Genomic DNA, 72089 nt, shown 5'->3' with positions numbered 1-72089 from the left:
TCCATGAGCCTCTTTTCTCCTGCCACCTCTCTCACTGTGTACAACTTATCCACCTCAATAGCCTGTACCCTCCATCTCTTGGCGTCCGCATCCCATTGGGCATCTCGCACTGCCCTTACTGATCGCTTCAACCTTTCTTGGCGCCTGTTCAGATTTCTGTCGTGTGCCGCCCTAATCCACGCATTAAGGGCCTCAAACTGTGTTGGTCTAGGCGAAGGATTTAATGAGGACATAATTGCTTTCAGCCGATGTAACGCCTCTAACCTAAACGTTCCATACTTAGGAAACGTCAGTTCCTCATTCCCTTCCGAAATCTTGCTCCATTCACTAATCCATAGTATAGTATGCAAGCCAACATTCGTTGCCATATAGTAAGCTGGTGTACCCTCTGGCGGTGCCTCTTCCCCGTAATAAGAGTCCCTTCTTTTTCTCTTAAAAATCCCTCTCAAACATTTAAAACACTTCATGTTCAAAACCTACAGAATTTCTATTTTTCTCCGCGTTTGTTTACTTCCTGATGACAATCCACCAATCTCAGCACGGTTCTCGCTAACTGGCCTATCAGAACGCGACTTCTAGCCAACGTCACACCAACCGCCCTATCACAGCACGGCTCTAGCCAACGTCACACCAACCGCCCTATCACAGCGCGGCTCTAGTCGACGTCACTCTTCCTCCTTTGCAGCAGTTCCCCTCCTTTCTCAGCTCGTCTCCGCGGTCATGCATGCGTCCCATTCATACTCTGAAAAATGATTACTTCCGTCCAAGCGATCACTTTTCTTGACTGTACGTCCACAGTCTAACTGTAATTGTCACCTTAACCGACGAAATGTCTTTTCTTATACGTCCAGACAATCGCCTTCTTTGATAGGTTACTTGCACATGGTTACGTCCGACCTGCGTCCGTTACCCACACACACACTCTTGCATTCCCCCTATCTCGGTCCTGCGGTGGTCAATGGTACCTCATGACCCCCTTACTCTGGCCGACAATTACTCTGGATGTTCGATACACCTGAACCACTTAAGCCCTACCCCGAACTTAAGATTTTACCAGGTTGCGCGCGCTCACAACCTTCTCACAATCACACTACAGGCATTCAACTCCACATGACATTACAATACAAATACAACACAAAACACCGCAATCTGTCCACGCATGACCCTTGTTATACTCACTCTCGTCCGATACTGCTGCTTTTCTCTCTCTCCGTCAGCGCCTTCTTCGGCAGGTCACCTCTCGAGCTCTAGGGACCTTGGGGTGAACTAACCTAGTCTAGATCACCTTCCTCAAGAAGGTAACCATCCTCACTCTGCTACCAACTGTTAACGCGGGATTTCTGGTCTATTGTTGCTAATCCAGATCCCAATTCAGGTCGACTAAATCGTTGGTACCTGTCATTGAGTAAAAGGCAATCCACTACTAGGTTAATCAAGAAAGAACTTACACCACTCTAAAGAACCACTTACCACTGGAAAAGGTTTAAAAGTTTATTATAAAACCAAAGCTATCTGGAGATACAAACATCTCAGAATCAAGTTCAAAAGATATACGGGTACCAATATAAACATAAAATCCCTAAATGCTCGTAATCGACAGAATAGAATTACCAAGACCAACTCAAAGGTCATTAAAGTTGCGAGAATAGCTACAAGTTGCAACTTGAGAGTCATTTACAGAAAGGAAAATACAGGTTAGACTGTCCCTACACTAGACTAAGTGACATCCCTACTTAACAAGATCTTTACCTAAAAAGGTGTCAGCTGTGGTGACTTCCAAAGAAGATCACACACTCCTCTTAGTCTTCGTTGCAAATCGATCTCTTGCAGTTAACCTATCTGCCTACCCATCCGCTCTCTTAGGCTCCTCAGATCATCTGCTCTGTCTCCACCCCGGGGTGCTGTCCCTAATACAAAATCACATTTCCAATAGGAACGCCCCTGGAGACGCCTCTCACGTGGTGTTGGTTCTGGCGGCAACCTCAATGCTGGTACTCCTCGGGACCCTTCGTTAAAGTTGACCTTGCTTCCCAGGCTTCTCTCCGGCAAGACGGTACCCCCTAGAAATTCCTGAAGACTCCTACAGGCCTGTGCCTGGCTCTCTTGAACAAAAGCCTATTCATCACTTCCCTGATTAAACCCCCTCGCACCTGCAAACAGACACTTTCTCTGTAGGCCTCAAATTCCGGCCTCCACCATATCTTTAAGTCGTAAACCATGTAACAGGATTCATAGTTAGTGTCTAGCACGACTTTTCTCTAACGAGCGCATACAGATCAAAAGAAATGACTTTGTCTATTCAGGCCTATTAAAATTACATGAAACGGGCCTCTGCACTCTGCACATTTAATTTCTTTGTTTAAACAGTATTCTAACTAACACACATTACTATAATGTAACACATCTATATAAAACATATATTTCAATTCTATGATTAGTAATACTTTGCATTACAATAACATTGAAATCCACTATCTCACAAGAAAGTGTAACAGCATCCTGTATTCTATATGAACTGCCATGTGGCCTACACATTTCTACGTTTAGCAGAATTACATTTTCCCCTTCCGCAGCCACATAACGTAGGATTCCAACCTCATCTTAGTATTTCTACACAATTCTACATTAGTTCTCACACGGATATATGCATTCTACATTTAGTTAAACATTCTTAGGTATTTCCACTCTATTAAATCGACACTCTTATAACATGTTTACTAGACTAATATGACGTGCTTGTAAATATGGTGCACTTCAACATTTTTCAGATTTGTGCTCTCTCACCCTCACGACCTTGTCCATCTGAAATGTTCACTCCACCCTCTTGGGTGACTTCAACCTCCCAGACAGCACGAGGTAAAAATACAAGAGACACCCTTTTCAACCTCATTCATGCACTTAATGTGGGATATCATGTCACACAACCAACACACTCCAAATGACACATCATCAACCCTGTCTTCACAGTATCACCAATAATTCAATGCAACCCAACCATATCCCTGGGCTAGACTGACCACTTTGCCATTTGTATGTCACTGCTCAGCTTACCACCAACAAACAAAGGTCAATACAAAAAAGAAGAACACACCTTCAGATCCTTTAAAGACTTCTCCATTGACAACCTAATACTTGAACTCACCTTTCACCTTATCAACTCCATGTTTGTTGCTAACATACTTCTGAACAGCTTCAAAACATTTTTGGAAATCTTTGTGAACATGCAACATGCTAGTGCAAACCAAAGCCTATGGTGCCCTGGTATTCTCAAGACCTTGCTGACAATAAATGATCCATCAGCAGACATGAAATAAAAAGGAAATAAAACAGAACTACAGAGGATCTCATCATACTGCAGTCCTTATGTGCAACATGCGGACAGCCACAGCAAAGTACTATGCCATCACCAACAATTAAGCCATCAACAGAAGCAGAACGCTATTCAAGACAATCAAGCACCCCATCAACGCACTCCCGCACCCAACTATCCCTTAATCCACAGAAAAATGCAATGTCACAATCGTCTTCAGTGAAATAAATACAGAAGATCCAACAGCACAATGACTATACTAAGCCTACTTCATCTCTTACACTCACTCTTTCCTGTAGAGTCACACAATGGTCAGCCTTTATAGCCCTTTATTCCCACATCAGGCTGTTATACTCAACTCTCTCAAAGACACTTCTTATGATGATGATGTCTTACCATTGGCCTTCACCAAAGCTCTCTCTGCAGAGGCACTCTTACCCCCACTTACCATTCTCCATGCCTCCATCACTAAAGGTATATTTCCAGAAGCGTTCAGGACAGTACCTCTCACTCCTACAGAAACCCGCACCGAACCCTGATGACCTTGACAACTATTAGCCATCACTCACCAACCACTGACAGCAAGAATATTGAGACAGAAATCTATGTTCAACTCCAATATCACATCAATGCTAACGATCTCCCTGACAACTAGTAATCTTGCTTCAGATCACGATGCAGCACAAGGGCTACTATTTTACACATCATAGATTATGCCCTCTTGACCACAAATGAAGATGTGCCCTGCCTCCTTACATTGTTTAACATCCCAGCTCCCTTCAACACAGTTGATCATCCCACCCTCATACGCACTCTGGAATCTTGAATGAGATTCACCAGCAAATGACTTTCACTGGTTCTCCTCATATCTTTCCAACTGAGATTAATTTGTTTGGAAGGGCACCTGCTGGTCTCAAAAGATCCCCATCATGTGTGTAGTCTTCCAGAGTTTGATACTGTCTCCTGCCATCTTCCTCCTTTACATGGAGTTGCTTGTTGCCCTTGTCACAGATAACAGCATCAAGTTTCACCTGTATGTGAATAATACACAACTCTACTTGAAAGTAGCCTCTGCCTCAGACATACAACACCTCAAACACTGCTTGTACATCATCCAGACGGGGATGTCCAGAGCCTATCTGAAGCTCAACACAACTAAGACTGAATTTCCAGTATTTGCCAAAAACAATAAACAAAATACAGTGCAAATTCAGCTCAATTACATGAACTTTGACAACTTCGAACAACAGCTCTCACTGAATACCAAGACACTTGGATTCACTCTGGACGCCAGTCTTAGCCTCAAGGAACACATTGTCAAAAAACAGAAAGATGCCTGGTACCTGCTCTCTCTTTTTAAGAAAGTCAAGAAGTTTCTTCCAGAAAGTGACTTAAAAACTGCTTTTCAAGCCCTTGTGCTATCGCACCTTAATGATGTTAATGCCTACTTTATGGCCTCCCATACTCCACACTGACACCCCTTAAGGGCATCCTACATACCGCATCCAGGGCCTAAACAGATACAATCACATAAACCCCATCTTGATGGAACTCAATTGGCTCCCCTTGCCGGCTCGCACAATCTTCAAAACTAGCTTTATCATTTACAAAGCCATCACAAACAGCACCTCCTCTCCTATTACTCCTTGACTTTAAACTTTTCTTTAACCATGTACAGCACTCCGAAACCTCTTGGCTATGTTCGCACTATAGAAAGGCCCATATGTACGTGCATACATACAGAACACACACAGCAATATTTATACTTACCTACATCTCACATTGGTTGTTTATTCTCTGAAGAAAATGGCGTTGAGGGCCCCACTTAGATTGCTTCATTGCTCTGGACCAAGAGCCATATGTATCAAGCCCAAATGCGTTTGCCAACGCCGAAAGTCGCAGAATTTCGGCGTTTGCGAATGCATTTTCGATAAATAGTATGTATTACACAAATCTGCATGCAAAATAAGGAATCGCAAAATTTGTGATTCCTTATTTTGCAATTGCATTTAAGGAATCGCAAATTTTGCGATTCCTTAAATGTAATGTATGAAGCAAAAAGAATTTGCAAAATGTCCTTAAGGAATCGAAAATTACCACCAACTTCTAGTTGGTGGTAAGTTGCGAATTCCTTGAAAAATGCATATTTCTGCATTTTTCAAAGTGCCATGTGACGCAAACATATGTGTGTCACATGTCCACCCATGCATATTTCAGGGGTGCAACAGGGTGTCCTTTGGACACCCCTGCACCCTTGAAATTATTCTCAATTTGCGATTAGCAAATTGCGAATCGCAAATTGAGAATAACTTCCCATTCATTCCTATGGGCCTCCTGGCCCATAGAAATGAATGGGAAAGTATTCCTTAATTGCGATTTGCAATTTGCTAATCGCAATTAAGGAATTTTAAGAAATTGCAAAAAAAAGAGATTTTGTACATACATACCTATTTGCGATTCTCAAATAGCGATTTCTTAAAAATCGCTATTTGAGAATTGCCAATCAGGTTGATGATACATATGGCCCCAAGTCCTTTTCTCACCATGTGATCTTACACTTGCAATGTGATTGACACTGTAGAGTCTGACTGGAGGCCATTAAGGGCCTGATTACGATGTCGGGCGGACCGCCACATCCACGGAATTGGTCCGACCGCTGGATTACAATACCGGTGGTCAGAGCGATTTGGGCGGGGGAAAGACTGCCATCTCAGACTGGTGCAAACAGCCCGTCGGGGCAGCTGTAGGAGGCTAATCCCTACAATGGAGATGGTGCCTGAGGAGGCACCTCCTTAGGGATTAGGATGTCAGTTTCCGACAGCCTTTTCATGGTGGCCCCAAACATCCATGCACAGTGGGCCAGGCACCACATGCTGCCTGGCACGTGGTGCATGGATGTTTCAAAATGCTTTTTACTAGTGCAGCATGTGCAGTGGTCCTTTTCATGGACCACTGCGTGAGGCACAATAGTGTAAAGCATTTTACGACTGCCGGCACTGTGGATGTGTCGTAATTGGGCTGTCAGGACTGCCATTCTTTGTAGGATTATACAACAAAACATTGACCAGATATGTTATTACTGATTCCTCGTATATGAGCTTAGACCGCCATCGTAATGAGGCCCTATGTGTCAATCATACTGTACATATTATGCAGGGCAAGGCATTCGTTTTTGAGTGCTAATGAGCTGGGGAACTAGGGATTTCCACTTCAGACAACACCTCTTTAACTGTGCATCACCTCTCTAAAAAATGCAAACTGCATGTGTGATGGTTCGAGCATTGAGCACTAGTCCCAGGCATACACCATTTGCATATTTCTCCAGTTTCTTTGAGGGTCTGGAGCTGCACTGCAAAGGCGGTGCTGCACCTTAACCTCCTTGAAGTGACTGCAAGAGAGAAGTGGAACTGTTCCTGAATACGCTAATGGTAAAGCCGTCCTGCATTGTCTTCTGGGCTTTATACTTCTGTTCTGTGGGTTCACAAAGACGCCACCTGTATTTGACCTTTTTGTCTACATTTGAAACTAAAAATACTTTGTGCATTTATTCTCAAACAGAACTAAGGGGCTACCCATTTTTACTCCGGCCCAGTCATTGCCAACTTTTCTGCAATGTATTCTGAATGGTGCCTTACAAAATTAACTATGGATACTTGTCCTTGCTCAAATTATGATACGTGAAGTTGAAACATTGATGAATCGTGCTTAACACACCTTTTATTTTCATACTTTTTGACATTGTCTGTTTACTGTCAGTTGCCATTTGAAACAACTTGGTTACTTTCATTGTGTTAACTTAACCACACATGATCCCTGACCACTCAAAATCATCCTCTTTTTTACATACGTATTTTGATCCATCCACAATTTGTATTTTTATAAATAAAAACGCGTAGTAAAAATTACACCCAGCTGTAAATTATAGAAATCTCGCAAGCTAAAGCACTAGGTCGTGGGGCCTATATGAAATCAAAGGATTCCAAGGTGTTTTCCATATCCTCCTAATGCACAGATGAGGGTTTTCTATTCTGAATAATAATTGGGTTTGGATCAGCGTAATTTAGGCTGCATCCTTACATATGTCAAATTGTTACTATTGTATACTCGTATTTGACATTATATTCATTGTGTGCGTTAACTTAACGTGTGTGTAGCCTTTACATGTATTATTGAAATGTAATCATTGTAAGGATTAGAAGATTTATATATACGTACACTAATGTTCAGTGGGGAACATCCATTACAACGCGGGTTTTACACCGCAGTGCCATTACAACGAGGGTTTTACAACGCAAGTCGTTACCACGACTTGCACTGGAGGGCGCTCTAGACTAAGGAATAGTAGATTTACTATTCCAACTCCTTCCCCACTGTACGTAGGCTGGTGTTGGAATAGTAAATCTTACTATTCCTAAGTCCAGCACCCTACAGCGCAAGTCGTGGTGACGACTTGCGTTGTAAAACCCTTGTTGTAATGGTACTGCGGTGTAAAACCCTCGTTGTACCGTCATACATCCTGACCCAGTGGGAGGATTCCTGTCAGCTAGGGATCATCGGGTGCTGCTTGACCAGTGTTGCTTCTCACCATATTACAATGTGGAGAGTTGGAGGTGGTGGGCCACTAGCTCACACTTTTTGGGGGACTGCAATCAGGACCACATGCCTGTGTTCTGGTTACCAGATAACTTCAGCCACATGAACTAGATTCTAGTTACTAGAACATTAATTGTGCCTCCTGCTGAAAAAACTGCTTGAATGACCAGAAAGAACCTTCGCAATGAGACATATATTTGAATTGTAAATGTATTTATATCGTGCTTACTCCCCCCCTCACAAGGCGTTGAAGCACTTTTCAAAGAGAAGCATGGAATTCCCGAACCCAAAAATGGATTAGTGGTAGATTAGTAAAGGGACACATACATTGTTATTGGGAGTGGTGTGAATTGTGGGTCATAGGACCAGCGAAGCTGCTTGCTTGATTTCACAGTCAACTTGCACCTGTGCCACATTCGCGCCTTATTATTTCTGTGAGTTTAGAACCCCAGAGCACCAGTCTTAGAATTGTTTCGCTAATTAACATTTCTTATGTGGAGTGTTACATTTTAATGTGTGATGAATGTATTTCTCTTTTTACAAAGAAAACCACTGGGCTGTGCTATACTTATTGTGTCTGTTGTTTGACTGTTGGTGTCTGAGGTCTCTGCCTCAACACTACCTCCCTCAGAGGTGTTGCCTGCTCATCCTTGCTTCGTTGAAAGTCAAGTGTGGATTCGATGAACTTGGAGCCCAGTTTGCAGTTCTATAGTAGGCCAGACCTCAGGACATTAGTGTTAAAAGGCGGGGGGAGGACAAAAAATAAAAAATGCACTTACCTCAATACCGCTGGCGGCGGCCTCTCCTCTGTCCCCTCTGCAGCAGGAAGTACACAGACTCCCAGAAACCCCTGGTCAATCACAATGCTGCCTTGTAGCAGCGTTGTGATTGGTCTGAGCACAGTGGTTCGGCACTCAGACGGGAGGCTGGGCATGTTCTCCACCCAGGCTGTACAATACAGCCTGTGGAGAACATTCAAAGTGCGTATGATGGTTGGCCGGTCTGAGACAGTCGGCCAAACCGTCATGCGCACTTAAGGTGCAGCCACCTCTTCTCCTCCTTGTGACGCAGGGAGCCCAGCCCTGCCCGCCTAATAATCTGGCATCAACTACAAGCTTGATACAAAAAATAAAATAATAACGGAAAGTTGATGCAAAAAATAAAATGATAATAACAGACAGTTGATCCAAAAAATAAAATGATAATAACGGAAAGTTATTATGATTTTATTTTTTACATTGAGCTTGCAGTTGAAGCAGGGCGGCGACGCTCCTCCGCCTTATCGGAGGAGCCGCCACTGAATTTGCGTGCCCTGCAGCCTCCTAATGGGGTCTGACGAATGGTGTGACTCAATGCATTCCGTGAGGCTTTTACAATTCAGAGTTATTGAGTGTTAAGAGAGATGCAGTTAGTTCAGGACAGTAATCATGGTTTCAACGTGACTCATGGGCCAAATTCTGATGGAAGAAAAAAAAATGGTATCCCCGCCTTTGCTCAAGGTAAATATTTCAGCAGTTTAAAAGAGTCCAGTGTGTTTCCATTACATTACTTGCGGGTAATATTAAACAGCATCGACTTGAATCCCAGTGAGTGGCTTTTAAAAGCTATTTTAACGCACACAGAGTTGTTCAGCCTTTGACCTATTTCCATTAGGCTCTTTGGTACAATTTTGTTTTTTGCTTTACCTGGATGCTTTCTCCTTTACACACTGCGTGTTTGTAGAAAATGCTTTTTTGTTGGATTCCATACAAAAATAGATATTTTAAAATGCTTTCAGTAGATAAGCAGAACATAAAAATGTATAAACTAGCACAAGCGTTACAATCAAAGAGCAAACCCGACTTTCGCTTGGAAACTAGTTACTTTGGCACCTCTATTGGCAAGCACAGTGTTTATTTAGGATTTCTTTGAAATAGGAGCATATTGTAAAAAGTGTTTTCCTGGTTATTTCATTTTTAAACATAATTTTATTAATGTTAGTAACATTAGTAAAATAGCATTCCTTGCATTAGGCATAACAATTTGCTGTCTTCACCACACGCCATTAACCTATCTACATTTGAAAGAGACAAATGGGCAGAACATTAGGTAGGCATTCCTTTGTTTGGACATCATAAAACCATATATCACCTTGGTGTGAATACTATGCATTTTTGTAGTTTTCATTTTGAATACAAATAAAGTAAAGCCTTCAGTAGGACGTGAACAAATGGAGCCCAGAACATCCCATGACAAGTGATTGATTCTTACCAAATTTTCTGCCGCTAGCATAACCCACTGCCTTGGCCATCATACCCTATTCTTTTTTGAGGCAGCAGTTGTAAAAGTTTGGAGCATTGTTGCTCTCCCATAACCTAGCAGTGTCTCACGTGGCAACCATTAATCCAGCACTAAAAATTGTCTAGAGTATTATGGCGGAGTGTGCTCACTCCGATGACCAACAGTGTCATTTTTACAACGAGTCTCATTGGGTTTTCAGGGAAATTGACCAGGTGACATATGATCTGGTCCTAGTACGTGCTAATGGGGTGATGGGATGTGAACAAAAGTACCCTTGCATCCGCAATAATTAATACAAAAGTTGGAATTGTCCCTCACAACTTTTACAAGCTGAGTTTAGGTGTAAAGGTTCACTTTCAACTAGATATTCCTTGGTGATTTCAACATGCTCTGGGGATCCAAAATGACTCATGCATGCCTCAGCTAACTACCATCCGTCCTCGTAAAGAGCTTACGCAACACCTCATCTTCACTGCTCATGTAAGAGGTTCAATTCTGGACCTCCTTGTGATTGCTAAATCTGAATTAGTCAAAGCAATCTCCCCCCCCCCAATCCGGTAGATAGGTCAGATCCTTTCCTAGTCCCATTCTAATTTATCTACTCCAGGACTCTACTCCAAGGTCAAGACAGAAAAACGAATGGGTTAGTGACAAATAAATCATTTGCCTACGGAATCTCACCTACAAGATATCACAGTCCCTCCATGAAATTCCTATGCCTCCAGGGTTGGGACAATACATAAGCAACATGACGATCATGAACGAAGCTGCCCCTAAAAAACTGAAATTACTAAAAACATTCAATCTGCAAGGTAGTTCTCAAAAAAACTAAACCTTGACATGAACACCGTCATAGCAGCTGTACGCTAGTGGTATCTAAGCCCCTTGGTAAAGAACCATAAGAATTTAGGTAATTAAAGAAAAATAAAATTGTGTTTTTTGCTTATAAAGCATCCAACATTCGATCAGTGATCACCCATGCCAAAAATTGTTCGAAAAAACTTTGAGGTCATCACACCCAACAACCTACTGTGAGAACATCACACTGCTCTTTAAACGGAAACATGTACAAAATTGAAGCTTTCTATACTTTGACACCAACCTGATTGGCCCACCACCACCTCAAACTGGATTATTAAAAAACTGAATTACTTTGGATTTCTCCTTCTAACAGCAGAACACCATTGAATTCTTGCCTGCACACCCTCAACATGCTTGGCTGTCGGCAATCCATTATAGACTTTGTGTAATTTCTGATCTTCCAATCAGACACAAATCTCAGTCCTCAAACTCACAAGATCTATATTGCAAAAAGGGTCCAACTTGAAATCATATGGAATTAAACCCTTCCTTCCTGTTTTCAAATATCTTGTCCCGCGCCTAGTCCAATCCAGATTAAACTATGGTAATTCCTTGCAATTGGATATAAGTAAATCCACCTTGCATCCCTGAAAGCCACTCTCCATGCAGCTGTGAGGGTAGTCTTAGCCACCAGAAAATCTCATCATAATATTCCTGTCCTGATACCCTTGAAGTGGCTCCCAATTAAAGCAAGAAGTACCTTGGAGTTGACCTGTATTATTCATGATGCTCTCCATTCTATGAATCCAAACTATCTCTCAAAGAAACACGTCATCTTAGGGGGCCAATAAGACCTGTGCAGTGCAGCTACCCTCATGTTTGAAATCCACATCTGCAGAAAGAAAAGGACCCACAAACAATTCTTCTCAGCCTCAGGATATGTTCCTAATCTCTGGAATTCAATTCTTTCCCTCACCAGGAGAAACACAGTCTCTACATTTTTCAAGTGTAAGATTTAAAAATGACTATGACAGTGATTCCAGCGAAACATATTAACACTCATCCCATAGGGAACTCTTGATGTATATCGTTTTTGGTTGTGCCTATAAACAGTCCTTCTATGTTATGTAAATACATGCAATTGCTAATATTTATATGTGTTTTCTCTAATTCAAGTCACACTCACCCTGTCAATACCTTATTGCCACCCATCATGTTGTTTATACTTAGAACCATTGAGCTGTAATGTCCCCCTACTCATTTTCAAACAGAAAGTATACACTCCCAATGTAGTTATCTAACCAGGTATCTATGTGAAACACCCCAGCTCCCCTGGGTTTAGTTTGTACTATAAAAGACACAAATATGAAGAAAATGTATAGATGTGATGTCAGATTTTGAGTTGTACCAACCGAAATCTTGTGTGTATGGAAACCTCACTGCAGTATGTGGGTGTGTTCTTCCTATACTTGTGAACTTAGGTCAGTCTCTGTCTGCTCTCACCTACACAGCTTGACTAGGGAATTGTCAACTGGAGCCTGTATTCTAATGGGGCGCAGCCAAGTATGAAGCGTCTGTGTGTTTTTCTAGGTAATGCTTGAGTTTCATGTATCAAAATGGATCTGTTGAAGAGAGAAGATGTCACTGACCCCGTCCCCTAGCAAAATATGAATGGAGTACTGCATCTGTAAAAAAGTCTTCAGGGACCCAGAATGTTCTATTTTGTCAAAAAATTGAGAAACCTTGAAAGGTGAGCAACTTGCATAGCACTGCCTGTCCCATAGAAGAAAGGAAGAGTGTCCATGAGTGCTTTGTATCTTGCCTAATTCAAGCCAAAGGCAACAACATGCTTTTTTCCAAGACGGCCTGTTCGAATATTTGGAAGGGGCAATTCAAATCAAGGGCAAGTTTCTAGTTAGTGAAGGGGGGAATAATTGATTTTGTTTAATAGATCCAGAGCTAAGAGAAAGTCCTGTAGATCAAAAAGATACATAGAAACCTATGCATCAATGGCTTTGGGTTGGCTATGAATAAAGTATGTAATCTTCTTATAAGGATAGTCAAATATCTCAATTGGAGTCCCTTCTAAGGTTCTCACCAAGAGGTCTCTCCTGATCCAGCAAACACACTAATGGTTCTATGGTTAGAGGTGTGGCGCCGCGGCCAGGGCGACTGACGCTGGAATCTGGGGACCACGGTTCGATCCCCGGCTCCGGCGGCAGGTTATCCCAGCACCATGTGACTCTGGGCAATAGCTTGCTTAATCTTCCCGACGGCCCCCAGCGCCTAGAGACCCTTACGGGTGATTGTGCGCTTTACAAATGTGGACTTTACTTTACTTTATAAATCGGAGAGTGGAAAGCGCTGTCTCGTACTTCTTCCAGGAACTGAGATGGCATCACACCATTCACCCTCACCCTGGTGCTCGGAGATGGGTCTAACACATATATCCAGGGCACGAACAATAGACTCTTTAATGTAAGTAGCATTAATGCTCGCTCAACTATGTCAAAAGCTTGTTTGGAATCTTGTGTCACAGGCCCAATGACCATTGGCTAGTAGGGCTTTACTTTTGTGGGCTTAGCTGGCTGGCCAAGGGCCTCCAGCCTGGAGGTTTATTTATTTTTATTTTATTTTATTTATGCGTTTTTATATAGAGCGGACTTTACCCGAAGACGTCAGAGCGCTTCACAATAGAAACAGTAATGATACATGAGGAGAAAATTACGAGTGAGCAAATTACAGAAACAAACATTAAATTACATGAGGTAAAAGTGACAATTGTGAGCAAACAAAATACATGAGGTAGCAAACGGTGCAATACAAGAGGAGAACGTGACATGTGTGCAGGTTACAAGAGAAAACAAAGTACAAGTAGAGGTATAATACTGCAATATATGGCAGACACTCACGCACAAGAACAAACGTTACGTAGGCAATGGTGGCACTTGTGCAAGTATCTAAAGCAAACAAAATGTGAGCGGTAGCAAACAGAGTGTTACAAGAGAAAAGTGGCATGTGCATGTTACAAAAGAGTACCAAACCCAAGTACAAGGATAATACTGCAATAAATGGCAAACACTCCAACCACAAGAACACACTGGGAAGGCACTACCATAGTCATAGAGAAAATAATTTTCAATAATGGGAGGTCTTCCTTCAGATAATAGAAAGGGCGTGAATTAAATTTGGAAGTGTCTTTGGAGGAGGAGAAATTTGAGGTTTGTTTTGAAGCCCTGGGAGGAGTAGGTGGTCCGGAGCTGAGGCGGAAGTGAGTTCCAGATTCTCACTGCGTTGCCTGAAAAGGATTGGGCCATCGATCTTTCCTTCTTGAAAGTGGGAGGTTCAAGCAGTAGATTTTCCGCATTACATGATGGTCTAGAGCCTCCAGAGAGTTTCAGTTTATTCGCCAGGTAGCATGGAGAGGAGGAGTGCAAGGCTTTGTGGGTGATACAGGCAGTCTTGTAGATAGCTCTAGCCTCGATGGGAAGCCAGCGGAGGGAGGATAACATTGGTTGCTTCTTTTGGCCCCATAAATGAAACGAGCTGCTGAATGGAGAACAGATTTAAGGGGGGGAGAAGGTGTGATCTATGGAGGCCAGTAAGAAGAGAATTGCAGTAGTCCAGTCTGGAGAGGACCAGCGATTGCACTAGGGTTTTAAGGTCTTGCTCCGGGAAAAAGCAACGAATTCCCCAAAGAAGGCGCAGTTGGTATCGAGCGGACTTTGCAATGGAGTTGATGTGGGAGATTAGATTGAGTTTTTGGACGAGTATGACACCAAGGGATTTTGCTCTGTCGACAATGATGGGTTTATTGTTAAGTAGATTCATCTGATCCATCCATGATTGAACCGGGGGAGGAGAGAGTGAGGAGGAAAGGAGGAGGAATTCAGTTTTGGAGGGATTCAGAATCAGTTGATGAGTTGACATCCAGTTTTGAATGGAGTCGAGAGTAGAGCTTAGGATGGCGAGATCGTGAGTGGAGGCAACCTTGAGGTAGATTTGATTGTCATCTGCATGGAGATGATAGTGGATCCCGGATTTACTTAGGAGATTTCCCAGTGGTTCTAAATAGAGATTGAACAATGTGGGTGCAAGTATAGAGCCCTGAGGAACACCTTGACCTACCACCAAAGGCGATGAAAGACTGTTCGCTATTTTGATCATTTGGGATCTATCAGAGAGGAAGGAAGCAAACCATTTAAGCACGGTGCCTTCCATGCCCATTCTCTGTTGCCGAGTGTTGAGGAGAGTGTTGTGATTGACAGTGTCAAAGGCTGCAGAAAGGTCAAGGAGAATTAGAAGACAGGACCCCCCCCGAATCGAGTATCCTCAGTGCGTCATCAACCACTATCAGTAGGGCTGTTTCAGTGCTGCAGTTTTGGATGAAGTAGGACTGACAATTGTCAAGAAGATAATTCTACGTGATATGACGAGAGAGTTGTTTCGCTACACATCTTTCTGTGATCTTCGCAAGAAAGGGTAGGTTAGTGATGGGGCGGACGTTGTTGAGGTCCTTTGCATCAGCAGTGGGTTTTTTAAGCAGAGGGGTCTTGTCTTTACAATTCCTCTGTTCTCAGCTTGATTAGGCTGCATTTAAGTTTCACTGCTGTCGCTGTCCCCTGAAATATAACAGAATTTCATGCTGTGCCAATGAAGCCTGATACTCCCCAAGAGTTTTTTTTTTCAAAGTTTTCCTTGGGTATCTTCCATAGCTTAAAAATGACGTCCAGTGCTCCAGGGCCAGCGTTATGTCATGGGTGGCACCGTATGCCAAGAATTACCTACAATATACCAGTGCTGGAATTTTGTAAAAATGCTATCCGTATGCCAAAAAAGACTTCCATTATTTCAGGGGCAGCATTTTGTCATAGTATTTTCCATTATGCCAAGAATTAACTCCAGTGTGCCAGGGCTGGTAATTTGCCATGAAGGTTCCTATATTTCAATAGTTATCTCCAGCATGCCAGGGCCTGCATTTTGCTACAAGAATCATCCTATATGCCAAGAATAACTTTCAATATGCAATTACCAGCCCATTGCCACTGATGCGTCAATAAGAAAATAAATATCTACAGCATACATGGGCCAGTGGAAGATTCCCCATCATAACACACATACACACACACACACACACACACACACTTTCACTCATGCTAATTCCCCCTCACTCACTCTTTTTCATACTCACTCTACCTCACTTTCATTCTCCCTCATACACATACTCCTGCACCCACTAACTCCTACTAAATCACACCCACCCACTCACTAACTCCCACTAAATCACACCCACTCACTCGCTTACTTTCATTCTACTCATTCATTCTCAGACACTTGCTATCACTACTCTCACTCATGCTCGCTCATTGTAACCCAGTCTCACTCACCCACACACATTTTGAGTCGCTCACACTCATTCAGTCACTAACCCTTGCATGCTGCCACTCGCTCCTATTCAGTTGGACTTCCACTGTCACTCGCTTTCACTCTCACACTCGTACTGACATACTCTCACTCTTTCGCTAATCCGTCACTTATTCTCAACCACTTATGCTCAGTCAAGCTCACTCACTTGCAATCACACTCACTCTCAGAGATTTACTCTCACTCAAACTTACACATTCTCACTCACGCACACTCATTCTCACAAACTCTCACTCACACACCCACAAAGCAACAGTAGAATATATTTTTACTAACCTTTCTTCCTGTTCTGATGGCTATTGCCTGGCAGCAGCAAGGCAGGAATCCCAAGCTGCGAATGAAGAGTCAGCCAGCATAGCATGGTCAGGATGAATGAGAAGAATGCCTGGCTCAAGCACTCTCCCAGCTTATGGAAGAACTGAAAGCACTGCACTATAAGAAGATGAAACAGGGTTTGGTATCACACTTGAGCTATGTGGAGATGCACGACTGGGCACAGACACACATTGTTTAGTGCCCTGATAGGTCCATTTTAGTCGTTCTTCACTCCCTGAAGCATCCAAAGCATATCTGCTAAATATCAAGGATTGTTCTTGTGTTAGGGGACATAGCTGAAAATAGGCTCTTATGCATGCGCAATTCAGACATTAACCTACAGTTTGGGGGCTAATTCTAGAGGGACCAGAGTTGAAAGGAACACCGAGGTAGTGTTGGCGAAGTTCAGTGTGCCCTTCACTTTTATGCCCTTCCATCTTTCATTTTAGAAAACATTGCAAAGGTGGTTGCCACTGCCAGACATGACCTATTGGCACCTGGAGTCCAGTGAGTGACATGTTCTCCTCTGAAATATATCTTCCTTCTGCTTGAATGGTTTACAGTATGTATGAGGTGAGGTTAACACCCAAATGTGCAATGCACAATGGCTTCAATTACCTAAGCTGAAAAACATCATGTGAAGATACATTCATACATCATGCCTATTAAACCGTAAAGCCCATATCAACATAAACATGTTACACGAATACTTATAACACATCATATCACAATGCATGCCTTGTAAATTAATATACCTGGAAGGAAAAGGAAATGTACTCTGCCATCCTGCTGATGAAGAAGGTCAAGCAAGGCCTTCCCCAGGACACACCATTTCAATGGACATAGCCAGCTCTGGTGTTTTGGGTGGCACTGAACTTACCATCCCTGGATGTCCAGAGCCTTGACCTTTCATCAGTGGTAGAGGTCTTCATGATGCTTGTGTACTCCCTGGACATGTCTTTGCAAGCCCCACTGCAAGCCCCACTTTGATGGAAACATTAAGTGCACTGTTCCATGTGTGGCAGGTCTGTTTAGCCTCTAGACTCATCACACTCGTCTTTTTCTGGAATTCTGGCCTACCATCCTAGATCTACTTTCACCTTCGAAATAGGACAAATATTTGAATCCTTTTTAGAGAAGCCAAATGTTACAATATTAGGGGACTTTATTTTTTATCTAGAGGACTTCACTTGTAAAGATTTAAGTTCTCTTTTTGACACGTTGCCCAGTTTTGATCTCACCCAATTAGTTAATGTTCAGCTGCATTGTGCAGGGCACACGTTGGATGGAGTTTGTTCTAATAATCCACTGGTTAAGTTTGAGGAGGCAATCCCATTAAGTTGGTTGGATCATTTTGCAGTTGGTTTCTCACTAATTTGGAAGTCCACTCACGGGACTTTCAGAAAACTGGTTAAGAAATTTGTAAGTCCTGAATGGAAGGGTATGACAGATGCATCGCTTTCAAGTGCACTTAACGATATACATTTAAATGACCATGATGATGTTAACATAGCTGCCAATAGGTTTCCAGGGTCGCTCAGTTCATCTTTGGACTTGATTGCCTCTTTGAAGGTATGACATTGTCAACGGGAAACACCATTTGCCACTGGCTCTCAGACCGACTTAAATGTCTGAGGCAAAATTGCCGTAGGCAAGAATGAGTTTGGTGGAGAGAGTATGAACCTCTGGAAAAAATCCAATATAGATCCTTAATTAGGAACTTTAAATTGCCTAGGAAAAATTTAAATTTTGCACAGACAAAGTTGCTAATGCACCTAATTTAACTAAAGAGTTGTTTAAGATCATAAACACAATATCCTTTCGAGAGAACTCAGACAATTGAGAAGTTACTCAGGATTTTTGTGATAATCTGGCACTTTATTTCCAGTCTAAAGTCCTGACAATGCATTCAGAATTTATGAACGCTGATGCTCAGGAGGAAACATACAAGTCTCTCGGAAAAGGTCAGTAGGAGGTGGTAGATATCACAGCCAAGGAGGAGGAGCTTGTAAATCAACCTATATGTTCCTCTTTCTGGCCCATCCAGGAGGGCCAAACTAAAAATGTTTCTTTTAAGTACAAGGTCAGGCTCCCCTTTTTGAACCCTGTTCTCACACCACTGACAAGTGCCCTGGTGTCACTAGTGCTCTGCATCGCGAGCCAACGGCACGTGGCTGTGAGGCACTGCTGACCGCCTACACTGCGGTCCAGTAGGATGACATGATTTAGCAATGGAGGAGTTCATATCAGTGTACCGGCATGATTGTAGACTGCATCCCCACTCAGCCCTGGTGCCACTAAGTCTGTTACCCGACATTCATGGACACTGTCTGGTCGCACTTTGGTGGCGTCTGAGTCTATGGACTAGGGGGCAGTTTTCATCCTCATGTAGCCGATACCGAATTGATGGGGGCAACGAGGCTGTCGCATTCCACTCCTCCATTTGCTGCTTCCCGATAAAATAAAACTTTTGCGTCATGGCCTGGAGGACACCTTCCACTTTCCCCCGTAACCCTCTGCAATATGCACCTCGGACATTGATTGTGACCCGCTCAGGTCGCATGGCCCATCTGACTGCACTGCAAGTCACTGTCCCGTGGCTGGGTGCCTGTGTCGGCCGCAGTGCATCCGGGGCCACTAACTCTGTGCTAGTCAGGCCCGGGACCCCTTCTCTGGAGACATTGGATGTGCCCCTGAAGCATAGGCCTTGGGGTGTTCAACACCATTTCTCTGTGACCTTGCGCTGTATGCAGCCTCCGGGCCCAAATACGCCCCACCAGGGCTCACACACCAAAGCGAGTCCAGACTGGCCCGGATGTCGCATCACCGCAGGAGGCACATGCCACCATCGCAAGGACCACTTCCAACCGCCATCTGTCAGAGTTGAAACGATGGTCCTGACAGACTTACGGAGTTGCTCATATGTGTTGTGGATGCCATCATCGGCCTGATACCTTGGTCTGCACTCCAGTTGCCAGTGACTCAGTGCACCGCAGGCCATTGTCCTTTGCTGATTGTGTTTCGTGCTGTGGAGAGGTTGCACAGCTATATCACCTCAAACAGTGTGGGGGCCCTGAGACGTAGATGGGGAAGATGATGTTATGTTATGTTATGTTAGCCGGTATTTGTAAAGCGCACAGCTACTCCATGGAGTGTCCCAGCGCTAATTCTCAAAAACCCAACAACACAGCCACACACGCCACCCGTGGAAACCATAATTTGAAAAGTGTGATGTGGTGGTCAGACACTTGGCGGAAGACCTTAGCGTTCGACATGGAATATAGGGCTGGAATCTTTCCCCAAGGTACGGGGCACCTATCTTATGGAAAGCTTTAAAAACAAGCACCAACGCTTTAAAATCAATCCTCTTTCGTACCGGGAGCTAGTGTAGGGAGGCCAGAAGAGGGGACGTATGTGTTCTAGGCCCGGCCAGTAAAACGGCTCTAGCTGCCACGTTCTGAATCACCTGTAGGCGGCCAAGTAAGTAATCAGGAAGGGCAAGATACAATGCATTAATGTAGTCCAGTCTTGACGCCACCAGGGCCTGGACTACCGTCTTCCTATGGGAGACCGGAATCATGGGGAGAAAATTCCTTAACATTTGCAGAATTCCAAAACAGGTCCCGGCCACTGATTAAATCTGCGCCTTCATAGAATGAGAGTCATCAAATTTGGCCCCCAGATTTTTCACGACGTTGACAGACATAGTGGGCGGGGCCATGTCTTGTGGCCACCAGTTGTGCCATGCGGCACCGAGATGGGAGCCAAAGAACATGATCTCTGATTTTTACAAGTAGTATCTTTACAGCTGCTTATCTTTTTATGTGTGGAGTCTCCACTAGGAGTGCAGAGACTCTGCCTAAAGATACTACTCGTAAAATTCCTTTGTGAATTGCAAAAAATCGAAAACTTACACTAAATTGTACGTTTACCTTTATATATCAGTCCCAATATGTTTTGGTAATTGCTGCAGCACTTTTAAACCCTAATTGGGCATAGACTCACATTTACTCACTTTTCATTATTCACATAGGAGTAGGAATGAGACCGCTCTGTGAATGCTTTTCATCTACTAATTCTCTGATCCAGTATCATCCACAAGCACCACATACCTAAATCATGGCACCAACCTTAATATGTTCCAGCAGCGCTGGCGCATGTTAATAAACACTCAAAATCATACTCTACTAAGAGTGTCAGCATGCGATGAGTATGCCTGTGACCCTTTGCTATTCATGTTAATGGGACGCAGTACAAAAGAAGCATTGGCAGAACCAAAAGTATTCTCCTGCATTTAGAGTCTTCAATAAAACATTTAAAAAACCTTCTACATAGAAAAAATAGAACTAAAAAGATTGCTTTCTGCGCACAGTGCATACATGAGAAAAAAAAGTGAACGTGTGACGATTTAGTGTACTTTTTAAAATAGTTCCTTGTGCATTGCAATGCACGCCCTTTATAGGACACATTTGTCATGATGGAGAGAGACAAAGCCTATTTTTTACATGTTTTAAAAGCAAGTCTTGTAGACTGCAGCCCTGTCACACAAAACATACCTAGGAGAAGCTCAGTGATCAGGGCAAACCATTTGACAGTGACTGCTGTTGTTACCCTGTGCTGTAATCATTCCTCTCCAGTGATCTCTGTGTCCAGAAACTCACTATGGTGAAGAACTCACTCACTAAATGTGATTATTAGTGCCGAAGAATGTAATATCGTACTTTTGCTTAGCATTTAAGAAGGATCCCTTAGGCTTGTTTCTCGGTGGTATGCTCCAGTGAATGTGTGTTCCACTCCATTAACGTGCACTTGTGGTGCCGCTAATCATGGCCCAGATCTGTGGGCAGCCGGGCTGCGCCAGTAATGGATACCTGGCCAGTCTAGGAGCTATGCAGGCAAGTCCAGCCTAGGCCAAACATCATTTGCTGGATGTTCATGCGACTGTGGCAAGCAAAGTCCTGTCTTACATATAACAACTTCATAGATAAGGTTTCAAAAGGCAACACACGTGATGCTCCATCAGCAGGTACGACACCTGTCAGGATTCTCTCACGCTCCCTATTGAAAAAGAAACTAAAGTAGCCCTCTGATTGGCTGACAGGCTATGTTCCCTCATTTAAAAGCGATGTGGAAAACAAATAGTTAATGGTTCAAAAAAATGGCCGCTTTGTTAGTAATCTCGTGACGTTGACGGTGCTGAACGTTCGCTTTAGCGCATTTCTCATTCATACACCTATTTATTTATTTTACTGTTTTTAAAAACTGAACCAGCGGCGAATTTCACAAATTGCACATAGGGTATCATCACGTTCCGAAGTGTGTCCTGTGAATGAATGTCAGTCCTTACTTCGCAGTTCATGATATTGTGGTCAATGCTTCAAGAGTGCCTTTACAGTTGATATCAACGGGAATTCATTTACTTCCCAGTTAATTTGGTAAGTATAATTTTTAACATAAATATATATGTGTGTGCTTTTGTTCACATATAAATAAATATACATAAATGCTTATTTCATTTCAATAATTATTATTATAATGGTAAATTTAACCCTACACTAATACTACTATTGTAAATAGAAATTAATATTACTTTTATTATAATTATATTTATTTTAATTGACTTAATGTAAAGTAATTCAAACTACTCACCTCTGAACTCTAAAAACTGCTTACTACCCCGGTCAGAGGTGGCGCTGAGGACAGTGTGACTGGTGCTGCCGCACCTGGTGCTAACCTTATGGGCGGCGAGTGCCCTCTTTAGAAATAGCACAGGTTTAAAAAGCATCTGCTGCAGAGTTCTATGTGTGCCCAGCAGTTTTCAGGCAACAATAAAAATGTCAGGCTAATTCTGGTGATTAATGTTCCTGCTGGAGAGAGACTGGAGTTTTTTCTATGGACAATTTCTGTTCATGAGGAAGTAGCAAAGAGGGTAATGTGCCTGCTGCAAAGAATGTGTACCACGCAAATCACCGGCCTGTATTTTATGTGGATTGCTCAGTAGGTTACTGCTTTTGTTATAGAGATCCTGTTGTTACTTGCTGTTAATAAGATACAGCCCTACAGCACAGTGTGTTATAAAATGTCATCAAAGAGCTGCTTGCAAATTGTGTGGTTAGGTCTTTCATTATCCTAATGTTGCTTTAAAAAAGGGTCATTTGGGTAGAAATACATTCATATTAGTAAAAGCAACCCCTGTGGTACATTTTAAATGCTGATCTTGTGATTATCCAGACAAAATACTCTTAAAATATACTGCCTTTTAGTGTCAGTGACATATGACTCCTACACCTTGTACTCCTTATTGTCTTATGTAACATTTCCAATAGATCAATTTACACATGTATGATTCATTGCCTCTGTGTAATGTGTGTGTGATGTAAAGTGCTCTGACACTCCACATTGCTATAAGTAGCCTTATAAAAAGAAATGAAATGCATGTTAGAGAGGGGCTATGGAGAGATGAGGGGCACTGGTGGAGCATGGTAGTGAGGGAATTTGTGGAGAAGAAGGTTTTGAGGTCGGTGTGGCGCCAACAAAGATTGTCGTACTGGGGGCCACCAGCTAAAGCCGGCCCAGACCCCTATACACTACCCATCCCTGAACCCTTAAAACTCCTCACTCCCTCTAGAATCCACCATCCCTGAAATCCTAAAACTCCCTACCACCCATATACAATACCCATCCCTGAACCATACAAAACTGGGTTAAAGGGAAAGGGCAAGAAACCGTATTTATCATTATATGGTACATTCCTGTCCTTTCTAAGAGCTGGTGCACTTTTGGCTGCCTAGCACCAAGGCAAGCTCCCTTGCGTCATGATGATTGCACCTGTGCTGCATTCAGCAGCACACATAGAAAAGGAAAATGTCTCTGAGGATTGTTTTTGTGCAGAAAGGTGTACCTGCACAGGTAGGGAGAGGAGAAATAAAGATATTTCTCCTTGTGACGCCTCACCTGAAGAGGCGTAGCATTTTGACAAATTCCCAGGTCTACCACTAATGGTAAATCTGCTGTGTTCATGGGTGGATGCGTGCGAACACCCACGCTCGACCCATTTTAACCCCTTGGCTGCGGGGCCGATTCCCCCGCTGTGCTGGGGGGAGGGTAGCATGCACAGCACCCCAGCTCGTCATGAGCCACATTTCTTGTGTGCTCATGACGAGTTGAGCTCGTCATGACCACGCCCGTTCCTTAGAACACCCAGCACAGCAGGGGAATTAGCTCCGCACCTGAGTGTTCTAACGGTCATGGTCATGAGCACCCGAGAACGGTGGCTCATGACGAGCTCAGCTCGTCATGAGCGTCGGAGGGGTTAACCCCTCCCTGGGGCAGAGTAACGCAAGGCAGCAACTTGAACTTCCTTGCGTTACTCCAGCTTTATCAAACCATACAGGGCCGCACAAGGTTGGATTGTTAAATCTCACTTAGGTTTTGCATCATCCTTGCGCCCCCTTGTGTGGAGCACAGGCAATGCAAAAGCTTGATAAATCACTAGGACTATTGTATGACAATTGAATAGGATTGAACCCTCAGAGTTTCCCATAATTTCCAGCAAGTAGTGGAAGAGCCTCCCATGAACCATCGCTGCCTCGCAGGCATGATCAGAGCCCTAAAGCCGCCTCAAGGTTGCACTTAGCGCTGCAGAAAACTAAATGAATTAATTAAGAAAGTCCGTGGTCCAAGCAAACAACACTCAAACAATGCTTGTTCGATTTATTTAAGCTTACTCTGCAGAGGCCATTTTACACATTTCTTATGTAGCCTCATTTGCAGGCCTTTTCCTTTGAACAGCTTAGACATCAATAGTAACAAGAAGGGGTTTCCTCTCTGCTTGTCTTCAAGGTTGTGTGAAAGCTGGGTCTGGCTGGCGAGCTTAACCTCCCAGCGGCAGCTCTTTGTAGCTGGGCCGCCGCCATGCTGGGCTGATGCCCCCCGCTGCGAGAATAAAGGGACCTGCTGCTGGGTGCCTCCTCTGAACCCTCATTTATCCAGTCAGCCATGCGTCCAGACCTCTGTGGAGACATCTACAAGTGCTAACTGCCTATTTCCTTTCCTGCTCCCTAATTTCCTCTTTTTCTGTTTTTTCACCTGGTGTTATTTTTTTCAGCGTGCCTCTTTTAAAATATCATTTCACAGGGCAGATCCCATTGCCTTCTCTGATCCTACTACATTATAAATATAGGAAACCGTCTGCTACTGCTCTGCCGTTTAGGATGAGGCAGAATGACAACATTATACAAGCAGAAATATTGATGCAAAGTTTATCTTTGGCAACAGTTTGCAGAACTGTGTGCCAAACACGCCAAACAAAATAGGTAATTTAAAGCAGAAATATATATATATTACATTGGATTTGAAGAATTCCTTCTGCTTTTATGTGAATTTTGAAGGTATATGGTATAATTGTTCTTTCAATGAAATACTCTTGATCTTGGAAATTGTTCAATTACACTTTCTCGGGATATGCAATATTTCAGTTAAGTGACAGAAAATATAGAAGCCCCAATTCACAAAGGTGAGAGGAAAAATTATTTTTGTGAAAATTCTGTGGTACATTTAAACAAATGTTTAAGTTATACATGTTTGCTAATTGCGCACATTTCAATGCGCCTCGTGCACAATTTATGCAATGCGTGCTTTACAGAAAGTAAAATACGTATTAGGCACACAATTACTTAATTCAATAATTATTTTCATTTATTTTAAAATGTCTTCCTCTTTTAAATATAATTTTCCAATGCGTTCAGGCCATTCCCCCTACGCATATGCAGTAAAATGATCGTGGGTTAGCACTGTTAATTGCCCTTTCTGAACAACGTATTCCAATTGGCTGAAAGTAAGCTGCTCAGATAAGCAAAGCACCTGCTTCGCCAAACTACTAGTGTTAATTGCGGGAAGGTTGCTGCATTGCGGTGGGTGTTAGTTAATACACTTACATCTTAAAGAAGGGCTTGTAGAGAGGTCTGGCATGTAAGTCTGAGAAATAAAAGTCCATTAGCGGGGTAGTAGGCACCGCCTTTAAATAGTCTTCCATTTTCAGTGCAAAATGTTTTGTGCAGATTTGAAGTTAAAAATAATTTTCAATGAAGACTCCAGTTTTCTAGTGTCTGTGATTTTTATGCTGCATTATGAGGGTATGTTCAGCCCTCCTGGTTTCAGTCAGTGTATCATTAGTGGGTTTGGCAAATAACATATGCAGGTTTCTGGATAAATGTTTCCGCCACTATTGAAACAAGCGATCCTGTCAATATGCCAGTTTGTCTATATGGATGTTTGTTATCTGAGCAGACAATAGCTGGCGTGTATGGCGTTGGCTCACTGTACATAGATAAGTTCCTATGGAGGGTCAGTCCTCTGTATATCCAGGCTTTGTGCCTCATTTGCACCGCCAGGGTCAAAGATTTGAAGATCGTATATAGGAAGATATTTGACATTCAGTCTGGGTTGCATCACAGAATGGTGCTTGGCAGTAAGTTTATTTGTTTAGCATTTTGGTGCAGCATTGAATTAGTGTTAAAAGAAGTTGTAAGAGTGTTGCAAGGGGATGAGTCAATCTTGAGGATTGAATAACTCATTTGAAGGAATGTCCAGTAATACTGGAGCACAGGGCCAGACAGTCTTGCAACCAATGCTCAAGCCCAGTGCTCACAACCAGCCATGTGGGCAGAAAGATATTCTTTTAATGGTGGGAATGGATGATGACCTTGGCGATTGTGGTGCAACCATTGTTCATTGGCTGAGGTGATGCAAGTCCTGCCTTTTCACCCTGGAAATTTCCCAGGACCTGTCTCCTCCCATTTGTTGAGCCTTAGCAAGGACCGACCAATGAGAGGAGGATGGGCACCTAGGTGGGAGACTAAGCAATGCTGCAGCCATTGCTGCTTGCACTTGTCCTTCCCCTTCAAGCTATTTGTCTGCTCTTCTTGTGTGCGCTGTAGACCTCAACAATTTCCTCTACGTCCCTTATCCTCATCTCAGTCGTTACTAATGAAGTGCGTGCTACCTCAAGACAGGAACAACGCAATAGGATCTCAAAATGCAAGCACCGCCTACCCATTATGAATAAATTAAAAGGGCTGCACTCTTCCTGTTTTGTTTTCCTGCTTGATTGAGATGTGGACACGGAAGGTGTGCGCCTTGGTCTGCCCCTTCAAGGGTTAGGGATGATTACCTTCTCTGCTTGGTAGTGAGCCATGCTAAAGAAGACTATAGGAGTGCCTTCCAGCCTGTGCACTCATTTTCACTGGAGACGCTTTGCATACTACTGAGTTATCTGTTCCTCACTTCCCAGTCTGCGGCGGTCAAGCAATGCCGGCAGAGGGAAGTGTCCTATTGCTGTGTATGCGCACTGGAAGCCAGTTTGCTCATACAAAGGAGAGCGGATTCAAATGCACACCCCTTCATTATTGGACATAAAGGACTGGCACTCTTTTTTCTACTGCTTAAACAGGTAAGATTTGTTTTACACCAATATTGATTGATTACATGTTAGTTGGCAGTTTGGTTTAACAGTGATGTGGAAGCATTCAGAAAAGATGAGGCACACATCTTCTTCTCCCTCCTCTCTGTCATCTTGTTCTCCTAAGCCTGCATCCCCTCCTCACAAGTGGCAAAGGGATGGAATGAGGCAGGAGGATTGAATTAGAAGGATTGCGCGTGAAAGCTTGGCGGCGTTCAATTCAATCTGCTGTTAATATCAGAAAGATGTGAAGCAATGCACCTTCTAATTCTGATGTCTCAGAGGAGAGTGACAATGCTTTTTTGTTTTTAAACATTTTATCAATTTTTTGGTGCAAACAAAAACATATTAGTTGGATTACATTTTACACAGACAGCATTCACAACAACAGGTTCTCCAATAAAGAGCAAGAAAGAAAACAAAACCAAAAAAGAAGAAAAAAAAAACAGCAAAGAATTTCTAAGAGGAAACAATGAATTTTTGACATAAATAAGTTCAGGTACATATTTAAGTTGTTTCATCATGGATCCATTGTTGTATTGGAGCCCAGATTTTCATCCCTAATTGTTCTTTTTTTCTTCCTTTTGTTGCATATAAAGCAAGTTCAAAATTAATTTGGCTAATAAGCGAGCCCTCCACATAGAAAAAGATGGTGGTTCCGAATTGATCCATTCCTGAGTAATACATGCACGAAATTCAGACATCATAATAAAAATCAAATGTTGTTGTTCTCTTTCTATAGAATCTGTTGATAGTCCAAATAGAACCAGTTCAGGAGAGAGAATTATTGTTCTCCCTGTAATTTTTTCGATGAATAATTGAATTTCTGAAATTATACCAAGTAGTTTAGAACAAGAAAAGAACATGTGTAATGCATCTGCTCCAATCAGATTACAGCGATTGCAGGTTATACCAACTGTTGCCCCCCATTTCATAACTTTAGCTGGTGTGTGATATTGATCACACATAGCCATATAATGTTGAGTTCGTGATTGCCCAGAGATTAAAATAGAATTAGCTGTCTTGATTGATTCTTTTATCATAAGGTCATTTATTCCCAATTTCTCCTCCCATTTGTTTTGAATCATAAGGAGATCATCTGAAAGAAAGGTTATAAATAAATTATAGAAATACCCTATTTTTCTTTTGATGTAAAGACTGTCTATCACCAGAATCATTTTAAGACCTTGTCGATCATTGAGAGAGAGCGAATTTAGAAAGCTAAAGATCTGTAAGTATTTGAAGTAATCATGAGAAGGGAGTTTAAATTTATGTTGAAGTTCAGAAAAAGTAGATATAGTGGTAGAGTTAACCGAGTATAAATCACTCAGGTAACAGATACCATTATGATTCCACCTTTTCATCACCGGATCTCTAAATATAGGGGGGAAACAGTGTGGTGAGTTTAAGGGAGTATATCTTACAATCTTTGGAATCCCAACTAGTTTTTTAATAATTCTCCATGTTTTATATGCAGCGGAAATGATCTTAAATTTGTTTTTTTTGTAGTAACTTGGTTCTATTACTCTTAAAAATTGATTATTAGCTTCAGTACCTAGTACTAGTTCGTATATCGATGGGGAGTGTGCTTGTGATATGGGAACTTTGTTGCCCACTATCAAAGGAGATCTGAATTGTAACACGGTGGCCAAATAATAGAATAAGAAATATGGAACGGTCCATCTTCCTCTATCTTTTGGTAAGATCATTTTTTTATAAGCTCTCCTAATACCTTTGTAGCCCCATAAAAATCTTCCTGACATTTTTTCAAGTTGCTTGAAGAAATCAAGCGGGAATTCCAATGGAACTGTTCTAAATAAATATATAAATTTTGGGATGATCAGCATTTTTAGCACATTATTCCTGCCATGTAGCGATAAATGTAAATTATCTATTCTTTCCAAGGTTGAATTGGCTTTCTTCAGGATCGGACGTAATTTAGAATAGGAATCTTCGAGATTGGTGTTGTTAGTTTAATCAACAAACCAAACTGGGTAGGGGAGGGCCTAAGGGGAGAAATGTTTAAAGACTTAATGGTACCTTGTCCCCCAACTAAGTCATACACAACACGAGAGGTACCAGACGTCTATACATGGGAGCCTATGAAGTACTCACTCTGTGAAAAGACAAAACCAACAGGTCAGTGTGCAGATTATCCATGATTGAAATATATAATAATACCAGGAGAAGAACGAAGAGAGAAACCTAAAGGGAAAGAAGAGCCCCAGAGGTTCTTGGAAAAATTCCCATCAGCCTGCTCAGTAGCAGAATGTCGTCATATGGGTAGAATGGTTGACAAAGGCAATGTCCATGATGCCCTTCCTTAGGAAGCACCCAAGGCTAGCAACAACTTTGGACCATTGCGTTGACCCTCAACCAACATAGACACAGACTGAAAAGGATTGAATTGCAGTGCTCAAAAGAATATGTGATAAGGAAAAGAAACAAAGTTCATAATCCAAGTGTTGTTAAAAATACCTACCTTGATGTCATAAAAAAACTTTATTGGGTCTGACCATCAAGGTGGTATAGTTAAAAGCAGAGTGCCAATAGCATGCAAGAAATTGCTATTAATCATGAATTTTAATTGGTCGACATGTTTCAGCCTTGAAAAGGCTTTCTTCAGGACCTATGATGTACTACTGCAATATAGAAAAAAACGTGAATACACTTACTGGGTGAAAGCCTCAATAAGTGAGTCTGTCCTCCAAAAGTAAGGAGTCAGAAATCTTCTCCTGTATATAAAACAATCAAAATACAAAGCGACAAACATGATTTCTTATTGTCTGCAAAGGAAACATCTAAGTGTGAAGTACACTACAGGCTCCTACATAAATCCACTCACCCGAATTGCAGGGAGGAAAAACCTCACCTCACCTGGCACTTGCTCACAGTGAAGGAGGCCACGCACTAAGAAGAAGAAAGAAGAAAGTACAACAGCATACGTATCATTAAATGAGTTTTGTGAAGATCAACACTCACAATTGTGTAAATAGGGAGACCCTGTGTCATGGCGACCCCTCTGACCCAAGGGCCTCTGGAGGGTATGGCATCCCTCTACAAGGCCGCACATCAAGTTTAAGTTTAAAAAGGCCCGTCAACCCTAGAGGGCCAGAAAACTATGTAGAACTAAATCCAGGCTAAACGGGTAAGTCCCATTCAAACATTAACAAAAAAGACATCTCCTTACACTTAAGGTGTCTTAGAGATCTGAGGCAGGTCGCCAGTAGGTCAAAAATAGTGCCTGAACCCCAGCTTGTAATTATAGAGACAGGTCTACCCAACACATGCTCGTAGAATGAAGGCAGCCCCCGTGTCCGGCCCCAAGCGCTCACCTCTCCGTCGTTACCTCGCTCGAGACTGTGAGTCGAGGGGGAGGTGAGGACATCAGGACAGCGACACGGACAAGCATAAACTCCATTGGTCTACAATTTGATCCAATCACGGCACGGCTTTGAAACTACATATTCAACTTCCCTGTGCGCTTTATGGATTGGTCCGGAATCGGACCAATAGCGGGGCCTGTTCGCCTTTGAACAGCCCCCGAGGCCTGCACGCATATGGAATGAGGTCCGCCTTGGCTTGCTCGCATTTGATTGGCCGCCAAAGGAGACGGCCTCGTTCCCTTTCAGGTCCGCAGTCTGACTATTTTACCGTGTCGCTGTCCTGATGTCCTCACCTCCCCCTCGACTCACAGTCTCGAGCGAGGTAACGACGGAGAGGTGAGCGCTTGGGGCCGGACACGGGGGCTGCCTTCATTCTACGAGCATGTGTTGGGTAGACCTGTCTCTATAATTACAAGCTGGGGTTCAGGCACTATTTTTGACCTACTGGCGACCTGCCTCAGATCTCTAAGACACCTTAAGTGTAAGGAGATGTCTTTTTTGTTAATGTTTGAATGGGACTTACCCGTTTAGCCTGGATTTAGTTCTACATAGTTTTCTGGCCCTCTAGGGTTGACGGGCCTTTTTAAACTTAAACTTGATGTGCGGCCTTGTAGAGGGATGCCATACCCTCCAGAGGCCCTTGGGTCAGAGGGGTCGCCATGACACAGGGTCTCCCTATTTACACAATTGTGAGTGTTGATCTTCACAAAACTCATTTAATGATACGTATGCTGTTGTACTTTCTTCTTTCTTCTTCTTAGTGCGTGGCCTCCTTCACTGTGAGCAAGTGCCAGGTGAGGTGAGGTTTTTCCTCCCTGCAATTCGGGTGAGTGGATTTATGTAGGAGCCTGTAGTGTACTTCACACTTAGATGTTTCCTTTGCAGACAATAAGAAATCATGTTTGTCGCTTTGTATTTTGATTGTTTTATATACAGGAGAAGATTTCTGACTCCTTACTTTTGGAGGACAGACTCACTTATTGAGGCTTTCACCCAGTAAGTGTATTCACGTTTTTTTCTATATTGCAGTAGTACATCACAGGTCCTGAAGAAAGCCTTTTCAAGGCTGAAACATGTCGACCAATTAAAATTCATGATTAATAGCAATTTCTTGCATGCTATTGGCACTCTGCTTTTAACTATACCACCTTGATGGTCAGACCCAATAAAGTTTTTTTATGACATCAAGGTAGGTATTTTTAACAACACTTGGATTATGAACTTTGTTTCTTTTCCTTATCACATATTCTTTTGAGCACTGCAATTCAATCCTTTTCAGTCTGTGTCTATGTTGGTTGAGGGTCAACGCAATGGTCCAAAGTTGTTGCTAGCCTTGGGTGCTTCCTAAGGAAGGGCATCATGGACATTGCCTTTGTCAACCATTCTACCCATATGACGACATTCTGCTACTGAGCAGGCTGATGGGAATTTTTCCAAGAACCTCTGGGGCTCTTCTTTCCCTTTAGGTTTCTCTCTTCGTTCTTCTCCTGGTATTATTATATATTTCAATCATGGATAATCTGCACACTGACCTGTTGGTTTTGTCTTTTCACAGAGTGAGTACTTCATAGGCTCCCATGTATAGACGTCTGGTACCTCTCGTGTTGTGTATGACTTAGTTGGGGGACAAGGTACCATTAAGTCTTTAAACATTTCTCCCCTTAGGCCCTCCCCTACCCAGTTTGGTTTGTTGTAAGTGTGCAGCTGAGGCTGCGGGCCTTTCTCTCTCTACTTTAAACACCATTTTGGTGTTCTTTCATACGTATCATAGTTTGTTTTTGGATCGCACTACAATGGCTGACTTTGGGGGTCTTGGTTTCGATGATGACACCCTGACAACCATCCTCGCAGACAATCCCAGTATGTTGGATCAAGTTCCCACACCCACCCCACCAACTGTAGGTGATTGGGAAACAGTACTTAATTTGAAAAAGAGTCTTTCTAGGACAGTTATACACGGCCAGATCATGGCCGAATACCTACATGGAAAGTGTGCCCCCACAGGCCTTATAGTTACTAACGTGCCTAGACTCTTTCTGACGGACAAGACCTTCATCAAGGACTGGTCCCTGATAGCATGGCGATGCACCAGGGATTGGCTGATTTTGATTATAGCCACAGCCAAGAGAGCTGCAGACGCCATTTTGGTGGAAATCCAGGTCTTGGAAGGTCAGATTAAAACTACACTCACCGCCAAGAGATTCGAAAAACAGCAGGAGGATTCTAATAAGGCCAACAAAGAGTACAAAGACCCTATTTTCTTTGCAAAAATCGAGAAATTTAAGAAAGATCTGGCCAAGTTTTCCCATGAAAAAATATACCCCTACACAAGTGATAACTACACTCCCACTGATGCCAATAAACATAAACAGGCAGCAGGTTCCTCCTATGCTACATCCTCTGACACAGATTCTTCTGATTCAGATAATGGAGGAAACAATATGGGAAGGGGGAGGAGTCGTGGCGGTCGAGCGAATCGCAGACAAAACACACGTGGTAACATGTACCAGTCGGGTCCATGGTGGCCTCCAGCCCCTTGGGGTTACCCACAATTTCCAATGCCCATGGCTAACTACCCTCCACAATACCCTTACAATCAGCCTCCTTTTTTAGGACAGGGCCGGGGAGGCAATCGGGGGAAGCGGAGAGGACAAAACTCAGGTCAAGTCCAATGGGCGGACAATCTTTAACACAAGCAGATCCAGGAGACACAGAACCAGCAATGGACACACCCAGCATCACGGGTGATCTGGTTGTAAACTTGAGTGCACGAATATTGACACCCTTGGAGAAAATAGTGCTCAATAAGGGTTTAGGATTTGTCCCTACCAACACTGGTGATTCGTTCCAAATCCGATCGGAGATGGAACGTTTTTTTAGGACAGTCAGACTACATTTCTTCTTTAAGAACAAGGAACTGGATGTAGATGCTGACAATAACACCGGACTTAGGGTGAAGTCCACCTTCATGCCCTTGCTCCAACAGGTTCCACCTAAGGTTGGAGCCTTTGAGGCCGCAGTGCTGGAAGACATGAAAGCTTTGGATTTCTCTAGTCACATAGGCTATCAGAATCTGTCCAAAAAAGAGAGATCTGCACTTGAGACTTTGTCCAATGATTCTGGTATTACGATCAAACCAGCAGACAAGGGTGGGGCCATTGTCATCCAGGACACCACAGCGTACCGCGTGGAATGTCTGAGGCAACTAGGCAACACCCAGTTCTATGCACTACTCGATCAGGATCCAACCACTAAGATCACCAATGAGATTAAACATCTAACAGAGGAGGCTAGCGCAGAAGGCTGGATTACCTCCCAAGAGGCGACTTATTTGGTGGCTAAATCCCCCACAGTCCCGTACTTTTACACACTACCCAAGGTGCATAAACCAACCAGACCACCTCCGGGTCGGCCAATCATCTCTGGCATTGGTTCCCTTTTAGAACCGCTGTCATCTTTTGTTGATGTCTTCCTACAACCATTGGTAAAACGGATGCCGTCATACCTTCAGGACACGAAGGATGTCCTTCGTTTGTTACCAGAGATTGACTTCAATACAGATACCGACATCTTAGCGAGCTTTGATGTAGAATCATTGTATACTTGCATACCCCAGAGGGAGACTCTGCAAACTGTACAGGAACTTTTGGAAGAGTCCCCCCCAGTCAGTGTGACACCTGTCCATTTCATAATAGAACTGGCCAGGATCGCAATGACCCAAAACTTTTTTGCTTTTGAGGAGTCCTTATATTTACAAACATCTGGGACCTCGATGGGCAGCAAGTTTGCGCCGAGTCTGGCGAACCTCTACATGCACAACTTTGAAAGCCAGCATGTATTGAGTACCACCAATCCGCATCACCAGCATTTGGTGGTGTGGAAAAGGTATATAGACGACATCTTGGTGGTGTGGCGCGGCGATGAGCCTTCTTTACTAGCTTTCCACGTCTGGCTTAATGGCCTTAACCCGTTTTTGAGGTTCACTCAGGAGCACAGTAGAGACCAATTACCATTCTTGGATTTGGTGGTCTTTCCACTAGACGGTCACCTAGCCAGCTCACTGTACAGAAAACCAATGGCACGGAACTCACTTTTAAGGTTTGATAGTCATCATCCACGCTCACTGAGGGAGAACCTCCCCTTTGGGCAGTTTTTAAGAGTGAGGAGAAACTGTTCAGAGAAAAGAGATTTTCGAGTGCAGGCCAGGGACCTCTCCACTAGACTGAGGATGCGACAGTACCCCAGCCGGCTGATCAAGACATCATGTAAACGGGCCGCGAATAACCATCGTGAGTCATTACTAGAGGCACCTGTGGACAAGCCACCCCTGGGACAAATGGTTTGTGTTACAACGTTTAACACCTCTTCGTCTAAACTTCAGAAGATTGTCAGACAGAAATGGAAGATTTTGAACAGTTCTGGTGACAAGATTCCCCTGCCTCTTTTTGCGTTTAAAAGAGGCACAAATCTAAAGGATGAACTGGTCCACACTAGACCACGCAGAGTGGGAGATGTTTCCACGTCCACTCTGTGGAACCTCCCACCCGTGCAGGGCCATCATCCCTGTGGGAATTGTTCAGTTTGTCCTCAGACCAGGAAGACTACATCAGTGGACATAGGCACCTCTCGACCGTGGATACTCAAACGCCACACAAATTGTAATAGCGAAAGAGTTATCTACCAGATCACTTGCCCATGCATGCTGAGATACATTGGGATGACAACGAGGAAAATCAAACTACGCGTCCAAGAACACAAGAGTACGATCAGACGCAGTAAACAAGCAACTCGCCTTACATCCCACTTTATACAAGCGAAGCATACGGCAAATGACTTACAGTGGGTGGTCCTGGAACAGCCTTATATACCTGACCACATAACAGATATCTCACAGTTCTTACTGAGAAGGGAACAAAAGTGGGTGTATAAATTACGGAGTGACACGGAGGGGTTGAATGATGACATCCCGTGGTTACAACTGTAAGGCTCTGTTTTTCTAGTACACCATGGGTACCAGTTTTTCATGAATTTGTCATGGTCCCTCGATCTGTTCTACCTTTGAGTAAAGTGGCGTTTTGCCTTTTGGCTCTTTGTACTTTTGCTGGCCTATACCATCGGACAGGTTGTGATGTGATGTGAGCGTGTGTACACCCTCTCACGCTTGTTCCTAACGTTGGTTCATGCCTTCATTTAAGGGCGAGCCCATACCATCATGGGGCATTGAGGGAGGACATAGGATTTTATGTAACTGCGTCATGTGGTTTGACTGTGTGTGAGCTTATTCTAAGCTGCATTGCATTGCATTAGAACAGATGGCCCGCTGTGAATGGTTTATATCTATCTAATGTCTGGAAATGAGAGATGCGATATTTTACCAACAGCCCATTTCCAGGGAGTGTTAGAGAACGGAGCGCTGAAAGTGGTCCGTTTTTAAGCTTGATCAGTCTATTTTCGGACTGGTAGTTCTATTTCTATTTGTCCCTGCAGAGTAATATTAAGTATTCTGCCTTTATGCATGGCCGCACTCGCGTTGTGCAGATTCGGTCTGTGTACATTTCACTTAACACGGACAAGCATAAACTCCATTGGTCTACAATTTGATCCAATCACGGCACGGCTTTGAAACTACATATTCAACTTCCCTGTGCGCTTTATGGATTGGTCCGGAATCGGACCAATAGCGGGGCCTGTTCGCCTTTGAACAGCCCCCGAGGCCTGCACGCATATGGAATGAGGTCCGCCTTGGCTTGCTCGCATTTGATTGGCCGCCAAAGGAGACGGCCTCGTTCCCTTTCAGGTCCGCAGTCTGACTATTTTACCGTGTCGCTGTCCTGATGTCCTCACCTCCCCCTCGACTCACAGTCTCGAGCGAGGTAACGACGGAGAGGTGAGCGCTTGGGGCCGGACACGGGGGCTGCCTTCATTCTACGAGCATGTGTTGGGTAGACCTGTCTCTATAATTACAAGCTGGGGTTCAGGCACTATTTTTGACCTACTGGCGACCTGCCTCAGATCTCTAAGACACCTTAAGTGTAAGGAGATGTCTTTTTTGTTAATGTTTGAATGGGACTTACCCGTTTAGCCTGGATTTAGTTCTACATAGTTTTCTGGCCCTCTAGGGTTGACGGGCCTTTTTAAACTTAAACTTGATGTGCGGCCTTGTAGAGGGATGCCATACCCTCCAGAGGCCCTTGGGTCAGAGGGGTCGCCATGACACAGGGTCTCCCTATTTACACAATTGTGAGTGTTGATCTTCACAAAACTCATTTAATGATACGTATGCTGTTGTACTTTCTTCTTTCTTCTTCTTAGTGCGTGGCCTCCTTCACTGTGAGCAAGTGCCAGGTGAGGTGAGGTTTTTCCTCCCTGCAATTCGGGTGAGTGGATTTATGTAGGAGCCTGTAGTGTACTTCACACTTAGATGTTTCCTTTGCAGACAATAAGAAATCATGTTTGTCGCTTTGTATTTTGATTGTTTTATATACAGGAGAAGATTTCTGACTCCTTACTTTTGGAGGACAGACTCACTTATTGAGGCTTTCACCCAGTAAGTGTATTCACGTTTTTTTCTATATTGCAGTAGTACATCATAGGTCCTGAAGAAAGCCTTTTCAAGGCTGAAACATGTCGACCAATTAAAATTCATGATTAATAGCAATTTCTTGCATGCTATTGGCACTCTGCTTTTAACTATACCACCTTGATGGTCAGACCCAATAAAGTTTTTTTATGACATCAAGGTAGGTATTTTTAACAACACTTGGATTATGAACTTTGTTTCTTTTCCTTATCACATATTCTTTTGAGCACTGCAATTCAATCCTTTTCAGTCTGTGTCTATGTTGGTTGAGGGTCAACGCAATGGTCCAAAGTTGTTGCTAGCCTTGGGTGCTTCCTAAGGAAGGGCATCATGGACATTGCCTTTGTCAACCATTCTACCCATATGACGACATTCTGCTACTGAGCAGGCTGATGGGAATTTTTCCAAGAACCTCTGGGGCTCTTCTTTCCCTTTAGGTTTCTCTCTTCGTTCTTCTCCTGGTATTATTATATATTTCAATCATGGATAATCTGCACACTGACCTGTTGGTTTTGTCTTTTCACAGAGTGAGTACTTCATAGGCTCCCATGTATAGACGTCTGGTACCTCTCGTGTTGTGTATGTTGTTAGTTTAATCCCCAAATAGGTTGCTTCGGAGACTATATTATTGAGAGGAGGAGGATTTTGACCAACAAAAAGTATTTGTGTTTTGGATAAGTTTAATTTATATCCTGAAAAGGAAGCTCCTAGGAGCTTGGACCAAAAATGTAAATATATTTCCAAAGAATGTTTGCCTGACATTGTGGTGCCTATAAGAGAAAATAATATATGGTCTTCCCTGCTATGGAGAGATCTGGAACCTCAGGTGAGTTCCTTCATAGACAATTTAAAATGTGCTTCCGTGTCTGCTTGCCTATCCACAAGTTTGTTCTGTGAAACATGACTGGAAGGATCTGGATACAATTATACTTCCAAGGTTTATGGTCAAATTGTGCCCACTAGAACACATGGAGAATGCTTTGCTGAACAATATTCCATGTGAATTCTGTGATGATTGAAATGAGGACTGAAATTTATGGTGCTTGCTCCACACAATATTTAAGTTCAGATTTCAAAACTTTGTTTAAAGCCATCCAAGAAGGGAAAGAGTGTTTGCCTCTATTGGAGGACATGGAAAGGTGAACAGAGCTCCTTTCAGACATTTCATTTAATTTGGTTTGATCAGCGGCCCTAGCCAGGGGAGCATCTGTTGCAGCTAAACCCAATTTATACCTTAAGTATTGGAACACTGAAGCTGCTCAGAGGGCAACTACCTTGAAGATGCCTTTCAAATGGTCGAGGTTTTTTGGAGCTCATCTGAAGGAAAATCAATGCTGCTGCCCATGCTTCTCTCTTAAGGGTTGTAGTTTGAATTCATCGATTTGCTTCAGAGTGGAAAAGGATCCTGATGCATCGTTGTGTACTGGGAGTGGTCAGGAACGGATATGTAATAGAATTTGTGTCAGGCCTATTTTGACTGGAACTATTTATAATCTACTTTCTTGAAACCCTGTTGAGAAGAAAGCTCTCCTAAGCTGAGTTTGTGCTATTCTGATGAAACGATCGATTGTTCAAGAAGTTGAACATCTTCATTCAGAGACTTCAATTCAATAGAGACCGTGCAAAGGATTATTCCATTTATCCCTCTCAAACACTTACCAATGGATGCCTATCTGCACATTTTCAATTGCAGAATGCCTCCACAAGTTCCTAATTTCACTACCCCAATGTTTTTTACAAAGATGATGGCTCCATTTGTGTCTCACAGTATTTCCTTAACTGGATTACTGGTTACTTCATCCTCAATCAAAGGACGAAGCTGATCTGATTTAAGATCACACGGAACTACTAATCAGAAGTCAGCTGCAATGACCTGATATTCACCAAAGCATGTTTCAGAACCGGTCTGTTGAACAGTTTTCTTCCAGAGAAGAGTACTGTCCATCTGCAATCACCACTTCTCAAATTGTTGTCCGCCCAGCAGGCAGCAGCCTCTGACCAGGCTATGGTTAGAGGTCCAGAGTCATATGGCATCATGTGTTCACAAAGTCCGGTGGGTAGGGCTCTATTTGCACACTCTTTTGTGGTATTCCAGCATCTTCTAGTCTCTTAACAATTAATTCCTTGGACAAGCTTCTTCCAAATCTTCCAAAAACCAGGAAAGACAACGTGATGCCAGGAAGTCGAACATTTATACAAGGAAAAACAGATACATCAGGATCCTTCTTTGCTATTGACATGGGTGTCAGTCACTTAAGCTAGGAACCAACCTTGGACAACAAGACTTGTCAGTTCAAATGGTCAATTGTGGAGGGATGAAAATATTCAAACTGGAATGTGTTCATGGCACTCTTCAGAAAGTTTTTAAGTCCTTTTAATACCTAGTACTTCACAAAACATTTCAGGTCAAAATAGACAATACCATTTCAGTTCCATAGCCCAATCATCAAGGGAGTACCAAGTCCAAGAATTTGGTACCAACTCAATTGAGTTCTTAGCCAGAAAATAATTTGCCGACTCTAGCAACAGCGAATATTGGAGGGACTGACAATATAATAGTGGACACTCTGACCAGGGAGTTTCCTGCTTCTCAGGAACTGTCATTATCCCGAATGACTTTCGGGATGACGTTTAGAAAATCTTCCCTAGATTTGCTTGCCAAGCAGGGGTTCTTCATAAAGGTGGTATCCGACCGAGGTACAAACTTCATATCTAGGTATATGACGTATTTGTAGGAGGAGTGCGGTGTAATATACAACTTTATCACTCCTTACCATACCCACGGAAATGGGTTGGTTGGGAGGTTAAACCAAACCCTGAAAGGTATGATAAAGGCTCTTACAGAACCCAAGAGACATAAGTGGGACATCTTCTTACCATGCCTGTTGTTTGCCTACAGGGAGGTACCGCAGAAATCCTTAGGGTTAAGTCCCTTTGAATTGCTGTATGGGCACCCTGTGAGAGGGCCACTCAGTCTGGTGAAGGAGCGCTGGGAGAAAAAGCCCACCAGATAAGGAGGAACCCATTGATCACTAAAGTGGCGGATAGCTTATTCTGTACAGATATAAAGAATATGTAGAGGCAGAACTGTGTTTTTCTCTCTTCTGGGTTACCTCACAGTGGACCGCAACAGAATTGTGTGCACTGACACTGGTTGTTACAAAGAATTGGGGCCTAGGATATTTCATAGATTTTGTATATATGTTGTGTATACATGTTGTATGTTTATATACATTGTTTTGTTTAATATGTGCAAAGAAAATACAAAGTCCCAACCTGAAATGATATAGGAAATTAAACATGGTTGTGATATAGAATGATTTTTTAATATGATTTATTATAGATTAATTCTAACCCTAATTCATTGGGATACAGACCCCATATGTTGAAGTAATTAAAGGTACTCCTCTGCAATAATGTCATAATATTGGTTCCTTTACTTCATTTTCTTCTTTTTGAAATGGGAGAAAAAGACCGGTAAGACTCCCCAGGATGTGTTCAGCTACATGCTGGCCTTCCGGATCCAGACTCTGCGCTTCAGGAAGCTCACTCAGGCGAATCTGGAAGCCCGCCAGGAGGAGATGAAATGATGGTGTGACCGGAATGCCACTCTGGTAGAGTTTCAGCCTGGTTAAAAAGTGTGGGTGATGCCTTGTGCACTCCAAGACAAGTGGACTGGGCAATTTGAGGTGGTGGAGCGCAAGAGTGAAGTCACCTACTTGGCGAATCTTGCAGACTCCTAGGAACCCTTTGAGGGCCTTGCATGTGAACCGCCTCAAACTTCACTTTGAGAGTTCTGCTCCTGGCTACAGATGATGGAATGGAAGAGGAGAGTGAACGTCTTCCTGACCTTCTATCTGCCAAGGAATATGATGAGTCAGTGGATGGTGTAAACCTCTCTCCCACCCTGATTCCAGAGCAGCACAGGGACTGTCGCCAGGTGCTTGGACTGTTCACCTCCCTTTCTCCCTGACCCCAGGAATCACCAATTGGTGTGCCCATGATGTGGACACTGGAGACAGTTTACCTATGAAGCACAAGATTTACAAGTTATCCGATAAGGTTAGAGCTAGAATCAAGCAATACATTTCCCAGATGTTGGCTTTAGGGGTGATAGAGCCCTCCAGCAGCCCCTGGACTAGCCCAATGGTCTTTGTTTCAAAAGATGCTGCACCGGCTGCACCCGATGCCACTCCTTAACTGCGGTTCTGTGTGGACTACCATGGGCTCAATGCTGTCACCAGGACTGACACGCAGCCCATCCCCTGAGCTGATGAGCTCTTGATTGGTTAGGAGCTCACCAGTACCGTAACATGTTTGATCTACCATCTGGGTACTGGCAGATTGCCTTAACTGATGGGCCACAAGAAAGGTCTATGTTCTCAATGCCAGAGGGACACTGCCAGTACTGTGTGATGCCCTTTGGGCTGAAGAACACCTATGCCACATTCCAGAGCCTGGTCAACCAGTTACTGTCCGGGCTAGAGAAATTCAGTGAGGCCTACCTGGAGGACATTGCTGTGTCCAGCTCCAGCTGGAAGGAAGACTTGCAACATCTCTGTGAAGTGTTGAAGGCTTTGCAGAAGGCAGGCCTCACTATCAAGGTGAGTAAGTGCCAGATAGGACAGGGGTCTGTGGTGTACTTAGGGTACCAGGTGGGAAGCAGCCAGGTGGCGCCCCAACAACCGCAGATTGACACCATTCTGGCTCGGGGGTCCCTCAAGACCCAGACAGAGGTGAGAACCTTTTTAGGTCTCCCGGCTACTAGAAGCTGTTTGTCAAGGGGTATGCCCCCTAGACAGAGATGACTTCAAGGAAGCAGCTAAGAAAAGTGATCTGGACTAATGCCTGTCAGACAGCGTTTGATACCCTGAAATCTGCCATGTGCCCGGAACCCGTGCTCAAGGCACCCAATTTCTCCAAAGAATTTTTTGTGCAGACAGATGCTTCAGAGCCTGGTGGGTGTGGGTGCAGTTCTCACAATTGAATGACGAGGGCTTGGACCAACCTGTAGATTTCATTAGAAGGAGGCTTCTTCCCAGGGAACAGAGGAGGAGTGCAATTGAGCGAGAAGCTTTTACTGTGGTCAGGGTGCGGAAGAAGCTAAGATGTACGAGGCTTGCATTTTGCGATTTGCAAAGTGCGTCGCTTTGCGAGTCGCAAAATGCAATGTACAACAGTGTCACAGACACTGATAACGATTCCCAACGGAGTGGCAAATTGCATGCCTCATCAATATTCATGAAGAAAGTGCAATGTGCGACCCCATTGAGAATGGCTAACTGACCCCAGCAGGCCACCATGTCAGGGACTCCTTTTTACATAAAGCAGTTTTTTGTTTTTTTAAATGCAGCCCGTTTTCTTTAAAGGAAAACGAGATGCATTTAAAAAAGAAAAATGAAACTTTTCAGTTTCATTTTTTAAGGGCAGGCAGTAGTCCCTGGGACCACTGCCTGCTCTTAAAAAATATTTTTGCACCCATTCACAAATGGGAAGGGGTCCCCTGGGAACCCCTTCCCGTTTGTGAATCGTTTCCTACTTGTGAATCGTTTACCACCTACTTGAAGTAGGTGCTAAACTGCAAGTGTTTTGCGACCGGAAACAATGGTACATACCATTTGGACTTGCTATTAGGATGGGACGCCCTTGGCACGCCCCTTACTAATAGCGAGTCGCAAACGCTATTTTGCGAGTCTGTGACTCTTAAAATAGCGTTGGTACACACCACCACCATCTTTTGCGGTCACAAAAGGGTTGAATACCCTTTTGCGACCGCAAAAAACAGTCGTACATCTGGCCCTTAGACCGTACTTGTTTGGAACTCACTTCCGGGTTCAGATAGACCACATGCCCCTCACATGGTTGATGCAGATGAGGGGTGAGAACCCAAAACTGTTGAGGTGGCCGATCTCCCTTCAGGGAATGGACTTTACGGTGGAACACCTCCCTGGTACAGAACACAACAATACTGATGTGCTGTCCAGATTTTTCCATCTTAGTGATGAGAACTCCCAAGAAGGTGGGGAGTTCTCCGCACTTTTCCGCTGGAGGGAGCATGTGTTAGACTTTCCATCCTTGGCGTGGGTTCCCCTGACTTTTTGCCTCTATCTCCTGTTTTTTTGATGCTGTGATGGATTTCGTTTTTTCTGGCTCAAATGCTTTGAGCAGTTTGCCACTGCTGATCAGTGTCAAAGTGCAAATGCTCCCTGTGTAAATTGTTAATATGATGGGTTATCCATGATTGGCATATTTGATTTACTGGTAAGTCACTGATAAAGTGCACTGAGTGTGTCCATGGCTTGTAAATCAAATGCTACTAGTGGGCCTGCAGCACTGATTGTGCCACCCATGCAAGTAGCCTTTCAAACTAACTCAACCCTGCCACTGCAGTGTCTGAGTGCAGTCTTTACTGCCATGTCGACCTGGCAAGTGCACCCCCCTGGAAGGACCAATCCTTCCCTTCTCTTACATGAAAGACACTCCCCAGGGGCAGGGTGCAGTGTATGTGAAATGTATGACATGTACTGGTGTGTGTGACATGTCCTGATAGTGAAATACTGCCAATTTTGATTTTTACAATTTAAAGGCTATATGTCCCTTACGCGAACCTGGGAGTTACATTGAACATCTTTCAAATATAACTTTCCATTGGGACAAGATAGAGAAATGGCGTTTAGGCTCTCTGAACCCAGGATTTATTAACACATCTTTTAGGGAGATGCTTTTTAAATCGTGTGTTTGAAAATGCCACTTTTAGAAAGTAAAAGACACACAATTGATTGACGGAATGCAGAACAAATCAAAACACTCACCCCCAGTCAAGTAATATGGGTTAAATCCATCATTCTTTTGCTCACGATGCCACCCCTGATTTACATATAGCTTTGTCTGAACTGGGGTGGCAAAGTGAGCCAAAGAACGATAATGGATTCAGCACAGATCTGTGACTGGGGGTGAGTGTCTGAAAGTTTCAGATCTCCGTCCATCATCTTCTTGTGTTTGCTTTGTTCACCTTAAGCTGGCAGGTTATGCCCAGACGTGGGTCCCTTGCTCACTTTGCCACTGAATTCAAGCTAGTATGGCTGATGAGGGGTGTTACCCCGAAACCGGTCCCAGGAGGCTTGTTTCCGGTCCAGGGAAGACATGACTTGGCAGTTTGGGCTGAAGTGTTCCCATGGCACACAGGGTCAAGGCTGATTTGCATATAGCTTTGTCTGTACTGAGGTGGCGAAGTGAGCTAAAGAAGGATGATGGATTCAACCTAGATCTGTGACTGGGGGTGAGTGTCTGAAAAGTTTCAGCGCTCCGACCACCATATCCTTGTGTTTGCTTTGTTCACCTTACGTTGGCAGGGTATGCCCAGATGTTGGTTCCTTGCTCACCTTGCCACTGGATTCAAGTTAGCCTGGCTGATGAGGGGTGTTACCCTGAAACCTGTACCAGGATGCTTGTTTCTGGTCCAGGGAAGACATGGCTTGGCAGTACGGGCTGGACTGTTCCCATGAGACACAGCATCAAGACTGATTTGCATATAGCTTTGTCTGAACTGGGATGACGAAGTGAGTTGAAGATCGATGATGGATTCAACCCAGATCTGTGACTGGGGGTGAGTGTCTGTTTCAGTGCTCTGTCCATCATCTCATTGTGTTTACTTTTAGAAAGTAGGCATTTTCTTATTTAACCACTCTGTGTGCCTCTGCTGTTCATGGGTGACTCAGAGCTGAGCTTAATAGACCTTGGCTGCATTTAGAATGGTGGGAAGAGTTTTACTTACACCTGAATAGGCAGTGCCTCCTCTGCACAATGCAGTCTCCATCTCCTGTAGTGATGCTGTACCAGAGAGGACAGAACTCGTTTGGACTGGGCTCAAAGACCCTTGCCACAGAGAGAACAAAGACAAAATGGGGCATAAGTAGTGTACCGTAAACCCCAGAGAATTAGATCACTTCTGGACACCTCACCACCGCTGCTGTCTTCCCCTGTCCTGGACTCAACACATCGGCTCCTCGTGGACACAAGGCTTCACCTCCCTCGTGGCAACCAGGATATCAGCCTCCACCTTTCCACTGACGCCTCACCTACATGACGCCTTGCATCGTCCATAGACTTTGTTTTCCAAGGCACTGTTGTCTGGGGGTCTGTGTGAATCCGTGTCCGATGCCATGCACCTTGCTGTCTGCCCGTACTTTGGATTTATGCCTGCCATGACATCATATTAGCCCCAGGTGGAGCTATTTGCTCTACAGGTGCTATTTTGCGATAACTGTTCTAAAATACATATAGTGATACATGTATACTAGATTTTTATTGTTTTGGTCTGGTTTGGATTAGATAAGGATACTCTATTTTTCTAAACGGGTGTAGTGTCCATTTTTGGTGTTTTCATGGCGTTACTATGTGTTTTGAGTACAAATACTTTACACATTGCCTTTGGGATAAGCCTGTCTGCTCATGCCAAGCTACCAAGGGGGTGAGCAGGGGTTATCTAAAGTGTGTAATTCCCTTACCCTGACTAGAAGCAAGGGTCCCTACTTGGACAAAGGTACTTACCTCTGCCAACTAGAGACCCCCATATCTAACAAACAGATAGAAATCTCCAAGATGGCCACGGGGGCAGAGGTCGGAACCTGAGCTCCGGGGTCCAGGGACCACCAAGGCATACATTTCCCTGTTGCCCCCAACCCCTCCACTGTAAAGGCGACTCAACGGAATACTATCCACAAGCAGGCAACCCGGAATCGCGCTGGTGATCCTCCGCCTAGACCGTATACAAGCTGCCCCCACCTCGGAGAGGACCGGGAAGTCGGCGGACTCCACATCAGTTGACCCAAGCCAGCCACACTTTGGACCCACATATTGGGTCGGAAGCACCATCGGTGCCGCAGGACTCCTAGCAAGCAGGGACCCATCATGAACAGAGAAGGGTTGGAAGACACCGAACACGAGACTGGGTGAAGAAATAGAGACCAACTCCGGTGAGTGCCCGAGAGGCGAGCTCGAGAGGGTTTGCTCACTTGGAACGACAACATTTTTGCTAACAACCTCAGCAATCATGCAATCCCAGTAACGGCAGATGCGAGGCATGCTACCCCATGCCACTAATTTCTTGCGATCAACCTCAGCGTTCATGCATTTCCAGTAACAGGAGACATGAGGCACGATACCCCATGCCTGACCCTAAGATGCTGGCAACAAACCCCTAATTGGACTCCCACCTCCAAACAAATCCCCGGAAACTATCCTCACCTCCTCCAGACTCTTCCTCTCCTCTCCTCTGAGCCAGGCACCACCAAACGCTGACGTGCTGGCCCCAGAAACAGACCGGAGGCGCAGCACACCCTCGCGCCACCACTACCTGGGACCTGTCCCTAAGATGGCGGCCGCCCGCCCCTAAATCTCCACTTCACTGGAAAACTTTAAATCACTGTGGAAATTGTGGAAGACAATCCTATTTGGGGAACAATTGAACAACTGTGGAATAACAATCAACTCAAGAAACTGAGTCAGGAGGCGCAGCACACCCTCGTTCCACCACAACCTGGGGTCCTAAGATAATCTCTCTACTTCACCGGAAAACTTTCGAATACCGTAGAATTTGTGAAGAACAACCATTGTGGGAATAATAAGATAACTACGGAATAATCAATCAACTTAGGAATCTATGAGTCCCCCAAAAAATTTCTATGGTAAACAACTGAGGGAAAACTCATCGGACCCGCAGACCTCCGCCCTTCATCACCTCTCCAGAAAACTCACTCCACACCTTCACCCCTCCCGAAGCTGGCAGAGATAAGCAGAAGAGTAACTCCCACTCCTCCAATTCACAACTAACCCACGCCGCGGACTCTAAGATTGAGCTCTTACGGTTAGAAAGAGCTATAAATCCTTCCACATTTCCCACCTAGCCTCGGAAAAGGGTACCAACCCCTCCTACTTACAGTTATATCCTCTCCGACCAACAGACTGAACAGAACTCTGGGCAACCTCCCTAACCAAAACTAAAATGTCACCTCCCACCACCTCCCACCTCGCCCCCCCCACACCTTACGGACTGAAACCTCATGGCCCAAACTCCTTCTCCATCATTTTCCCATCCAACCTCACACCAAAAGCAAAAAGAAGCCTCAAACACAAACTGATTAGACAACACCCGGAAATTCTATTCGTGGACATATACCACTGCTCAAAAGGCCAGCTAAAAATTGATCTCTTATTCCATACCACGACACCTGCTATTTGGACAGCTACCCTCAAAACACATCTGCTCATATCCAAAACAACTAACACCCCCACAATTGCAAACTAACGATCACACTCCCAAACCACCCTGTACGCAGCGGCTACACCTCTGTGACCATCTACACCAATGGCACAGTCATGATCCAAGCCAATAATGACAACATAGAAGCTTTTGACTCCCTCTTCCCCTCACTCCGCACTGCCCCATCGCTTCCACACAGCCCCACCCATCCAACTCCTTATCCCCTGATAGGCCTCCCCTCCTGAAGATCGCACAAAGCAACCACAAATCCCCCGCCCTGAAATCCAACTCCCCCCCTCCGGACACCATCCTCCCCCCACCTACCCTCCGGTAGCTCTCAATTCTCTCCCCCCTCCTCAAGTAGTCAGAGCCCCATCACTGATGAGGCTCTCCAACCCCCTACTGAACAACACACACCCCCTCCTTCCTTAAACCCCCACTCCCAACAAATAACCAGCAAAACCTTGAAACCTTGCCCGCAGTCAATGACTCCCAAATCTCACCCGCAACCGACACACAAGAGATCGCCGCTTAAACCACTCCGTGATCTCCCACTCCCCACATCCAGGACTACTCATAGGGACAACTTGGGCAATTTCAACACCAAAAACCACACCAAGACCCCACCCAACACCCACACCCGACACCCAACACCCACACTTTCCGATGCCAATCACGCAAGGCCCCCTAAGACTCAACAACCTAGATTGACCACTACCCCATCTGGAACCAGACACAAAGACCCAAAAGAACAAGAGCCTCCCTGGATGCTCCCACCCCCTCCCCCATAGAGACGACCCAGCGACTTGCCCTGCTGGAAAGCCAGCTAAAAACGGTAATACTGGGTCTCACCAAAATCTTACGGAACTTCACCACACCAAGAAAGCCAAACAAACTCCCATTTCCGAAACCCACACTCACCAACTCTAATCATACAAGGCCTCACAAGACCAAATGGCTCAGCTGTACCACAACCCCCCTCCTAAACCAGACACTGAGACCCAAAAGAACAAGAGCCGCCATGTCCCCGAGTGAAGCGATGGATCTTGCCTCCTGGTATGAAACATCCACTACTGCCCCTCCAGCTCCAAGATCCAGGTTATCACTGGATTTGGAAGAGACCGCTCCCCCTTCCAGATCCTCAAGACCCCCACCCTTCCTCACCAATATCCCCATGGCCCCTCTAAAGAAAACCCCCCCAAAAAGAGGGGTCCTCTACAAACTGCATGCTCATTAACTGCAGATCGGCCACCAAACATGCTACAGAACTGGCTGAGACCATCCTCACTTACGACATAGACATCACGTTCATCACAGAAACATGGCTAAACGAGAACTCCCCCCTAACTATGGACATGCTTGTGCCCCCGGGTTTCGCAATCATCCACAATGACAGAAAAAAACAACGAGAAGGAGGTATAGCAATCGTACACAAGATCAACATCCTTGTGACGGAAACTGATGTTCTCAAATATAACTCTTTTGAATGTCTAACTGACACCATTAAGACAAGCAATAACAAAACACTACTCTGCCATCTCCTCTACCATCCGCCAGGAAACACTGCTTCATTCAGAGATCTTCTCTCCGACCTGCTAACTCACTACTCACTCAGTGACATCAACAGCATAATTCTGGGCGACCTCAATCTACACTGGAATGAGAAAAACAACACCCTAATCAAAACCATGATATCCTAATCAACAACAACCTCACCCAACACTGCACTGAGAAAACCCACAACAGAGGCTCAATCCTGGATGCCATTATCGCTCAACCAGATTTAGTCTCCATCGATCACACCTAGCCTGTTGACTGGTCTGATCACCACATCATTCTCTTCCACATCAACTAAACGATCCAGTGCCAGCCCTGTATGCAAGACCCCCCCACTGGGCAAGAAATCTAAGTCAGATTCTCCTTGAAGATCTGGAGGAAAGGGTAAACTCCCTCCTCCCCATCCACAGCTGCGAGCTCTCAACAACAGAACTCACCTCTCACTACAACACTACTATGTCCTCCATTATGGATCAAATAGCCCCCCTGAAACTAAAAAGAGTCAGGAACATACCATCTAGATCATGGTTCAAAACAGACATAAACTCTGAAAGAAGAGAACTAAGAGCTGCAGAAAGTCTCTGGCGAAACAACCCATCCACGATCCTACGAGCTAGACTCAAATCAGTTTGTGAGAAATATAAAAAGCACATAATGAATGAAAAAACTTCCTTCTTTTGTAATGCCCTTGGCAATGCTAAAAATAGGTCCAAAGAACTCTTCAATGTCATTAGGCAACAAACTTCAAAACCCACTTCGAAACTAGCTGTGGCCTCCAAAGACCTATGAGATTACATACTAAAAAAAACAACATTCCCTTCCACCAATACGCTGACGATACCCAGATCTATCTGGAAACCTCCTCCATTAAAGACATTCAGAGACTGAACGACACTCTGCGAGAAGTACAGCACTGGTTATCACACAACCACCTGAAACTAAACCAAGACAAGACAGAAATCCTCCTCATCTCGAAAAAGGAGAAAAACCCCCAATTTCACAGAATGGTTAAAAGCTATTGATGCTCTCAACTATAACCCCACCACAGCCGGTTCTGTGAAATTGCTGGGAATCATTCTGGGCCCTAAGTTAGACATTAGCATACACATCAAGAACACTGCAAAGAGCGCCGTCCCCAACCTTAAACCACTCAAAAAAATGAAACCCCTCATCCCTCCCAATGACCTCAAACAAGCCACTCAAACCCTGGTGCTGTCAAGACAGGACTACGGGAATGCAACCATCACAGGATCAGCAAAATCTCACCTAGCTCCCCTCAGATCAACTCTGAACGCAGCAGCCAGAATGGTCACCGGAGTAAAGAAATATGAACACACCTCGCCTGCACTCAGAGAACTAAAATGTCTTCCAATAGAAATGTGTGCCAACTTCAAAACTGCCTGCCTCACACACAAAGCGCTGCACACGGGGAACCCCGCCTACCTGGTCTCAAATCAAATCAAATAAAAAATAACTTTATTCGTTTTTTTTAGAAGAAAACCATAAAAGTTCATAGAAATACATTTTTATACATTGATTCAATTTAAAAAAGGACTGTTAAAAATCGTAAGTTTAAAATACAGTTTATAAAATCATAAAAAAGAGTAAACTTTTACTGCCATCCCTTATGGACTCTTCACTCATTTAGTTGTTAGAGATTAGACCTATGGCGTATGCAAAATTTCAGGAAACGTACAGTTGCTTTTGCTATCAATTCATTTTCCAGATATTGTAACGCCAGGTAAGCTGGGCGACATTGGCGCAGGCCCCAGTACTTGAATATGGGCAATAGCCATTGTCTGCGGGGTGCCTCAAAAAATTTACAAAATAAGACTGTGTGTATCGTTGACTGCTGTGATTGGGAGTCACAAGGGCAAAACAACAGTTTTGATGACCAATCATTCTGTGTGGGAAAACAGACCATTAAGTGGAACATATTGAACCTGAAGCGTGTCAACAGTAGTTTATCAAATTGGGTCATATTAGACATCAAATAGGGTTCGACGGATGATACTGTTTGAACTAATAAACTTTGTTGTACAGAGGGTTTATGGACTTCTTTTAGCAGACGCATTTGATGCAAATGTGATAGGCATGCTTTCCTCAGTTCTAGTTTGGAAATACTGTTTAGAGATGATGGGTCTGTAAAATAATGACTGCATCCCATGTCTTTTAAAAAGGCTCTTACGTAGGCTGTCCATTTCATCCGCCCATAGTGCTCGAGCGTCTGTATATCTTGGATAATGAGTCTGGTTAGATGACATTGTTCAGTGACCCAGATTCTGCGCCAGAGCATTATAGGTTGAGTTCTTATAATATCCTCTAGATGGTCTATGCCCAGCTCTTCGTGACAGGCGTATGTAGAGGAATTTTTCGGTAGCCCCAGTAGGGATCTTAAGAAGGCATTTTCTATTTTTTGTAAGTCAGTCACATTTGCATAGCCCCATATCCCTGCCCCATAGATAGCGGTACTGACACATTTTGCCTTGTAGATTTTTAACGTTTCTAAAGGTGGCTTGTGGCCCAATTTTTGAACACATGATCTCAAGGCCGTTGTTGCTTTTAGAAAGGATAGTTTCCTAGCAGAAATTGCTGCTTTCCACTTAAATTTGTCGTCAATAACGATTCCCAGGTATTGGTAGGTGGATGTTCTTTCCAACGCTTCTCCTTTCACGAATAGTCTTTTAGGTTTCATGGTTTTCCTCCCCGCATGCATGGTAAAAGTTTTCTTAGCGTTTAAAAACAAGTTTAGACTTAACATAAATTCACAGTATCTATCCAGCTCTCGCTGCAGTTCCACTGATGTTCTAGCCAAAATGACCGCGTCGTCGGCATATAGCAGGGCAGGTATATGCCGACGACCGACCGAGGGGAGGTCTTTACTTCCCTCAAGCATTGCTGTCTCGAGGCCATTTGCATAAAGGGTGAATAGAAAGGGGGCCAGAACGCATCCCTGTCTGACCCCCTTTTCCACACCGAAGCTATCTGTCAGTTGTCCCTTTGTCCCGAATCGGACTCTGCCTGTTGTTCCGGTATAAAGTTCTCTTAGGAAGTCAACGATAGGAGGATCTACTCCCATTTTCAGCATGATCATCCACAGCCTTGAGTGTATAACACAATCAAAGGCTGCGGATAGATCTACGTACACCATGTGAAAAACACTCCCCTTGGCCTCTAAATACTTTCCTGCCAATAGGGACAAGTTTAATGCTTGATCCACAGTGCCTAGACCCTCGCGGAAGCCGTATTGTATATCTGATATAGCATTATTAGTAACAGCCCACTCCTGGAGTCTCTCGAGTATGATCCGACCAGCGACCTTCCCAAGAGAGTCCAGGAGGGAGATAGGCCTATAGCAAGTTGGTGAATTTCGGTCTCCCTTTTTAAAGATCGGGACGAGTACAGAAGACTTCCATGATTTTATCAGGCCTTCTTCTAGTGATGCGTTTAATACATTTGTCAGGAGCGGGGACCAGAGTTCTTCCTCGTATTTATAAATGTCAACGGGAACCCCGTCAGGCCCTGGGGCCTTACCTACTTTTGAGGGCCTGCACTCAGAGAACTAAAATGTCTTCCAATAGAAATGTGTGCCAACTTCAAAACTGCCTGCCTCACACACAAAGCGCTGCACACGGGGAACCCCGCCTACCTGGTCTCAAAATTCCAGAAGGCCGGTCAGACAAGAAGCCTACGGAGTACCAACTCTCTACTCCTTCTCCCTCCGAAAACTCGCAAACAAAAAAACGCATCTCGCTCCTTTGCAGGAAATGCACCCAAAATCTGGAACTCCATACCAATCCATATCAGGACCAATCCCTCCTACCTAATATTCAAAAGGTAGCTCAAAGACCTCCTCCTCAATCGTTCTCTCATGAATGGATAGCTAAAGCCTTGCCAATGAAGCCTGCCTACAGTAGCAGACAGACACTTTGACATTAAGACCATACTTCATTAATCTCGCCAAGAGTCATGGTGCTTTCTACGATATTTCTGTGAAGCGTCATGAGTACTTATTACTGTGTTAATTTATCTTATGTGTGATAATGCTGTAAAGATACCTTCGGACAATGTGCTCTTTATGAAGATACTCTGCGATGCGTCCTCACTGTACATATTACGGTGTTAATTTATCTTACGTGTGATAATGCTGTAAAACGCTCTGATACCCTCCGGTCTAGCTAGTGCAATATAAAACTCTTAAATAAATAAATAAATAACAAACGCGTATTAATACTATTATTGCAAGACAGACAATGCAGTCTATATTCTACAGTGTCCCTGCAGATTGATGTATGCAGGCAGCACAATGCTCCCAGTTCACAAGAGAATGTTACAGCACTTACATGCTATCAAGCAAAGGGATAAAGCCTTTCTTTGGGGTTGTATGTCCATTATTCTAATATGGGTGCCTCATTGTTGCAGTATGAATGTTGAATATGCCCACTACGGCTATGTTTGAAGTGCCATTAGATTAGTTGGTATTTGGATTTTAAATTATATAAATTGCAATACATGCTCATACCACTATTTACAATTGTGTCCCACTATTGTGCATTATACTGTGACAAAATTGACTAGATATTTAATACCAATTGAATATGTTTTAATGCATGGTATATATTTAACACAAAGCTATCATTACATTTAGTGCTATGTTGAAAAGTCTGTTTACACTGACCCGGATGAGGTCACATGTCACGCTTTGTAAATACAGTTACAAAACGGTGCCTCCCTTTCTGTGAGCAAGGCTGCAGGGCAGCCAAAACGCATCAGGGTGGCATGCAAGCACAATGAAATAAACTGCATTTCTCCAGTTTTCCATGTAAAAGTCACAAACTTTGTCTGATTGAGCAAAGAATTGGTGTAATTTATCGTGGATTTGCTGTTACTGCACTGCAGACATGCCCATCAGTCAGGAGCAGAGCAAGCTCTTATGGATTTTGCCAATAACTTTGGGGTCGTTTGACAAATCTTTGGGAAATTTTAAAAACCAGTCTGACTCTCACTTCAGCTGCTGTATAAAAATGTTGTGGTGATCCGTCAAGTGGGGGACGAGAAAACGAGGGAGGGGGGTCCCAAAACGTGTTTTCCCCATTTTAATTTCCACATGAAACTGTAGACACAGCTACACCCCGAACTGCTGAACGGAATTACACCCAACTTAGCAGAAATGTAGCTGTTGATCCAGAAAGCGCCTTTTTTGTTCAATGGTGTAAATACGTTCAGTAGTTGTGGAGAAGCAGGAGAACAGACACATTGCTTTGGCACCCAGTGAGCTGCATGTTAGCAGCTCCCTTGGTGCAGGAGCTGGAAATCTGGCAGGGACCGCTGGGACCTTGAGGCTCCCCCTGCGGTCCCCAACATTGAACACGTTGGTGCCCTGGTTATGTGACCAGGGCACCCACACTACAGGCCAGGCACTGGGGGACGGGGTCTCTGGGGCTGAAATCGGCATAATAGGGGGGCCGCCTGGCTCCCTCCCATGTTTAAAAAAAAAAGAAATGGGCCAGACTCTGGGGGATTGTGTCCCCAGTGCCAAAAATGGCCCGGGAGGGCCCCCCCTCCCTTTAAATAAACATTTTTAAAAAAGAAAAGGCGACCCCGGGGGACAGGGTCTTGGGGGCAAAAATCAGCCTGGAAGGGGGCAGTGTGGCTCCCTCCAATTAAAAAATGAGGCAGGTCCCAGGGATGGGGTCCCCGTGGCCGAAAATGGCCCAGGAAAGGGGGGGCGCATGGCCACCCTCCCTTTAAAATAATATATAAAAAAAAGAAAAGGCCAGGCCCCAGGGGATGGGGTCTCCGGGGTCAAAAGTGGTCCAGGAAAAATGGGCCATGCGGCCTACTGCCTTAAAAATCTTTTTTTGAAATAATATAAAAAAAATAGGCCGGGCCCCTGAGAGGAGGTCCACGTGATGTCACCAGTGATGTCACTGACCATGTCATGAGTGATGTAATATGGGGCGTGGCTAAGCACGCAGCGAGGCTGGCTGCGTTTTAGAAGAGCTCCGGCGTGACCCTCCACATCGGGGGTAATTTATCCGACTACTACCCCGACTGGCTGGGCGCCACTTGGGGTAAGGTGCCGTGAGGTCATTGTCCGGCATTGGACCGAGTTGCGGGCTCCTACGAGCTTCGGATCCGCACCAGCCCTTCGGCGGCCAACTGAGCCGGGAGAGGAGCTGCGACGCCGGCGGGGCCGCCAGGCAAGCCCGGGGACGGAACCGGAAGTGCGGGCCGCGGAGGCCGGAGGCGCCCGGCGGCCGCACAGAGTGGGCAAAGCAGAGACGCCGCCGGCCACTGCTGGCCCCCGGCGGACACTGGGAGCAGCGGAGACCCGACAGGGGCAGCCTCCGGAGAGCAAGAGGAAGACGCCCGAGGCGATCTGGAGCCGACACATGTGAGGACCCGGACTCTGCGCGGGACCGCCGATGCGGAGCGGACCCCCTCCCCCATCGACCCCTGACTGCGGTATCAACTGGTGAGGCTCTGGGGGAGAGAAAGAGCGGGCCCCGGCAGCTCCGAGAGGTGGGCGGAGACGCACTTACCCGCAACCGCGGGCGCCGATACCCGGTGTGGACACCCAGGAACTCGGGAGTGCACGGGCCAGACCTTGGGGACCCCCGCGCTGCCGACACTGCCCAGGGAGCACGCGAGTACCGCCAGAACTCACGGACACCCTACAAGAATTTACGGCTCACTCGGGACTGAGAGTCAACTGGGGGAAGTCCGGGGTTTACCCCTTTCACCCTGACATGCAGGAATGCGAGGTGCTACTAGGGGGAACGGCGCTGCCCTGGTACGCGGGTACCTTCAAATATCTCGGTATCCACATATATCGGTCACCTACAGATGTGCTGGACGGCAACTTGGTCAGGGCTATATCCTCCCTACGAACCCAGATGGCTTTCTGGAGCACACTCCCACTGAATGTCCCAGCCAGAATCACTCTATCGAAAATGATAGTATTGCAGAGACTCCTCTACTATTACTCAAACATACCGGTATACATTCCTACCCGGATTTTCAGAGAACTGGAGATCATGATACGGGCACTCCTTTGGCACACGGGGAGGCCTAGAGTGGCCCTGAAGAAACTATATGCCCCGACGTTAATGGGGGGGCTAGCGGTTCCCAATCAGGAGCTTTATTATCTCGCGGCGCAGCTTCAATGGGTAGTGGGCTGGCTTGCGGGAAGAAATCTGAATGATACGGCCTCGGCGACACCGGCCCTAACCCATGCAGGGGCTCTCACGTTGTTCCATCCCTTGAATAAAGCAGCCCGCGGAGAGCAACTATACCTCGCGGTGGCGCTTAAATGTTACAAACGCACAATTAGACTCACGCGGGAGGTCACCCCCTACGCCCCGGCGCTCCCACTGCAGGGCATGCCCAGACCGGGAGGAGTGATCACTTCGATGCTATTAGACAGCTGGGTACGTGCGGGGATAGAAACAATGGCGGATCTGTATGCCGAAGGTACCCTAATCCCGTTCGGGAGACTGGTGGAGGACACCGACTTGCCTGCGGGGCAGTTCCTACTACACGCCTCCATATTCCGGGAATTCACGAGCCACTGGGGAGACATGACGGAGGAACCCCAGACACACCTGTTGATACAATACCTCCACGTCATGGGAAATGGATCCCATGTGATTCGCTGGCTAACACAGGCGCTGCTGTCCCACACAACATGCACCCTCCAACCATTGAGAGACAAGTGGACAGCAGACAGAGGGAGGGACTGGACAGATAAGGAGTGGGAAAGAATCCTGGAGGGCCCACGCCACATACCCCGTAATTCGAGATTCAAAATCATACAATTCTACATCATACACAGGGCATACCTGTCCCCGGATAAGATCAATAGATACGTTGCGCTAGACACCTCCAGCTGCCCGCGATGCTCGTTGCTGAATGCGGACCTCCTACACATGCTGTGGGCATGCCCCAGGCTGCTGGCATACTGGCAGGATGTAACTGTACTCTTAACAAAGGGGGCAGGAACAGACCTTCGACACACCTGGGAAATCTGCGTGCTAGGCTTGTTCAAGAGGACTAAGCAGAACAAAGCTCTTGCCCGGTTCTGGGACCTGGGCCTCATAACTGCCAAACGACTCATAACACGACATTGGAAAGACGCAAATCCACCGCAGACGAAACATTGGTGTGCCTCGCTCACCTACTGGGCGACAGCGGAGGGCACGGTCCTCCGCAGGGAGGAGACCGCGGGACGGAGAGCCATTCCAATAGCGCAGATCTGGGACGACATACTGCAGGCCTTCGGCAGGGCTTGCCATGAACAGGGGATAACATAGGCAGGGTGACCCCCCCCCTCATGGAGTACAGATACATGGCAGGAGTGAGACACATGGCGATCACGGGGTACTTGACACACACACATACATAGGGCACGGAGTCATAGCTGGCACCGTTCCTCCTCCCCCCCCCACTTGCCGGCCCCGCCTTCCCTTCCCCTCCCCCCGTCCCCCCTCATTGCCCTCCCCCTCTTCTGGGGACGATCGACCACGCGACCAACACACACAAGACTATGCCACCCCAATACCGGGCGCCTCCGCGGCCCGCCCGCGTGCATCGACCCGCACGTGTAGAGCACCCCCACCTAGCATTGACACGACACCTGGCCACGGGACTCAGGCACTCGGAACCGTAATGCAGCACTCCCCTTCCCCTTCGCATCAATGTTCGCTCCACCCCCGATTTCCTTTCTATTTCCTCCCTTGGTTCGGAGGTTGGTTTTGCAGACAGTCGCCCCCCAGTTGACAGTGCTGCACTTTCACAATTGGCAGACATGCACACGAACGCACGTCACGCGGCGGCCCATGCAGCAACCATCCACCACGTCGCGACAGTAGCCAAGATGTGTTCACGGCAAACGACCTCACTACACCGCACACAGTGACTGATCCACCCGGAGAGGTCTATTCCTTGGGGAGCGACGTACTGTAACGCGAAGTGTGAGGTTGTGGGCAATGCAGAGGATACAGACCGGAGGAGTACTCTGGATGGCAGGGTGAGCCGGATACTCTGGTGGGATAGATGACATAATACACATTGATGAGTACTGTGAGAATGGCAACTAGTGATACTGTTAGGATTTCTTCTGTTGCAGCCGACTGCTAAATGCAATGCTAGTTGTAATTACTGGAACAGTGGCTGCCATGATCATTTTTTTTTTTTTTTTACATAACCTGTACATGCTGACTGACTTTCTGTTCCCTCATTGTACTGTGCTCACAGTGATACACCTGTATGTCAATTGTTTCAATAAAACATATTTAAAAAAAAAAAAATGAGTGATGTAATATGTGAGGTCATAAGCAGAACATTGCATAGATGCGAGTTTTAGTTAGCTCACTAACTATAACAGCTGAATTTCCCTGGTTTTGTATGAGTTAAATGCCAGCCTAACTATAACATCCCTGTAATCTTTGTTTTTTTCTGTGAATTTCTACTGTTCTTTAAATTCCATTTCCTAACCACAACATCTCTACAACCCTTAGTTTTTTTCTGTGAATTTCTAAAGTTTTTTACATGCTAATTCCTAACTATAACATTACTGTGACCTTCAGTTTTTTCAGCGAATTTCTCAGTTTTCTAAGTAGTAGTCATGTTCACAGAGTGGTGGAGAAAGGGGGCAGGGCCTCCAGCCAGTGCTCAGAAATCCTGCTGTGTAGGACTTACAAGAGGTGTCATGAGGGCTTCATGGCCCCCAAGGTCCCACAGGAGTAAAGTGGACTTCATCCCCCAACCATTATACTGCCAGGAGCTGTGTTTTTGCAGAATGGTGGTGAAAGGGGTGTAGCCTCCGAAGACCTCTTATCAATCCTGCAGTGTGGGGCTTACTGGAGGTAACAGGAGGGGTAGTTGGCCAACAAGGACATCATTGGGGCCAACTACCCCTCCTGTTACCTCCAGTAAGTCCAACACAGCGGGGTTGCTGAGAGGTTTTTAGTGGCCATGCCCCCTGTCTCCACCACTCTGCAAACATACCTCATGGTGTACTACTAGTTGGGGGATGAAATCCCCTTGGCTATTGAGGGTCGTTGGGGGCCAACTGCCCCTCCTGCTACCTCCAGTAAGTCCTACACAGTGGGTTTGCTGAGAGGTTTACAGAGGCCACACGCCCTTTCTCCACCACACTGCAAACACTTCTCCTGGTGCACTGTGCTTGGGGGAAGACGTCTATTTTAGCCCTGAGGCCCTCAGGAGGCAAGGGGACTTCATCCCTCCCAACAGCAGTGTACTGCAGCACATTTGCAGAGTTTTTATTTGTTCTGATTTGAAATTTATAAAGCGCAACAATCCCCCTGAGGTGTCTCAGCACTAAAGGAACAAAATGATCTCAGTTAGGGAACCCATGTTTTTAGTAGCTTTCGGGTCTTCAGGTTCCCTTGACTGCTGTCCTGGAAGGGGGCATACACGGCTCTCGCCGCATCCTGTGCTCTGCTGATCTCCCTCCCGCCGCTGCAGCAAGACATCCCGCGGCCGCCGTGCGGAGGGAGACTACACTCCCCAGACTGCACTGCTTCCAGCCGGAAGCCGACGCCCTTGTTTCCGCGCCCGGAGGCGCTTGAAATCACCGGCAGCCCCGGCAGAGCGGGTGTCTTGAGGTTCCCTGGACTGCTGTCCTGGACGGGGGCATACACGGCTCTCGCCGCATCCTGTGCTTTGCTGATCTCCCTCCCGCCGCCGCAGACAGACATCCCGCGGCCGCCGTGTGGAGGGAGACTACACTCCCCAGACTGCTCTGCTTCCAGCCGGAAACCGACGCCCTTGTTCCCGCGCCCGGAGGCGCTTGAAATCACCGGCAGCCCCCGCTTCGTGGGACGCCGGGCGAATCCCGGGCACAGGGCGGGCCCTCTTAGGCCCTCAGAGGCCAGAAGAGGCCAGAAGAGGCTGGGCTGGGCCACAGCTCTGACATCTGCAATAAGAGGTGAGCTGGGGTAAAATCATCATGGGGAAGCGTAATATCACGTCTACAACGCCTGCCCCTGTCAGTTCCCCTATTCCACCTCCCTCTTTTGAATGCCTATTGGAAAATGCTCTAACAATGGTCCAGGAGGAAATTGCTAACACGGAAAGGAGGATGTCACTGGGTTGCAGCACCATTGACCTATAGTCACCCCAAGTTAGCCCTTTTAATACTCGTCCGCTATCTCCAGCAATTACCATCTTGAAACCATCTACCATGGTAACATCGTTGGAAATTCTGCCTGGGGACAGCAGTCCGGTCATAACCACTGCCACTCAGCCTGACTGTGTTGTACAGTTCGTAACTCCACCCCTGTCAACAAGCAATAAAACTGGCAAGGGCAAAAGGAAAAGGGGCCCCCTGAAATCTACTGTAAATAAAAGGAAGCCACCTGCTCGCAACAAAAACCAACCAACCCCGCAGAGCATGTAGACTAGAGGGAAACAGCAGCAATCTGAGGGTAACACTGTTAACACCGAAATGCCGCAAAATGCTGATTCGGTTACCCCCATAACCCTTTCTATTGATGACTACAATTCCTTGGGCACACAGACTGTTTTCGACTGAGAGCATCATTCAACCCAAGCCCAATGGGAATTTTATTGAGACAATTGTGGACTCTATTTTTAAACAATTAGAATGTCAAATGATCAAGCAATTTAATATTGTTTTTAAAAGGTTAGACAAATTAGAAAATTTAGTTAAAAAGGAAGAGGTAAAAAGGAAACGGGCGTTTAGCCTTGACCAGCTGAGGGGCGATCGCCTTTTGAAAGACCTGGAGTCTGCTGGCAAGGTTTTCTTGTGTGGCGCGCCAAGTACTAGCAGTAGCACGAAGGGAGTTTCTAAACCTGCCAGCAGTACCCCAACAGCCAATAATATACCTAGCCACACTAACACAGGGCAAACTAAACCTGCCTCTAAAGCCAAGCCCACTTCTCTCGCAGTTGCCGCCTCCTCTAACACCACCATTACATCCAATGGCACACGACAGGAGGGCCTTATCACAATCCCTGTGAAACCTGCGATCCAAAGCTGCAATAACGCTAGGAAGGAACAACCAGCAGCTAGCAGACCCAGAAAATCTCAAGAACCTGCCCTCCATTTACCACCTGACGCCTGCCCATACGTCTTAGTATTGGCAGGCGTCCCACCCCTTCAGGAGGGACAAGGTGAGTCCTGGGTCCAGCTAAACAATAAGTGTATTGACTGGCTGAACAAGCACAAGGGGGTAGGCCACGACATCTCAAACGAAATTCTGTCTGCCCGTCGTGTAAGTTGGGTTGGCCCCTTACGCAAAGACTTTAATGGGGACTGCATCGTTCTAAACTTCAGGTACCCTGGCACTGCTAAACACATACTCAATCGCAACAGTATTTACCCTGGACCATCTACTGTTGTCACCCCCTTGCCTTTGGCCTATTTTTATAGGCCACCACCCAGGCAACTCTTTTCAGCTCCACCGTCCTTTCAACTCTTTCCAGCACCGCCGTCTTTCCCACTTTTTAACAGATACACTGCACTAGCAGATACATGTAGTTTGGACTGGCCATTAGACACTTCATCTCACATTTCAGCTAGTGATCACACCAATAAGGAAGTCCCCGCAGGTGTTTCGTCCATCTGTCCCATTGTAATACCGCCTAATTCTCCAGGCAGGCATAGGTTGTCATCGGACCCCACCAAGGGCGCTCAGGGCCATGTTTCTACCACAGTTTCCAATGAATTATCAATCTTGAGTTGGAATATTGCCGGCCTCAATGCCAAAATGAACATAAAGTCCTGGACTGATTGGGTCACCAGTTTTGATGTTTTAATGCTGCAGGAAACCTGGTGCACAAGATCCCTACTCCTTGAGGGTTATAGCTGCCATAATCTGATTGTCCCCTCTCCTCCCATTGGCCGCCCCAGTGGGGGTTTATCAATTTGGGTCAAAATTACAGCTGGAGTTAAAATTGAATCACTGCCAACTAACAACAATAACTTCATGGCGTTGAAATATATGGGCCGGTTAAAGTTATGTCTTATTAACTTCTATAACAATGACTTTATAACCCACCCTAACACTAACTTTTTGAATTTGTTTAACTTCATTGATGAAGTCGTGGATGGTCAAAAACACGGCAGATTTGATGGCATTTGCCTGGGAGGCGATTTTAACGCTCACATCCATCCCAGAACTCCACCCTGTAGGAGAGGAGAAGAATTACTTGACCTGTTGGCATCACGCGATTTAGTTGACGTAATGGAGAAATTAGATACTGATGCAATCAATGTACCTGTCCCTACCTATATTGGGCGTGGGAGCTCTACCACCATAGATTGCGTATTTATCTCATCTCTCCTCGAGGATCTTTTATTGAAATCTAAGGTTATCAGGTCCTCGTATAGTGACCACTATCCCATTCTAATTTGCCTTAAATCAATTAAAACCCTGAGGAAGAAAACAGAAATTGGGGCCAAAAACCTAACTGTATCAACGGACAGGTTAAGGGTGGCTTGGAAGGGGATAGACAACCAGGATGTCCTGGCTAGAGTTATCAAAAAACATCCTACTCTAGTCTCGGTTTGTCTATCAACCTCCAGCCCGGGGCTCGATATTGTCAACTCATTTTGTGAGCTCTGTAAGGCAATAAAAACTGAAATCTCCAAACCTGTCCCAGCCCTTATTAATACCAATCCTAGGTGGTTTGATACCTCATGTTCTAAAGCTAACCGGGAACTCAGGGCTGCCCTTACTGTTGCTTCGTGTGATCCGTCCCTGGTAAGGACTCTGAGATCCAGATATAAATATTGTTTAAAAATTAGATCTGAAGAGCTATGAAAAGATGATTGGGACTCGCGTGTCCGCACAGCCGCCTTACGAGATGCTGCAGGGTTTTGGAGGGCTGTTAAGAATCTTAGATCATTGGGCTCTAATATCTCCCCTATCAACTGTAACATAACAGGGGATGTGTGGATTGCCCATTTTTCTAAGATCTATGATGCCTCTGCGTCTGGTAACCCAATTGAAACCACCCCAGCAATCAAGTCTTTAAACATTTTGTTGTCGGAGGTGGAGGATACTATTATTGATAGCGCTGGGAATAAAGCCCCTGGTCCAGATGGCCTATCTATTGACCAAATTAAATCTGAACCAGATTTCTGGGCTCCCGTGCTATGCAACGTTTTCAATAATTTATCCCTCACCACTGTCCCGGAAACATGGTCTCGCAGCACCATTGTCCCAATATTTAAAAAAGGCGATAGACTCGACCCCGGTTGCTATCGCCCCATTTCATTAATTGACAATACATTAAAAGTCCTAGGCAGGGTCCTTTTTAACAGAATTAGTACTTGGGCAGAAGAAAACAGCATCTTACACCCCTGCCAGCTAGGCTTTAGAAGCAAAGTTGGCACGGTGGAGCAGTGCTTGAACCTAAACCTACTCATGGCCAAATATACGATTGCCAAAAAATCACCCTTATATTTTGGTTTTATGGATTTAAGTTCTGCTTTCGATTTTGTTAACCGTTCCCGCTTATGGTCTGTCCTGCTGAATTATGGTCTAGATGAATCTTTAGTTTATTTCTGGCACATCTTCATAGCGACCTGAAAGCACGTGTCCGTATTAACAATGATGGTGAAGTTTCTAACAATATTTTAATCGGCAGGGGGGTCAGACAGGGTTGTGTCTTGGCCCCCCTGCTTTTTATTTTGTATATAAATGATTTGAGTGTTTCTTTGACCAAAATAACTAATGATGTTCCGCAAGTTAATGGCAAACCTGTCCCTGCACTACTCTATGCGGATGATGCGGTCCTTATGGGCCGCACACCTAATGCTTTGCGAATTTTAACCTGGGTTTTGTTAAATATATGGCATATTTGGGCCTTTGCACCAATTTTAAAAAATCTTTTATAATGTCTTGCGGCCCTAAAAGCTATAAAATAAGCCATATCCAATCAGGGGACAACATCCTAAAAAGCACCTGCACTTTCCCCTATCTGGGGTTGTTATTTTCAAACACTGGCTCCTGGCAACCACATGTTGCTCAGGGAAGGAACAAAATGAGTAAGGCTATAAATTCTCTAACCTCCCGTCGCCAACCCAATCAGGCAGACGTGATCATGTCATTGTTACAAATCTATAGAACACAATGTCTTCCTGTAGGCACCTATGGTGCTGAGGTGTGGGGTTATTCTAACTGTACCCAACTACAGACTGAAGAAAATAGATTTTGTCGGAGGATTTTGGGGGGGGTCATTAGCGCACCAACTCATATTTGTCACAGGGAATTAAACCTCCATTATATAGAGGACTTCATAATATCTCGACCTCCATTGTTTTGGATAAAAATCTGGTGTAATCCTGCTGCCTCCCTCTCACGTGATATTATTACGGACTGCTTAAATTGCGAGAGGGCTAAATTTATTCCTTGGTTTAAGGCTGTGGAAAATAGTTTATCGAGTGTGGGGCTAGGTCATCTCTTTACATCCCCGCAACTGATTAACCACACGCACAATAACCTAATAAAAAAGGCCCTTTCGATTCCTACCGTAAGGAGAGGCTAAGGCGTGACTCGGCTAAGCCGACCACAGTTAGCTATACTTCCCTCATGGAGCCAAGTGATAAACCATCTGCTCTGCCCCAGGGCTACCTCCGCTTAAAGCTTGGCAGGTGGAACAGGAGCTTGATATTCCGGTTTAGGGATGGAAGCATTATAAATCTACTCAGCTTCCCGTTAGGATTTAATAAAAATGTGGAAAATCTAAGCTGTCCCTGCAATATAGGCGGCAAACAAAGTTTGCTTCATTTTATTTTCTTTTGTGTTTTTTATAGAATGCACACTTTGCACTTTCTAATGCCGTACTGTAGAAAAAACGCTCTGATGGATTTTAAATTAGCTTTTAAACATTTGTTACTGTTAAAAACGGACTAGGCCATTTTTAGAATGAGCTGCTTTCTTAAAGCAGCTGTACGGTCCCGTGCTTCTATGTTAATTGACTGAAATACTGGCACTATGCATATTTTGCACTTTGCTTATTGCACATTGTATATTTTGCACTAACGATTGCATTTTTGCACATGGAAAAAGTTGCATTGCTATGAATTTGTAATCAAATGGGACGTAATTTGTGTTTTTATTTCTGCTGGATTTTATGTGTACTTTTATGGATGTTTTACAATCCGAATAAAGATCATTTGACTTTGACTTTGACTTGGGTAGCTTTCGGAAGCTCCAAAGAGAGAGAGCAGATTTTATCTCTAAGGGAAGGTGGTTTCGTTTTTATTTCCACAAAGCATAAAGCTCCTGATTTCTCAGGAGGCAAGCTTGAAGGGTGGCACAATCAAATTACTAGCTGAACAGGACACAAGAGTCCTGTTAGGGACGTACCATCTGAGTTTTCTTTTAAGATGGTGGAACTTTGCCCTAAAAGTGCTTTACAAGCAATACAAAGCAGTGGTTAATTTGTAAAATAAAAAGTGTCGAGGCTCTCCACAGGAGGCAGCTCTAACAGGAGAAATGTGCTGGTGCAAACTGTCTCCTGACTAGAGCCCCGTCACTTATTATTCTGGAGAGGTCTTGGCCTAATGGGTAAAGCTACAGCTTTCAGAGCGTGGATCAACATCCTGTGATTCTGTTGAAAATCATGTGCCTTCCAAACGAGTGTGTCCTTAACTGGTGCTATAAGTACAGGTGCTGGGGATTAGATGTCGGTGCTGACCACCAGAAAGCACTTGCTAAAATTAAGCACTGATACAAAGCATTTTAAAATGAATCCTTAAGTACACAGTTAACCAATGAAGGCTCACCAAGGCATGTTAGGCCACCTAGAACCATGGGATTTTCATCAGCAGGCTTACCGCTGTAATTTGTAAGCAGCTTTTTCAAGTGATCTTTAGGTAAATTAGCTTATAGTCCATTGCAATAGTCCAACTTGGACATTACAAGGCAAAGGACCACTGTTTTCAACAGGTTTGGAGGTATAAACGGTGCAATTTTTCTGATCGTCGAAAGAATAAAAAAGGCTGTGGAAGTTACCTCATTGACTTGTTCTTTATATGTTAATTTATTGTCAATCAGGATACCCAAGTTTTTCATCTTTTTCACTGGAACCGGGAGCGAACCCAATTTGTCCGGCCACCATGTGGGATTCCAAAAGGAGGTATTTACCCCAAATAAGATGGCCTCTGTTTTTGCAGAATTCAGTCTAAGACAGTTTACATCTTCCCAAGCACCGACCTCCCTCATGCAATTCTGGAAAGACTCATTTACGTCGGGACCCTTCTTAGAAAGGGAGACAATTTGTGTGTCTTCCGCATATGAGACTATTGATAAACCAAAGAATTTTTCCATTTTCTCATTAATTCGCACGCACCGCAGGGGAATTTGTGCAGCGCGCAAGGGGTTAAGCAGTGGGAGAATTGAAGCACCTTTCCAATCTTTAGAAAAGAGACCGGTTCTCAAAACAGCATTAAAGATAGAGGTCAGCTGGGCAGCAATCAGGTGGAATAAGCTGTACAATGTTAGGAGGGCAAGGATAATGCGATGAGCCAGATTTGGTAGACAGAACCAGTTATCTAACTTGATCTACTGGGAAAGAATTAAACTCTGCTTGTGGAGAAAAGGGGTGTGGCCTCTGATCACCTCGCAGCAACCCAGCTGTTTGAGACTTACCGGAGGTAATGGAAGGTCTTGTTGGCCCCTAAGAACTCTCAGCAGCCAAGGGGACTTCATCCTCCAACCAGCTGCACACCAGGAGGCGCGATTGCAGATAGGTACAGAATGGGGGTGGGGTCTAAGGAGTCGTACCAATATCATTATCTTATATTTTTCATTCTAAAGTAAGGGGGACAGTGTGGACCCTCTTCTCTGGGCTGAATTAGGTGCCAGAGACCCCATCCCCTGGGTTGATTACGGCCCCGGAGAACCCTTCCTGTGGAGCCTGGCATTTCTATTTTTTTAATACATTTTTTAATGAAAGGAGGGCGGGCCACATAGCCCTCTTCCCTGGACCGATTTTGGTCCAGGGGACCCCATCCTCTGGGGCTTGTCCCTTTAAAAAAAATACATATTAAAAAATCAGGAGCCACTCCCGGGCTGATTTTGACCCCTGGGGCTCCATCCCCCAAGCTTAGCCTTTTCTTTGTTTATTATTATTAAAGGGAAGGGCCAAATGACCCCCTTCCTGGGCTATTTTCGATCTCATGGACTCCACCCCCTGGGGCCTGCCCTTTTTAAAAAAAAGAATATAAAGGGAGAGGGGCCATGCGGCACCCATTTTGGCCTCTAGGCTGGTTGCCCTGGTCCCACCGAGGGCAGCCATAGGGACCGCAGGGGGAGCCTGAAGACCCCCGCAGCCCCTGCCATTTTTCTGCATTCTGTGGAAGCCAGTATTGCTCTTGAACAGAGGGAGCTGCAGACGTGGTTCTCCCTCTGTCCAAACTGAAAGCATTTGTTTGCTCTTGCTTGTTGAAAGCGGAGCAGAGTTTGCTATGGCTTGATAATCCATAGCAAATGGCAATGCCCCGGGGTTGGGCACCTCGGAACATTACAGGAGCTGGTCCTGGGGGGTGGCTGGACCAAGGGATTATCTATGGCTCCTCAAGGGGGGTCACGTGGACCCCCTCTTTCAAGTATTTAACCTCTGGGAGGTGGTGGTCCCTGGGGACGGGAGTAAGCAACACACCCTCCTAATTATTCAATTTGTGCCCCGGTGGCGGTCCCCGGGGCAGAGGGTGAGCCACGTGGCTCTTCTGACAATATGTTATTTCAGCCCTGTGAAGGTGGCAGTCCCCGGGGCTTTGAGAGGGCTAAGCAGCCCCAATGCATTTGTATACTAAAGTGCCCAGAGGAGGTGGTGGTTCCTGGGACAGCGGGTGAGCAGCGCGGCTCCCCTGCATATTATAACTGCCCCGGGGAGGTGGCGGTCCCTGGGGCTGGGGGTGAGACCTTAGGGCCTTCCCCACATTGTTTTCTAATTAAACAATGTATGTGCCTCAGGGAGCTGGCAGTCCCCGGGCTTTAGAAAAGCTTTGGAGGGCGGGGCCCTATGAGCCCCCCTCCTCCTTGATAACCCTCATGCCCCCGGGATTCAGCCCACCTGGGGGCTTTAGAAAAAAAGAAATGTGGGAACCAGGCGTCTTTTTTTAAAAACGTTGCTGCAGATTTGCAGATCCACTTGCGAACCTGCAGCAAAAATAAAAATAAATGCTTTTTAACCCCAGCGGCGTCTCTAAGGGCACCCCCCACCAAATCTAAGGGGTCAGGGTATTCTTACCATGCCCCCTTTTCTCTATTTTTTACTTTGTTGGTGGGGCTTGGCTTCAATCCAAGTCCCACAATGGCTGCCAACACTTCCTGGTTGAAGTTTTGGCAACCAATCTAATTTTATTAGGATCCAAAAGCCCAGGATATCTATCAATTCTGAAGTTAGATATCTCAAAAACTGCTGAACGGATTTCCACCAAATTACAAAAAACACACTTTCTGGACCAACATCTACCTGTCTGCCAAATTTGGTGTAATTCCATTGGCAAAATTCCGTTTAGCGATCCATACTCCACTCACACACCCGCAAAACCACTTACATGCACACTTACAGACCCATACAACTACTCACACACCTACTCACAGAGCAATACAGCCCCACATAGACCCACTAATTAACCTATACAGCCACTCACACTCCTACTCTGAAAGGTGAACGTTGCAGTTAGCTAATAAAACATTTTTTAAACTTAGAACTCACAAAACAAAACAAAGGTTACGGAGACATTATAAATAAGAAATAGATTTTTTAAAAACGTCAATATTCACTGAAAAAAACAAAGGTTTCAGGGTCATTATATGTTAGGAAATAGAATTAAAAACCTTAGAAATGTACTGAAAAAAGTTGTACGAGTTAAATCTGAGTCTAACTATAACGTCCCTGTAACCTTTGGTTTTTTCTGTAAATTTCTAAGGGTTTTTTAAATACTATTTCCTAGCTATAATGTCCCTGTTACCTTTGTTTTTTTCAGTAAATTTGCAAAGATGGATAGATGGATGTGTGTGTTAGTAGTCATATGGGTCTGTAAGTGTGCATGCCAGCTGGGGGGGGGGTTTCCTTTCAGTAAGGCCCACAATACACTGGCAGTGCTACTCCGACTGTGAGAGATGGGCTGGAAGGCAGAGTGAAATGAATGGCACATAAAAAAGAAGAAAGAAACTGACAAGAAGGAAGGCTAATATGCATGAAAATATGCATGCAACGATAAAAAGGACTAATGGAAGTTGAAAACTGTTAGAAATGGGATTTCTGGTTGGCTAAGGCTTGCGCCAAAGCCAGGCAGACACCACCACTCTAGTCAGGGCAAGGGAGTTAAACGCCAAAGATAACCCCTGCTCACCCCCTTGGTAGCTTGGCACGAGCAGTCAGGCTTATCCCGGAGGCAATGTGTAAAGCATTTGGCAACACACACACACAGCAGCAACACACTAGGCACACCACAAAAAGGAACTCCACACAAGGTTATATATAAAAATAGCCTTTGTATTACCATAAACACATTAGATCATAATCACACATATACACTGTGCCAACTGGCACTGGGCAGTATCTACAGGGAATTATATACACCCGACAAGGCCAATTGGGCCATTGTCAGAATAAGCACAAATCACCAATTGTAAATGTAGCACAACTAATAAATGTAGGGCACACCGAGTAACTACTGGTAAAAGTTAGGAACTTAGCATGAGGTTCAGCAATGTAAACCACCCTTTGCAATAATAATCACATTAGGCACAAACATATAATCATATCCCACAGTAGATGCATAAATCATGGTGCATTAATCACAGTTGTCATAGGCATCCCAGTAGGCACAACATTTTCTAAGCATGAGCAGTGTGCCACAGTACCACTGAGAAGGGCCTTGCGCCCTTCTGGTACACACAGGCACCACACCTGACCCCAGGCCAACTGGCCTTACACTGGGCTCCAATGCCCTATGTCCAGACCGTCAGGGCTTGAGGGGGGATCGCTCAAATGACACCCTCTTGGCTGCCTCAGCAGCAAACACCAAGTGTGCAATTGCGCCAGCCTAAATGTTGCAGCTGCCCACTAATTGCTGGGCAGCTGTGCGGGTAGAAATGTGGACACTGGCACTCCTGCGCCCTTAGTCCCTCACTGAGACTCGTCCCAACAAACTGTGCGCACATTGCAGCTGCCCACTGCCAACCGGGTCAGCTGGGGAAAAATGAGCCTTGACACCACTGTCCCTTGTGAGCCCCATTGGGCTCTTTACACCAATATAGTCCTGTTGCAGCTGCCCACTGACCAAACGGGGCAGCTGGAGAAGAATGCGTGGGCACCCCTGGTGTCCTTAGAGAAACCACATGGGGGGGCACCGACAATGTGCCCCGACACACCCACAACCCAAAAGTAAAATACTGGGCATCGCTCACCGGCAGTCTCCTCGCGCTGCTCCAGGGCTCCGGTCTTCCTCTGGTGCCGCCTCTGGCCTCCGTGCAGCATTGTGGAACCCCCCTTCACTGGGGATCCTCTCTCGCAATGACGCTGAGGCCGCGGGAGGGCACCGGCAGTGTGCCCTGGTCGGCCTCCACCTCTCCTCAGCCCCGGGGACGCCTCCCTACGTGTAGTCTCGCCACGGAGCTCTCCTGACTGCACCGGGACGTCCTGGGAGGCGGGGTAGGCTCCCGTCCTCCCTTTCTCCACCGGCACTACCTCTCCCTCACGCGGCCCCGCCCACAACCAGGCAGGGCCGCCTGTCTTCCGGGTCGCGACGGTAGCGGCCCGGCAACGTCTGTATCACTCCTGGGCTGCGGCGGTGACTTTTCTTCTGGCTTAGTGGCGATGCGGGGTGGGCACCCGCTCGTCACCTAAATAATCAAGGCGGGATAGGCACCCGCCAGAATCACACAAAACTGCGGGGTGGGCACCCGCTTCCTTCAAGTATTCGGGGAGCGGGGTGGACACCCGCTCTCTCTCGTTCCCAAACGGCGGGGTGGGCACCCTCTTCTGTCACAAGGTATAACGCGGGGTAGGCTCCCGCGCAGCACAGGCCAAATGTGGGATGGGCACCCGCTCCTCTCACGCCCTAAGGGCGAATCCCCATGTCGGGTTTCTCTCTGGGATAATCGCAGTTCCAGCACTGCCAAGCCCTGCGCTCCTCTCTACCCTGAAGAAATCCAAACAACAGCGCTCCCAGGCGCTAGAGGCCACAAAGTCCTTGGCAAATACAAAAAGGAAGAGTCCTGGGTGCTGGGAAGACCCCAGCAAAGCGCAGCCAGGCAGGCCAGCACGCAGGGACCCTCAGGAAGCAGCAGCTGGGTCCCACAGCGGTTTCTCCTGGCAGCGTGTCCCCCCCAAGAACACAAGCACAACAGAGAACCTCTTACATGGGGTCACAGCCCCTTTTTATACACCATTTTCCTTTGTCACAAACTGTAGGGCAAGGGGAGAGCCAGTTACAACTGGTTCTGGAGCACTTTGGTTTGCTCACCCCCTCTCCCTATTCACAGAATGGGCCAGAGACATCAAACGCACCACAGGGGGCGGAGCCAGCATTGTGGAGGGAAGGCACAGCCCTATTCAGGTCCCAGGTTCACTCTTCCCTCCCATCTACATACAGATCTCCCCATTCACCACCGGGCAGACCCATCCTGACTCCTGGACCCAAGCACACCAGCCAACCCCTGTCACTCACAAGCCAGACAGGCAATTCACATTCACTGCACACAGACATGCCAACTTCTAGAAGTGGCACGTCTACACTAGTCACATTAAATCTGCACACACCGTCGCGCAGCATTTAATCTCACGAGTTCGCACATACTAAACTCGCCCCTGCACTCCTCTCACATCAGGAACTACCATGGACACACATATCCCCCATGCATTCCTATGGGAGGGCAGGCCAATATCACCACACACACTCAGACTGCGCACGCACTTTACACTGGGACACAGTGTTAAAGTGCGCAGAAGCCAAAAACAACTAACACCAAGCCACATTTAAAAGCAAAAAGTTAAGTGGTGAACCTGCTAAAAGGGCCAAGTACAACAAAAACAATATTTGCATGGGTGGGTGAAAGAATGGCTGGAATTATGAAAGGCTGGATCAATGAGTGGATGGACAAATA

This window comes from Lissotriton helveticus, chromosome 8 (assembly GCF_964261635.1).
Source record: "Lissotriton helveticus chromosome 8, aLisHel1.1, whole genome shotgun sequence".
Taxonomy (NCBI): Eukaryota; Metazoa; Chordata; class Amphibia; order Caudata; family Salamandridae; genus Lissotriton; species Lissotriton helveticus.
This window is presented reverse-complemented; position numbering follows the sequence as displayed.